General features: G+C 43.9%; 2 protein-coding genes across 3 annotated transcripts; one reads left to right on the top strand and one right to left on the bottom strand.

Moving 5' to 3' along the window:
* Positions 1–20,151: 20,151 nt before the first annotated feature.
* On the top strand, positions 20,152–50,594 carry ASB2 (ankyrin repeat and SOCS box containing 2). 2 transcript variants are annotated; one of them, XM_035328389.1, is made up of 10 exons: positions 20,152–20,429; positions 26,079–26,352; positions 27,636–27,740; positions 31,072–31,238; positions 31,890–32,045; positions 34,116–34,361; positions 36,796–36,967; positions 41,790–42,351; positions 45,648–45,801; positions 46,575–50,594. In XM_035328389.1, the coding sequence occupies exons 2-10, from the start codon at positions 26,108–26,110 to the stop codon at positions 46,709–46,711; spliced, it is 1,944 nt and encodes a 647-aa protein (XP_035184280.1). In that variant the 5' UTR covers positions 20,152–20,429; positions 26,079–26,107; the 3' UTR covers positions 46,712–50,594. The 2 variants fall into 2 exon arrangements, with proteins under 2 accessions (XP_035184280.1, XP_035184281.1); XM_035328390.1 differs by lacking the exon at positions 27,636–27,740.
* Positions 50,595–52,172: 1,578 nt separating this feature from the next.
* Positions 52,173–54,503, bottom strand: FAM181A (family with sequence similarity 181 member A). The gene is made up of 2 exons (XM_035328391.1): positions 54,188–54,503; positions 52,173–53,933 (listed from the first exon to the last, which is right to left on the bottom strand). The coding sequence occupies exon 2, from the start codon at positions 53,846–53,848 to the stop codon at positions 52,979–52,981; it is 870 nt and encodes a 289-aa protein (XP_035184282.1). The 5' UTR covers positions 53,849–53,933; positions 54,188–54,503; the 3' UTR covers positions 52,173–52,978.
* Positions 54,504–71,585: the final 17,082 nt, after the last annotated feature.

Here is a 71,585-nt window from a genome sequence, read left to right as displayed (position 1 = left end):
CCCCCTGCAATTTTGAAGAGGCTTGAAACAAACAGTTTAGAAAAAATAAAATAAAAATACGCACTGTGCTTCCTTCCCCACCTCCTCCGTGAACAGTATAGATTGCTGCATGATCTACCATCCCCAAAGCATCAACTAGTCTGAGGTGTGAGAAAAATCATATAAAGTGCTGGTGGAGTGCTCACAAAGGGAAACAACCCTGGTCTTCTCAGAGAACATGGAAAGGTAAGAAAGCAAGGTAGCTGAAGTGATTGCACTTCAAGATTTAATTAGGAAAATATATTGGACCTCATACCTCTGCTAATTGAGGGCTTTGAGCTTCTGATCCCAGGGAATCTAATTTCTGGAAAATACAGTGACAAAGATGGAAAAGAGGAATACTCTTCACCAAGTAAAGTAAAGTGTTTTTACTGTAATGATTGGAGAATGAATATAGCCATATAGCCAGAGTCTGTAGTGATCCAACAAGAAAATCAGTTTGGTATGATATTTCACACCAGTGAGTGAAATGGGTTTTAAACAGAACCTGAAAAAAAAAAAAGGGGGGGGGGGGGAAGGAAAAAAATAAATGAAATAATAATAAAAAAAAGCTTGTGTTTGGACTTCCGTGCTTCTGTGCCCTTGGAACAGGCTATTCCTTCAGACTTGACCTCTTTGTGAAAAAAAGCCAGTGACATTTCATGGTTCAGGGTCTAAATGTTGCCAAGAGATAAACTATTAATAGGCTTAACACCTGACTAGGTGTTAAATAGCTGTCGGTGATAAACCTCTTGGTGCAGAATTATTAATTCAGACTGGACTAAAAAAAAAAATAATAATTTGAATGCTTAAAAGATTGATGTAGGATTTAAGATGCATTTTTAAATGTTCGTTTAATGCATCTTCTGTAAATTACGTGTAACTCAGCAGGATTAGAGACTTTGGGAATGGCAGTCAGGTCCTTTACCTGCATGTAAATATTACAAAATAAATAAATAAAATGTATCAGTGAATGTACCTAAAAGAAAATCACCTGTTTAAATACAGCACTATAAAGGAAATGGGTCTAACTACACTAAATGCCTCAATCTGCAAGCTGAATCTATGCTTTACTGCATTCCCTGGGTGGTGGCCCCCATTTTGCTAACACAAATATTCCCTTGACCCCAGTATATTTGTTTTAAAAGCAAGAGAAAAAAGTATCAAAGTCTTTTGGACTGACTTGCTTGTTTGGAGAAGCTGACAGAGCACTATTGACCTTAGACATATGGGGGGGGGGGGGGGAGGAGGTGCATGGAGCAGGACTTTATTCATTTTATAGTGTAATAAATGTTTCAACATATCACAGCCCTCTTGGTTGCCTTGCATGGTGCTACAGGGGTCACAACCAATCTGCCGAAAAACATCAAGCTATAAAACAGTCTGGAGCCTCTTCTACTGCAACTCTAATCCTCTAATAAATAAGTGGAGAAAACCAGCCTGTGTCACTAACACAAGAGAGGATGCACAAGTTCAGAGTTTACTCCCATCCACACAGCTGCCATGCAAGTGTGTGCTCCTTGAGCCATTTTAGGGCAAGTTCCACAGTTGTCTGGAGGGAGAGAAGCCAAACGCACCCAAGCCCTAGGGTCCAAGGGTGTGTCTGTGTGGTCTAAGAAAAGCCCTCAGCAAGGCCAAAGGGCTGTAACTTGTCTAGGCGGGCTTATTGGGTTGGCTGTAGCCAGCTATTGTATGGCTGTGTGGAGCCAGGAGCACAACAGAGCCACCAGCCAGCCCTGGAAGTGGGAAGCAAGGGGGCCAGGAGGCTCAGAGTGCTTATAGCCACTTTCAGTGCAGCCTGTGATTGCAGTGGTGGTGTGGTGAAGCCATCCAAGCATCACTGCCCTATTCCTCATGCACAGCACCCCTGCTGACTGCTGTAGGTGGTTGGAGTCTACAACACAAAAGCTCCCTGTGCAAGAGGTGCACTTTAGACTTCAATACCAGACAAGCTCAGCAAGAGAGGAAAGAAATACAAACTTTGTGAATCCATTCAGCAACTTCATGTCCTTTTGGCCTAAAGCAATTCCTGAACAGACATCACCAGTAAATTGCTGCAATGCCTGACAGCTGCATGATGCAGTCCTGACTTACTGCTTCCCATGCACAGTTGTATCAGTTTGATTTTTTTTTGTCTCTTGTACTGGTACCAGCTAGAGCAGCGTGTGCTCCCAGTTCACAGCCATGAGGCTGTGCAAATGTCATGGTCAAACTGGGCTGTGGCTGTCCCATAGAAGGGACCTGGCTGCCTTGCCCTGTACCTGCAGCTTGACCATGCTGGCCAGGCGCACAGGCTTAGCCCCAGCCCGAGCTGGTAGCCATCACCTCTCTGCACAGCTCACTGCTGGTGATGGGATTCACTGGACTGAGGCTATGGAGCAAAGTCAGGCAGCAACAGTTCCTGTTATTACAGTAAGATTTGTACTCCAGCAAATGCTTTGGAGTAACACTTGCTGTCAGGCAACTTGTCACTGGTCTTCAGTAGGAAATCTTCATTGAGTTTGAATTTTGCAACTTTCCTCTATAGTTTTTTCTGCCTGAAAGGAAATGAAGAAGTACTCAAGGATGTTTTGAAGGAGTTAGTTCAAACATGAGAATGAATTATGTTGGTAATGGGATCCTTCAGAGTTGAAGGTGCTTGTAACTGTGCTATGCCACGCAAGGAGGATTTCCACAGTGTTGGAGGAGTGTATAAAAATAAGTGCCCTTTGAGGAGGAAATCTGGTAGTGCTCAGATAGCTTGGCTTCCCAATGGCCTCCTGAAATAGTCGTAATGATAGTAATCAAAATACTTAATGACAGTAAGCACTAATGTCCTGTGGTACAAGACATTAATGAGATCTGTTCCCAGATATCATGCGTAATGTTCTGGAAAGGCAGACTTGAAGCAGACAGGTGCAGGCAGGGAGAGCTGAGCAGAGAAGGGGAGCTGAGAGCTCGTCTGGGACAAGGGGAGCTTGGCTGGCTTAATGCTAGCGAGAATGTGTCCCAGGGTGGATACCACTGCTTTCTATAAATAAAGCAAGGGCATAACACCAGGGAGAAAAAAGAGCTCGTTAAGCTAAACAGTAGAGTTGGCAGCAAAAGAAATAAAGGGCCATGAATCAATTAGAAGAAAGTTTCTAATCAGTGGCAAGAGGTCTTGAACAATACATCACTGGGTGTAAAGGCAGCTGGGGTTAGGGCTGTGTTGGCATCCAGCGGTCCCTTTGCAGACTGCCGTTGCAGGCTACACCCTCTTGAGTGCCCTTGAAGGCTGGCAGAGGATAAATCACTTAGCCCATAGGCACTGAAGGTCTCCTGGAGGCTAAAAGTTCTGCATCCCCATGTGCCCAGAGCTGCTTGGGTTGAGCAGCTTTTGCTCACACCTATGCCCCATCAGAAGTGGCTGATCACCAGCTGAGATCCTGAGGGAGGGCTCATCTCAGTGGGGTGGCAGTGGGCCATCAGGACCAAGCGCCTAGAAATATTCATCAAGACCCACTTTATTTTAAACATGACTTGAAGAGGGGGAGGCAGTGCTCCACCACCCACACTTGTACAAAGCAGCTTTACTGACAGCCAGGCTAAACAGTGGTGGCTAATCCCCACTGACTGCAAGAAGGAACCTGAGCTCTCAGATCTCAAGTCCCCTTTGGCTCCTGGTACCTATAAATCAGGATTGGCACTGCCAAGTACTGTTGTTCTGCAGCCCCTTACTATGTCTAGCCCAGATTTCTTAACTCATTTTTGATGGGTCGCACTATATTCTGAATGGGGATTATACATGTTTGCTGACAACAGCAGGGGACAAGACTTAAAGATGCAGTGGGTTCAGTTTAGTACCTTACTCCTGTTACTGTATGCTAATTTATTTTACTAAGTGAATAATTGGAAAAAGGGAGATGCATGAAGTTGGATGGAGAACATGTGCAGACGTGCGGCCCTATGTCACATAATCTGATATTGTGGTGGGGGGATCTTAGTCCTTGTAGTCATCTTGGGACTGTAGCTCCCCTTAGCCTATGTGAAGAGCAGCAGCAAGCTGAGTGGCTGCCCCGTCATGATCTGTATTACTGCAGCCTCGGAGGTCATAGCTCAAAGGCAATTAATAATCAAAATGAGGTTAGGCAAAATAGAAAGATCAGCAATTTGCAAATGATGATGGAAAGGCAGTTCCTCAAATTATATGCCACATACCTGACTCTCAGTTTCTCAAGCTATGCTAACAGTTTACTTTTCTTTCCCTCTGCCATTTCCTTCAATTCTACTTCTGCCTGGGACTTCGGATTGGTCATATCCTCTTCACATCATTACCCTTAAAAAACATCTGAAACTTAAGAACTTGGTTCCTGTCTGGCACAAAATAATAATAATAATAATAATAATAAAATAAAATAAATAGTGCACTTAAAATGTGGATGAGGCACATGAATGCACTGGGTGAACTGCCAGCTTATCTAATATCCTGGATAGACTCCATTAGTTTCCAGCAGATTGACAAGTATAATAATTGACATGTCCACACTGGGACTGGAGCACGGGGAAAGATGCTCAGGGTTGTTGTTAAACCCAGCCCAAAGGACTTTACAGCACAGGCAAAGACCTAATAAGCTTCAGTCTGCAGAGGCTGAAGCGCTGACTCACAAGCCATGGTAAAATACAGAAGCACTGCATTCAGGTTGTGTTCTTGTGAGAAAGAAGAGGAGAGAGAGCACATTACTTTCCTTTGGAGAAAGACTATCATTTGCAGCTTTTCCCTTGCTCCAGCAGACTGCCTGCTGCTTAAATGCCCTACTGACTGCACCAAGTGCAAATGCCCCCTATGAATAGCCACCACAGTCACCCAGGGACACATCAGGACTAAGCCCTGACACGAGAGCTCTTCTCCTACCTCAAAGTGGGAAGGATGCTTACATCTTGCTGCTTGGCAGCCACCTCTACTTTCCACTGGGATGCAGCTTCCATCCCCTCTTCAATTTCTTGCCTCTTGGCAATGAGCTCTGCTGTGATACGATTGACTTCAACCTCTCTCTTTAGAAACAGAGCCTTCTGGAGCATATTTGTAGAGCTTTCCAGAGTCTTGCTGGGGGCCGACCAAGTGAGCTGGCTTTGCAAGTCAGTAAAGGCACACAGCAAATCCCCTTGTGCCTGCACAGAGCCAAGTCAGAGTACAATAACTTTTTGTCTTAAAGCTGGCCAAAAGCTCAAGTTCCACCCCCTCACCCTCACAGTGCAGGCATACACTTACATCAAGGCCCCAAAACAGAAAAAAAGTGTGGCAGATTTAAGTCCCCATTTAGTCAAAGTAACCACTGAGACACCCTTGGCCATACTAGGAGCTACTGTGACCCAGGGTCCCATCTTTCCACAGCCCCCAAGAAGCATAAAGCAGGGAGAGCCCCTTCAATCGGAGGTGCAGTGGTGGTGGGGCCGGGCAGAACCTGCCCCATCACAACCTGTAAGGCTGGCGGGGCACTGCCACATGGGTCTGAGCAGCTCTGACATCCATGGACATGGCTGGATGAGGCTGGGAAGTGTGTGAACTGCAGCCAAGTCTCACTCAGGGCTTTGTTATGGCGGAATGGGTGCCTGTTGACTGAAATAAATAGTGAGTTGCCACACATGGGCTCGTGTGTGACAGACTTGCAAGATATGGGCCTCTAACCTTGTGTGGTGTTTTTAATAGAACATAGAATAAGCATCCTGGTTATCTCTAGGTATTTAAAGAGGTGCCAAAGTTAGAAGATTAATCAACTTTAAAGCTGATAAACAAAAATAAACACTCAAGAGGTCAGTGTGGCCCACTCAAGCTCTGTGGTGGCCGAGGAGTTACCGTCTCTCTTTCTCATGGTTCAGTGGAGTGTGAAGTGATGAGAACATGAAGCATGGGTCAATACCTACAGTTATGTGGCAGAAATATGGGCTAAGGAGAGTGGAAAAGGAGCTGGGCAGGTGCCGAGGCACTTTCCACTTTCTGCACAAAGGAAGGAGTAGCTGAGGTAGGACACACAACATATCACAGACCAAACAGGAGTAGTCCATAACTAATGATGCTATTGTAGAAGACTTGGAACTAAGTTTTATTTCCTCAACACAGCATGTTTTTCTTCTTCAATTTTATTACTGGTTTGTTACCTTATTCTCATCATGAATGACTGCTTTTGGGTCATTCTGTGTATAAAACTAAAACCATCATATTCTGATGTACAATTTACTTCGAGGGAAGTCCCCATGTAGTAACATGGCTTGGCCCAAATTTGAGCAGACATTTTGAATCTACTGCATGTTTGGCTTCCTGCATTCATGACACAGCTGCACCTGGCTGAGAGGGCTGGATATATGCACTGTACACTGAGAGGGCAGCATTTGATTTAAGAGTTAAGAGGTTGGTTTGATTTAAGGAGAGAATGCAGTTTTCTGGGATTCTCTGACATATGAATAGGCAAAAAGAGTTGTCCAACCTCATGGGTGATGGAGATGTGAGTGACACCTTTGTCTTCTTCCCTAGGAAAATACGCAACAGTCAATCAAATCAACCAAAACATTACCCAGATCATGATTATTTTACTCCCTGTTTACTCATCTGTATGTGGTGAAATAGCCCTTGGCTTCAGCAGGCATTTTGCCTTTAGACAGTACTTTATAGCAACCCTCCCTCCCTATAAAGCTGTTAAAGAATGGTGTCACACAAGAATACACAGAAAAAGCTGAACGTAACACAGGGCTGCCAACCTTTCTGGCCTCATACCCCAGTATGTGAGAGAGGAAAGCAAGACCTGTCCCTTATTCCTTGCAGAAGGCAGGCCGGAGGTGGCTGTTTTTCCTGGGACCAGAGAAAGGGACTGACCAGATGTTAGTACTGTTGATACTACCACCCAGGCCATGCATGACACAGTCGTAGGTCTCCTTGGTTATCCTTTGTTCCAGACATGAACTCTCTCTGTTGGCAGGTAACACCACCAACATGGGACAAAGTGTTTGTGTCAGCCAGGAAAAATTATTGAACAGAGGTGTTTTTTTTTAAAAAAAAATAGTGTTGCTTATTTGCCAGCAGAGACTGATCAGGCAACAGCTTTCTTCAGGTTCCTTTTGATAATATTTCTAGTTACTGAATTTATGTTAGAACACAATTATTTAATTATTTGACCGAGTCATAAGCTCAATAATTCTGATGTAAATTGAAATAGAAACCATTTTATTCATTGGTGTTACAATCCTATAAGTTAGAAGAGCTAAGGGCAGGATTCATCTCCTTGTTTCTAGTAGATTTGTCATCAAAATACTGAATGCAATGATGGCTTGTGAAAAGTTCTTAAAAATATACGAATTGTTGACAGAGAAATTTTAATATTCTGATTTTTTATCATTCTTGATTGGTTTCAAAAGCAATTGCACTACTTGGAAAATTTTATTTTATGATGCAAGGTAATTTCAGTGGGTTTTTGTATTTCAACTTTTCTTTTAGTTTTAAGATTAAGCTAAATAGAAATGAAACGAAATCTGCTGCATTTTATTAGATTTGGCCTTATTTTTAAGAAAGGCTATGTTGCATGTTTTCAAACACATCAAAAATTTGCTCCTGGAATCAGACTTTGCATGAAAAATATCAGCTGCAGTGATGATTTTCTTAATACATCGCTTAACCCTGATAATAGTAATTACATGTGGTGCATTGTCATGGCATATAATTATATAGCTGTGCTTGGTAGTACATGATAGCAAAGATGAGAAAGGGCTGTACATACACAAAGAAAAAGAGTCACTGTGGCATCAGCACTTTCAATGCCAAAGAGATTTTGGTCTGTATATTTACAGAGATAACTTTGAAATATTCTGTGTACAAAATGAATGGGTTCATTATTTATTTATATATATATGTGTATCCACACACATGTGGGCAGGGCTCCTTCTGAGGAAAAAGTAGATGAAATAAAGACCAAGGGAATATAAAACAGACCTGTCCAGCTTCTTGACTAGTTGGTGCCAAGATTATACTTTAGTATGTGCTTTAACACACATGGGCCAGGCAGTAAACAAGTTTTACTATATCTTGCAACGAAGAGAGGCATCCAGGAGGTAGATGCGTTTTCCAAGAAGGTTTAACGCACAAAGTATCAGCAGGGTAGTCATTATATAAGAATTTTCTCTTAATTTTAAAATCAGTGTTTAAATCTGAAGACTTGAATTTTTATAAATCCACAAGCCCAGATCCTAATAAGCAAGACTCAGATATATTTTCATCAGTATAATTCAGTGTAATATAATTCTGTATAATTCTCTTAAACAGAATCTTCCTTATGGATAATGCTGCAAAATGGTTACAAATTTTGGAAGTCTCGAATGTCAGGTCAGAGGCCTTTGAGGGCAGGCTGCAAAAGAATGGTCCTGAAATGTGCAAAACTAATGGGCATGTCTGGTATGTTGCTGATTCTTCTGAAAAGAGATTCTGTTGGAAAGAAATGCGGCCAAAACATGTGGGAAAGACTCCCTTGTGCCATATTGAGAAGACTCAAGCAAGCCAGCCAGATGTAAGGCAGCTAGGCAGGTAGGTTTGGACAGAAATTCAGATCAAGCTAGTCGATGCATGTATATGTCAGAGCTCTGTGGTATATAAATAAGTATCACAGTGGTAGGCACGTTACAATTGAGCGGTGGATTAAGTGGGCTCGCACATGAGCAGCAGCTGCACACACTCAGTTTCCCAGAGCTGTCCTAAGCTTTCTGGGGCTGAATCAACCATTTGTGCACATATGTGTCATATTACCTCTTCGGGGTTGTTCTGTCTTTTTATTTTTATTGACTCCATATTATCTGCTATAAATTTTAATTTTGAAATGATGAATCATCTCACTGCCTTCTACAATGTGCCTTCCCCATGTTGCAAGACAGATTTAAATTTAGTCAATGTGAGCCATCTGTAGAAATGTAGCAAACACCCAGTAAATGGTTGGTGCCTACTGACATCACTCCGGTTTGTTTTTATTTTCTGGGATGCCACACTTAAATGCACAACACTAAGTTTACTCAGAGCTGTTTCACATGTACAGGAAAGCTGCTATTCAGTCACTCCTCCTCTTTGTCTTAAATTCTTTAGAAACACTTTTATTTCTGAGAATTCCCTGCCACTATATTCCCCATAAAGTTTCCTTCTAAATTCAAGAATATGGCAAATCTCCTGCCGATCTCCGCTCAGCAGGGAGAGTGCATCAAGGAGTTGAGCTCTGTGGTGCTACAGCTGCCTTCCTGCCATGGTCACAGTGGTGTTCCCCTGGCAGCTTCAGCCATACCCAGGCAGGGGACAGGGTATCGTGGGCTTGGGGCTTGCCCTGGCGAATACTTCTTCTGCCACTATGCAAAGCACTAGCCAGTCATGCTAACACCCTTATTTGGGTAAATAAAACCCTTCTCTGCTGCACATAACATCCTGGGGGAAAAATTCAGCTTGAAAATTTTTAAATCAACTAAAAATATGCATATACATATATATATAATCAGTTCCCAAATCATAAATGTTGCAAGCAGAATTTGAGGGTCAGCATTAGATTTCTTTGATTTTTTCAAAAGCTGCCCAACTTGCTTGGTGCTGTCCTTTACACACAGTTCCCAGTTCCCTTTTTGTACGCGTATGTGCATGTGGGTATGTCCACTATAGCACAGAGATACACAGATTTTATCTTCCTCCAAACTGCAGCACTATCTATTTTGTTTGATTGCAATGCAAAGTATGCTTTCCTCTGCGAAGTCAGCAAAAGTGGTGCAGAGCCTCATGCTTGTATCTGGTTTACTCTGTTTAGTTATATGTAGATTACTTTTTGTTTGTTTGTTTCTCTGCTAAGATACGCACAGTGCTGCTATTTTTTATGATTATTTTTTTCTTGAAGATGCTTAGCCAATATAGCTTTGACCTGTCCACCCCATATAGTAAAGACATAAACTTCCTAAGCCAAGCTCTTTTGCTGCTTGCTTCAGTTCAGCCTGTCTGCATAACACAGATCTGGTTTTGTTGCTGTTGTTGTTTGTTTGTTTATTTAAATATGTATTTAACTGATGCTCTGCTCAGACAGTGGCAATCTCTGTGCACAAGTATGTCATCAAGGTCCTTTCCAGATCTATTTGCAAATGTGGTTGTCATTCTGTGTCAGCAAATTATCTTGAACCATATGGAACTGACAGAGAGCTTCTCATAATCTCCAAAGATCCTGAAATCTTGTTGTTTGTTTCTTACCAGACATAAGGTATGCCTCTAGAGCTAAAAAGGAAAAGCACTAACATGAGAATTTCACATGGCAGGTCAGCGTATGCCATTTGTATGTCACATTATTTCACAGACCAGAAACTCTGTTTTAAAAATCTCTTGATGGGAGCTACATGCCTATGTGTGAAGTGCTGCTTGTGCTATTCAGTCTGAGCTGCACCTTCTCTGGAAACAACAAAGCACAGTTCCACTAAAATAAACAGGGTTATACTGATCTCTACTAGCTAAACGTCTGCTCATTTTTTTACATAAATAAATGCAAAAGACTGAGTTCCCTGGCCTGGTCTGTCCATTTTGTGACATACAGTGAAGAATTAAGGATGGGTAGAAAGCATCTTGAAGTAGAGGTTGTGAAGGAATTCTTTATCAGAAGAACGTTGGGAGAAAGCCCACACCTTCTGCAGTGTTTAACGCAGCTACTCTCTTGCCTCACTAATTTGTAGCTGCAGTGGGTGTCTCAGGTAAAGGACTTTACCCAAGGATAGCAGATTTCCAAGATATCTGTACATGTGCACATATAAATGTGAAGAGAGAGAATGAATGCTTATTCATATGTGTGTTACACGTGAAAGGAAGGTCAGAAGAGATGACAATCGTTTGTTATAAACAATAAAGTATAACTACAGCAGGGAAAGAAAAGGCTGGCAATGCCTGCTCGATCTGTTCTTTCTTTCTATGAGACCTTAGTGGGTTTTGACTGACTGCTTTGTCCTCACTTATTCTAGTGTAACGCCATTAGCTTCTCTGTTCCTGGACCAATCTACCTGAGCATGCCACTAGCTGAGTATTGGCTCTTATGCTTCATTTTACAGATGTGATGCAGAGCAGAAACAAACTGATCCTGAGGCCAAACATGTGGTATGGATTGTGGATCAGTGGATCAGTGATGAGGAGAGCACCTTCCAATTACTCTGGTGGTTTCTGGTAAATCTTTGTTTTTCTCTCTCTTTTCTTTTTTTTTTTTTTTCCTTTTTTTTTTTCATCATTATGCTAAAAGCAAATAAAATGATTATGAAAACACGCCGCTCCTATTCACATCCTGAGCAGTGAACCAATAGCCTGAGACATTTCTTAACACTGGTGAAAACTGACACTGACTATTGATTGCTTTTTTATGACACAAATGTTTTGACTCTAGGCAGACACGGACGTCCTGTGGTGTCCTGTGTTGCACAGCCAGCCCTGGTGAGTGTGCCTGCAAATTCATCAAGAGCTGCTGTATTGATGGCAAAGGCAAAGTTTTGATTCATGCATGTGTTTGGGGATTTTTTTCTTCCTATGACTATTTTTGAAGCTAACCACCAAGTTTCCTGTACAACTTGAACTTGGTGTTCAAAGCATGCCCCAATGTCATTTTGGTTACCCAGTGTGTCAAAAGCAAGCTTAGTATGTGCAGCCTCGCTTTCCTCTAATGCCTGGCTCACAGCATCAGCCTCCATCAGTGATGGGGGTCCCTGCTCCTGGTGTTCAAAGCCACATGTGGGTCTCTGCTGGTACACAGCAGGAGGTTGCCACAAGTTGGACAGCCCCAGAAAAGCTATTTGGGGCTCTGGAATTCATTGCTTCACAATGTCATGGAGATAAAGAATTTAGCAAGGTTCAAATCTGGGCTCAGCACTACATGCAAACAGGATTCTTCAGAAGTAAATTAATCAAAAAAATATTTGGAGAGGCTGCAAAGCACCAAGTTTTGAAGATTTAAGCCAGTCTTTATGAGCAATCAAGACTTCTCCGAGGGGAACAATTTATCCTGCCAGAAGTTTCTTGCAAATGCTCCTAAACCACCACTGTCAGAAGACAACCAGCAGGGTCAAGCTAAGCTGACCACTGGCCTGATTGATTTTTAGGTATCAAAAAATGGAAAATAAGGTTAAGTCAGAGATTTATCCATTATATATAACAGTGAACATAACTAATGTGACAGATATGATGTACAGTTGAAGCAGAGAAAAATCAATTGTCATGAAAAATAGGCTGTGCCAACCAAGAAATGACTCAGTCATTGCAGCATTTCAATAAAAATATCTTTGACACTCTGCATGTACCTATGTACACACACATAGAGTGTGAGTAGCTGAAGACATATAAACCTGTGTCACAATCTCAGGTCAAAAGGGAAAAAATAGTAAATATGATTTAAGCCCTGTTGAAAGGTGCTGTGCTGGCATGACCTGATAGCAAAGTGCTTTTGTATCCAGAGTACAAGCACGAAGTGGATGGACAGGCTTGCTTACACTGATGTGGCAATGTGCCTCACTCTGATCCCAAAAGACTGTCCCACCCATGGGTGAGAGTTTTCTGCCTGAGGAGAGTGGACAGTGCCCACTGCAGCCCATCACAGAATCACGTAGTGGTTGAAAGGAGTGGAAAGGACCTCTGGAGGTCTCCTGGCCCAGCCCCCAGGTTCAAGCAGGGCCACTTGGAGCAGGGTGCCCAGGCCCAGGCAGCCCATGAAGTGATCACGCAGCCCCCACACCCAGGCCAAGCCCCCACACATGTACCCTTCAACTACTGGGCAACCATTGGGCATCAGCCCCTCCATCGGGGTTGGACCAGCTTTGGCCTAGTGACCCAGGGATCTGCTTGCATCCCATTTCTAATGCCTTGAAAAAAAATCCTCCATGCTCAGCTCCCACAGGAGCACACCAGGGCCCTGCTTGCTGGACAGCACTGCACGCTACCCTCGGTGCTCCCGGTTCACCTCAATAAAGGAAAATGGTATCCACCACCCATGGACAGCAGCACCTGCAGCCCTGACACTCAACAGCTGGTGAAAACACCCTAACCTCTCCTTATTGGTGGGGTGGGACTACAGAAATGGCTAAGAACAGAAGCACAGCAACAGCTCTGAAAGTGCATTCTACTTGTTGTTACAGCTCTCATTTATGTCAATGAAATTCCGCTCCTTACTCCAGCCTTCCTCTCAGCTGCCAAGCTTGTTCTCATCTTATCTGAAAAGGTATTAAACAGATTTTCCACAGTATAACTTTTTATTATTATTATTATTTTCCAGTGCTCAGGTTTTCCCTGGAGCTATGATCTCCAGACACAGCTCAAGAAGCTGATCATGCTTAGTTTGGAGATCTGGGTCTCCCCACCTCACCCACACTGAATGGTATCATCTAGCCCTCTTTTAGTTCAGGAGGTCATGCATGTTGCAAGCCATTTTTTAATGCTGAAAGAATCTGCCCTCTTCCAGGTTTAGGGTGGGAGTTTTAACAACCACTTAACTCTGCTTTTGAGGAATCAGAGGTCTCTCACTTTGGTGGGAAAAAAAATCCACAATTCTTTTCACAATTCCACTGTAATTTGCCTACTCATATTCTTTTGATAATCTAGGCTGTCATATATAAATGACTATGGGACAGTAAATACTGCTCAATATGATAAGAAAAGAGAGCTAACACAGAAAAGGATTTTTTTCTGTCTTACATGTGGTGATGTCCCTTCCTGCAGTATGCTTGTGACTCTTATTATTGCCCAGTCTGATTACCAGCTCGGTAGATAGAATCCAGAAGCCTGCTGAATTAGGTAAGTGTATGGTTATTTTTAACTGAATTGAAAGTTACATGTTCGTATGGCATGTTGTGCAACAGATATATGCTGATGCCATATGATATTCTGTCCAGACACTTGTCCTAAATTTAGCTCTAAATTTAACCTGAGAGAAGTAGGGCAAACAACTAAATGTCAAATCTGCAAAACAAACCTTTTGCATTGTGATTTGAACTTAAAGGCGGCATAAATCTCTGGTCCTTTCTCATGCGTGCTTGGCGCAGTCAGTGCAGGATAGCCAAGCTTTCTCAGTGGCAGTATAGAGGGGAGTTAATTTGATCAGAGCTTCAAATACTGTATTTATTACATTTGAATTTGACCTCCCTGCAAAAATGGCACTGGCTAAATAGAGATGATGGTGTCCTTTAGCACAGTCTATTCTGGTTCTTTCACTGCTCTCCTCTGCACAGCAAGCAATGATGTCCCAGGCCTGGCCGTTTCACAAAGGGGAAGAGACCAGTGCTGCATGGCAGGAGTCAGTAGGGATGACAAGCTGTTCCCCTGCTTTGAGTTTCCCAGTCTGACGGCAGTGAACCCACTTCGAGCTGGGGTGGCTGGAAGCCACCTTCAGCATTCATCCCAAGCCAGGCTGGAGCTCATCTCTGTGGAACCCAAACCACCCGCTTCTCCCTGCAGCACTGCGCAGCAGGGTCTCACTCTGGTAGCCTTGGTTTAACTGGACACATAGAAAGTCATAACTGAATTCCTTGAACTTCATCAGGCTGAAAGGTATGTATGTCTTTGTAAGCTGCTGTATTTAGGTGGGGCCATCTTTTGGTTTCCAAGGGCTTTTTATCTGTGAGAACAGTAAAGCAAGGACAGACCTGTACCTGGAAGGCCTGCTGCTCCCAGGTCATTAAGGGAAGGAAAGGAGAGCACTACAGCAAATCTTCCGGCATACAGCAGTTACAGTACTTGGAAACCAATCAGTCTCAAAGGAATTAGAGGGTACCGGAGAAATGCATCCAAAACTGTAAAGTAGCAGAGGAAGACCATTCAGAGAGTAGATTACAGAATAAAATGGAGGGGCAAATGCCCACGACTCCCATGGTATATTTACATAGATTTTTTTTTTTTTTTTAAAGCAGAGTACAAAGCTTGTTTCCCATCAAAATCTCTTTGACTTTTTCACCATTGCTCTTTTGGAGTCACTGTTTCTGTTAGGATCTTCGCTGTTTGCAGCAGCTCGTGTCTCACGTTGCCGTTCTTGCCCTCCTGCTCCTCTGCAAGAGCCTCAGAGCAAAGGGTTTGCAGCAACATCTCTAAGTTTTGTGGATTTTGTAAAGGTCAAGAAAAAGAAAAGCTTTTCATTAGAACTCTTAATAGCATACATTATAACATAAAATAAATGATATTTGCACAGCAAAGAGTAACTAAAAGAGAATGTTTATGCTTTTCCCCTTCCTCCAAGGAGTATTTTTTATGTATATAGTTTTTGCGTTGCATTCACTTTGTATTAGGATTTCATGTTCTCCTCTGACTGATTGCTCTTTCAGTCTGAGTCAGTGGATGTGACCTTAGGATGACATTTGCAGAGAGGCAATAACTGCAATAGCTGTGCATTCTTCCAAAGCTCACTGGTAAGGCAGGTCTGGGCTGAGTCACCAGATACCTGAAATAAGGCTTAGGACCCTAATACAGGGTGTTCCCCACTGTGATCATATCGTGTTTCCAGAAGAGTGAGGGCTCCATTTTGATTGCTTCTGAAAGGTTAAAGCTTTCTGTGAGGAGCTACTGTGCAATCGTGGAGGTTGCACACTGAGCAAAAGTCCACCTCAATTTAGGGGAGAGGGTCAGGAGTCATTGAAGTGACCTAAATCCCCCCTAATTATTATGTTCTCAGTAGAGTGAACCCAAAATATCTACATCTTTGCAACGATGAAGTACTGAGGCAGCAGACTCAGCAAGGAATACTCTATATTCTATTCCCTGCCCCTGGGCATGTGTGACACTCTGCACCTTTTCCCATGCAAGTGCCTCTGGCTCCTTGCCTCTCTCAGGGTACTGTGGCCAAAGCAATCTTTAGTTCTTGCAAAGGAAATTGAAACTATCTTCCTCTGTGGGAGTTTCTGTCTCCTTGTTGTTTGAACGTGAGTTATATAGCGGGAGGTGCAGGAGGATTGTTTTTGGTTCTGGCGTTTGCATTTAATTTTTGGGAGTGTCTGATGGAAGCACAGCATGGCAACACTGAATGCAAAGCAAAGCTCTACTTACTGGAATATGATTGTGAAAGGTGCAGAGATGTGCCCTAGGTCTATACTCGCTTTGAGAGATATCACCCCAAATATCTTGCTGTCTTGCTATAGTGAAAAAGTTCAGACAAGATGTAAGTGACAAGGGAAGAGTTCAAGGTACCTGGCACAAAAAGTCTGTGGCAAAGTATTGTGGCGTTGCTCTGCTTTAAACATAAGAAATTGTCAGCAGGAAACCTAATCAAACAGCTGCTATGCAACTCCATAATGCAAGAGGTCCCCTTGGCTGGATCTTTTTGCATCTCATATCTGTGTGCATTCAGCAGTTACTACTGTCACATGCTCAAAACAGTACGTATGAATGGCAGGCAGAAATGAAGTGGTTAGTTTACCTCCTGGAGCCACATTTTCTGTCCAGGGACTGTTATTGTTGCAACTACTCAGTATTGCCTTCAGAACAGGCACTGCTGAGCCAAGTGTCTGGGTGCAGCAGAGGTGGTTGCTGCTGGGAGTTATGGGCTAAGGCTGAGAATACACTCAGTGCTGTGTCCATTCTCACCTGTATTTCATCGTGTGATGGGAAGTGCATTGCCAGTTTTGCACACAGAACAAGCCCTTAACTGGGTAAAAGGCCTCCAAGGATGCACAAATGAACTTTTTTTTTTTTTTTTTTTTTTTTTTTTCACAAGCCTTAGTTACCTGATTAATTTGTGCTTTAATAGAAAATAGTGCTTAGTGGAACTGAAGGGCTACTTAATTCAACTAACTGTATTAGCAGCTGCAAACAAATCCAAAAATAAAACACGTTAAATGTGCTTTCCTGACCTGGCTTCTGATGGCTATTTTGAGGAAACATAAAAAATAAAGAGAACCTTGTTGTTCATTTAGCCATTTGCTATTTTTATATGGTTGTCCTTTGTCTTCTTTCAGATTCAACTCTTTTTTATTGCTCCCTGTTTGTGAGACCCTAGCTGACTCCCCCATCAGCATGAGTTGGCTATTTCCATCATTTTCTATTTAAAGAGAAAGCAAACAGATCTAATGTGCAGTGTCTGAGTTTGAAGTCTGTCCCAGAAAATGGCATGAATTTATGTATTTATTTTTGCAGGTGACATTTTATAACCTCTTGCAATGTCTTGGGGTTAAGTTGAAAATGCAAATTCATTACTGGGTGAGTCCTAGGGGAAATATTAACAAATCTGATGCAATGCTAATAAATCATAATGATTGTTATTATTATGCTTTGGATGTGCTGTAATAAAGACACAACATCATTTTTGGGGAAGGAAAAAAAAAAAAAACAGCCTCCAAATGTATGATTTCATGATTGTGTAGTAATATTTCTGTAATTAGTATTTCAAACTTCTATGAGGTCTTCCTCTGAGGATAAGAAAGTATTTCACAGATACTGATTAAATGAAGTCCTATTTGTCAATCTCTATCCATAAAAGTAATCTTGTTGGCTTCTTGTCTGTGAAGAAATCTGAACTCATCTCTGAAGTTAATGCATTTGGTTATTCACTGACGCAGATGACACACAGAGGAGTTAAATGTTTTACTCAAGAGAAAAGTGAGAGTCAGTGGTATCCAAAAATAGATCTTCTGAAGCACTTTTATTAGAAAAGGGTGTAGCAGCCTTCATAGGTGCTCCAAATACATCAGATCCCCAATGCCCACAGTGATGCATTCCTCCAGCAATGGGCACTTAATGCTGCCTGGTCTGTCCAGAGTCATGCACTGAGGAAGACATTCATGCAAAAAGCTCCTCCACGGTGGAACTTCTCTCCCACTCACGAGCTACAGCTGGCAATCCTGCTCCATGACCTACCTACCAGCCTGTGGCATTTGGTTTGCTGAAATGTGGAGTGGGGAAGAGGCTACAGCTCTGTGCTGTGCTGGGTAGGGACCAGAGGACCCTGCACCAAAAGCAGTCACTCAGCTGTGGCACTTGCCACTTCATGCTGTATGGCTTTGTATGTCTCTATGCACACGCAAACATCTGATGCAGTACACAATTTGAAAGGTCTGATCTGTATAATGCTAAAGAAAAGCAAGGCATGGGCCATGCCTTACAGTGACAAGTTCACTTACAGTGACAAGTTCCTGATTTCTTGTATGCCCCAGGACTCAGAGTATGTTTCACACAGTTTCTGTGTGGGAAGGATGCACTGGGCATGGCAAGGTACCTGAAGGGAGGCTGTAGAAAGGTGGGGGTTGGTCTATTCTCCCACGTGCCTGGACGAGGGGGAATGGGCTAAAGTTGCGCCAGGGGAGGTTTAGGCTGGATAACAGGAAAAACTTCTTTAGCAAAAGGGTTGTTAGTCACTGGAGTAGGCTGCCCAGGGAAGTGGTTGAGTCACCATCCCTGGAGGTCTTTAAAAGACGTTTAGATGTTTGACGTTTAGGGATATGGTTTAGTGGACGATTTGTTAGCGTTAGGTCAGAGGTTGGACTTGGTGATCTTGGGGGTCTCTTCCAATCTAGACTATTACGTGATTCTGCGATTCTGTGTGAAGGAAAACCAGGAGCGTGGGAGGGAGAGAAGTGCAGTGTGCTTGGTGTGAATGATGGGTTACCTCCTGCAGTGTTCATAACTGCTGGGACCTTGAGCTCCAGTGTCTTTTTTCTGATTAAATAACCCTTGCTGGAAGATTTACACACCCTTGCCTTTTCCAGGTATGAATCTGCAATGAAGTATCAGCATTGTTCCTTGAGTTCAGTGGGTCATCATGCAAGCCATAAGAGTGCCAAGGGTGTGGATCTGATGAGAGGCTGCCAAAAGGAAAGCAGAAGGGTTAGATCTGTGAGATATTCACTCTTGTTTTTAAGGCAAGGCTGGTTGCAGTCTTAAAGTAATATCAGGGGGGAAAAAAAAAGTGTTGGGTGTTGTTTAAAAGTCATGGAGGGTTGGCTGACATTCTGTCAAGGGTGTAGGAGTTTCACACCCACTCAGTGATGACATCCAGGGCTCCTTTGCCTGCCACAGTAATTGTTGAATGTCCTTAGCTTTGGACAAAACAATTGCCCTAGAACTGGTGATGAGGGGTGCATCATTTTTCGAGCAGCAGAGAAGAGGGATGTGTCAAGTAATGGCCATCTTCTTGTGCTGGAGCACGTTGGATTGAAGAACAGACATGGAGAAGGAATGATGCTGGTCCTGAAAGACCCTAAATGCAAAGCAGCTAAGTTGTAAGGGATCATGTAGGAGTGGATGATTCTAAATTGGCTCTCTTCCAGATTGCTCTTGCCAAGCCTTGGATGGGGTTGTTTATGCAATGACAGGGTGAGTACAACTAGCCTGAGGCTCAACAAGGTGTTCTGAAAGGAAACGAGACCTGTTGCAATCCAGGCTTTATTGTTTTTAAATGCAATGTTTTGTCACAGGAATTAATGAAATAGGAGCTGAAGGAAAAAGCACAGACATCATTTTGATTCTGTATTATACTGTATTATACTTCATTCATCATATTAGCTAGACAAATACACAGTAACCATCTGAAACGGATGATTATGCCCATGTTCCAGGTAATCCAGCAGTGTCAGCTCTCCTGTATGTACCTGACTATTTCCTGTGATCAGATCTATCTCTTCCTTTGCCAGTTTGCCCTATAACAGATGTGGGGACAATGGCTGCCATTTCACCATTATGGCCGAAGGCAGTCTTGTCTTCAAGGGTCTTGTCTTCTACATTTAAGTGTTTTGAGAGCTGTTCTTTTCCAGTAGTAAGCTCTTATAAATATTACTTGGAACAGGTTCACAGCTACTTTTGTCGTCTTTGGAATTCTGAAGTCTCAAACCTTGTAGCCATAAAATTGCACAAACCACTCTAAAACATCACTAAATACCCACAGTAATGTTTGCCTGTTTCATTTAACATGCAGCAGCTAAAGGAAAAGTAAATTGAGCTCCCTTCACCCAAGTCAATAAAACTCTCCAGGACAACATATTTTACTTCAAAATTATATGGTAATTTCTTTTCTTTTGTTTTTTTTTTTTTTTTTTTTTTCTTTAGGTTCTAGAAACATGTCCATATATGGTCTACTTGTCAGGGACAATAAATAATGATGTAATAGAAAGGTCAACTTTGTGTCATTTCGTTACAGGATGCTTGATGAAGTGAAGTTCCTCAGATTAATGCAACAAAGAAGAACTTTAGAATGGTAAAAAGTTTCAGCAGTACATCTTCAAGCAGGAAATCTGAGATTCAGAACAACTTATATTTTGGCTTGTATTCGCTGATCATGGGGTGGTCCAGAAATAAACTCCAGGCTTCAAAGCGAGAGTGTTTCAAAGCTGTCCTGCAGTTGATCGAAACATCCAGGCAAAGCAGGGAGATGAATGCCAACAAGGATTTTCTGAACTAAGACCTAATCAAGGAGATAACTAATTTCAACAATATTATTACCCTTTTATTTCAGAACAAAAAGGTAATGCAAATATGCATGTTTTGAACTTATTTAGCATTTTCAATCTGTCTTTTCTATTTGCTATATCTGTGTAAATGCTTATTCCTATAGCAGTTCGTAACCTAACACCCTAACACAGTCTTGGGAAGTTTTGTGGTTTCCTTTTGTGTTTTTTATTTATTTATTTATTTATTTTTACAAATAAGCCATACATCACTCATTGGTGTTAAGCAGAGCTGTAGTTCTACCATTTCCTTATTTTTCTTTTACTTGCAGGTGATGCTTTTATCCCTTAGAATAGCTTGCTCAGAAATGATTGTTGTTGTTACGACATGAGAAGGTAAAACATAGTGTGCAAGGCACAGTGCAGAAAAAGATGTCATCAGCAAATAATTTCTTTCATTTTTAAATTTCCAGTTGGTATGACACAAAGCTAATATTGCACTTATTGCTGTGTGAATTAATGCTTTCTGAGAAGAAATAAAAGCATGCAGGTGTATGTATTTCCAGTAAAGATTTTGCACAGAATCACAACTTGATGGCATCATAACCCATGCCAGACTGATAGGTGACCTGTTTTGACAGCTGGGGCTGGACAAGTGGATTTGTTTCCTTTGGGAAGCATGGCTTTGCTCCTCCAGCACTGGGCTATAACTTGACCAGTCTGCATGAGCTGTCATTACAAAATGTGTTTGCTTCTTGCTGCAGCTGGACAGCGTGAGGTGTTGTTCTTCTAATGCCCCAGCTCTGACAGATCCGATAGGCACTGGAAATCTTTCTCTTTTTAAAATATAATTTGCCTACCAGCAGTAGTTAACAAATATATTTCAAAAGTTGCAGAGATGTCTGGAAACTGACCTAAACTATAGAAAAAATATGAATGCTCTAAGTGATGTAAATTGGTCTAGTTTCCATTGCCAGCAGAGGATCTGGCCTGAAAGGTGCAGCAGAAAGTGCTGAAGTGGAGGCTTGGTTTTCTGGGAAGACTTCCAGCCGTGTTTACCTTCCCCCTGTGTGCTCCTGCTGCTTTCAGAAGTAAAGGCAAACACATGGAGCGGTATCCACAGAACCTGGGGCTCACTCACGCCTTGTGAAAGGCAAAAGGAGCAAACCACTCTTCTTCTCTCCCATTTGCAGCCTCTCAAAGACTTGTTTTTGTTTTTTAGATATGTGGTTTATCTCACCCTGTGCCATAAATACTGAGGTTCTGTATTGAGTTACAAGCTGACCGGGTAAACGAAGTGCAAAGGCAGGCAAAGTCCCTGGCTGTGCTCCCTTAATGACCTTGTCACTCACCTGCCACCCTCCTCTGACAGCAAGAAGTAATTCTGCTAATTCTGCTGCCTGGGGTGCATTGAAGGACAGGCAGCCTTGCTAAGCTTTTCTTGAAGGGAGTGCTATCAATGGGGACCAGTTGTTTCAGATGCTAATGGTGTCGAACAGTGCACTCCTGCATGTTGAGAGCCAGCTGTAATCCCCTTTGTTTATTTATGCTGCACCAGGAATCAGAGGCCCATTCTCCCAAACACTGGATGTTGACAGAGCCCGCAGTCCAAATATAATAGCATCCTAATTGTGTTTGTCTGTGGCTTTTACCACAATGTGAGTGGTTGCCAGTAATCAGCCGGGAGCAGTACCTCTGCTTTCAGAGCCAGGTACAGCTGCTGGTGCGTGGTGCAGGCAGGGCCTGGGCCTGCCACCACCATGTCCCTGCTGGCCCTACCTGCTGGGCCCCACGTGCAGCTGTTGTACCTCTGTGTGGCACAGACCTGATTGCTACATCAAATAAACTCACTGAAACCAGGAGAGCAAAGTTACAAATCAAGTGGGGATGTTGTTTATGTCAGCAGAGCAGGGTCAGGCCTGAGTTGGAAATGATGAGGAATTTAGATCCAGAAGATCTTGTCGGACGGAGGTATTAAGTGGTAGCAGAGGCAGCAGTATCCTAAGATGTGTCTCTAACAAGAGTTCACTAATGAGGCAATTCAGACCTGAAGGCAGAGTGTTCTTCAGTGACTAATACAGGCACTATAACCACAGCTTTAAAAATCAGGTTCTGCTCTGAAGTACAAGCAATGTGATGTGCTACCCACATTTGAGGACTGGCTCTCAGGCTGCCAGAGGAGTACAGGGGACAGCCTGACTTGAAAACCTCCCACAAAAACCTGGAGATAAAGTGGACAATTAAGCCAGCATTGAATTTCTAGATCTGATTCTAATATTTTAAACCTACAATAAGCAGTACTGAAACAAGTAAATAGATTAATGCTGACTGCAGAAAGACCACTTTGGCTAGACCTTACTTGACCAAATTGGTTCAACCATTCCACACAAGAAAATTTTCTTTAATTATTTATTTTATTTCTATTTATTTATTTATTTACATCTTTTTTACTGCAGGTGGAAAATATGTAGCTTATAGAACATTAGTCTAGTGGGTATTTATAAGGTCGTGGCTGGAGGTTCACTGCTGTCCAGCCCAGCTGAGCAGCACCAGGTGAGCAACTGAGCCCAGCCCAGGGGGAAAGGAGGTTTATCTCCATCCTGCTGCTGTGCACCAGCCTCCAGATGAAGGCATGCACTTGGGCAGCTACCACAGCTTGCATGGCTTACAGGAGCTCCCTACAGAATTAAATCAAACCCACATCTGATCACTGTGACTCCACAGCTGCTTTACTAAAGCATCTCACAAGAGAATGGCTTCAAACCCAACTTGAACCACCTCTGGTAGGGCTCAGGGCAGCTAAGAACATGTTTGGCTGTCTGGATGGGCCTGAGCTCCTGCAGCCCCCAGATGTGACCCTCACAGCCACATCGGGGTTGTGCCAGTCAGATGAGCAGCGCTTAAAGATTTCTCTATTTCGGGCCCCACAACATTTCTGCCTGCAGGATGAGTCAGTGGTGGGAGCTGCTGCCAGCACTGTTGTTTCTGCACTCCATGGGACTCCTGTCAAAATATTTAGATTAGTGAGGATCACCAACACGTGGGGGAGGTTCTCCCTTTCCTCTCAAGTGGGTGGACCCAGTTAACCCATACAAGAGTAAGAGGATCAAACAGGAATGATCCCCAAGTTAAGAAATGTTCCTTTTCCCTCACTGTGCCTCAACAAGGCAGGAAACAAAAGGAGGGAGAGGAAGATGTCCAGAAATGGCCTTTATATCTAGATCTGATAGGGGTTCAGAGGGGCACCTAAATGAGTGGGCCCAGTGTGCCAGAGCATGGAGTTGCATTGCTGTTGCTCTGCCCCTGTGCAGTAAGGATGCAGGTGGTGGTGCTGGGGAGGATACAGAAGAGGCATCTGTGCCCCATGCTCCACTGGTGCAGGTTCCCCTCAAAGAACACTTTAGCTCCATTCTTGTCTCCTCCAAAGAGTCACTGTGCATCACCTTCATTAGGAGCTTAGGATAAGATCCTGCCCTCTCCACTAACAACTGAGTTTAAGTCTCTGAGTCACCACCTGGGCCAGGCCCCTACATCTGGGCACAAAAGTGCTGGATGTTGCAGACAAGCTCTCTGATTCCAGCCCATGGGTTTCACACAGCCACAGCACACCACTCACTACGTAAGTACCTAGGCTGCGGGACTGTAAGTGTGCTGCCCAGCATGCCAGGAATTGAGCAAGCCAAACAGCAGCAGAAGTTGCAGGGAAACAAGGCTGTGTCATGGGTTTGGGCCAGCCGTGGGCTGGAGTGCAGCCAAGGACAGGTACTGAAGCAGCTGGGGTATGGGGCGACAGCAGCTCTTGTATGGGAAATGTCAGTGGTTTGATGCCTGGTTTCAGTTCCTTAGGACAGCAAGGGGTCAGAGCAGAGCTGAAGTGTACCAGCTCTCACTAGAACAGCCTTCAGAAATCTGGGGAAAAAAATAAAAATAATAAAAAAATAGGTTGTATTATTTACAGAACAGAAGGTTTTATTTTGGCAGTTTTCATGACTGCAAAACACATCCTTCATCATTAAGAGTCATAATGTTGATCTGAAATCTGCTGGGCTTCCCTTTCCCACTTCCTCTGGGGCATGCTTGGAGCTTGAGGGGGCTGTGGCTATAGCAAACATGACTGTTTCTAAGGTGAAATGCTTAAACCCAAGGTTTTAAGTTTCTTGTAGCTTGATTCAGGCTCTTGCATTTCTTTAAGCTCTGTGTGTATACATATATATATATATACATATATATATGTATATATTAATTATGGTTAAAGAAATGACTGTGACTGTCTTGATGCACATAGCTATGTCCATTCCCATGTGGGGAGTTACTGTTTCCCCCAGGTCAAGACTGTCTCTCAGCTGTGCATACAGCAGCAAGGGCTGTGGGAGCAGAGCAATCTCCCGGCATAAGCCCCAGGAAGCCAGTCTGCCCTGGGTGACTAAGTTGGAAAGAGAGGTGGAGGTTTCACTCCATCAGTGGTGCTCTGGCATGGCAGGGGCAGGGACCCCCATGCTCTGGCATGGTTGCTGGGGCAGGGACTGGTACCCCTAGGGGCTGAAAGGGGCCCTGATGCCCAGCAGGGGTAGAAGCAGCTTTGTTGAAACCCCACTGATGCACTTAGCTAGCCCCTTGCCTATGTGTGCTTGGGGGATGCTTCACCGTCATATTCTGCTGTCTCCCTGTCCTCCCCTGTCCTGCCCACCTCCTCCTGGGCAGCTTATAACAATTTATCTTCATGCCAGTGTTCTCTGTAATTTTACACAGTTCTTGTCACTTTGGTGCACTTATAAAGAGCAAACATATTCCCTCTTGGCTGTCATCTTAAAAGAGCCAAATTTTCCACCTCATCCCTTGATTTTGGGACACTGATGGCCAGAATCCTCTCTGGCATCTGGAGGAGAACCTGCTAGAGTATTGTACTGTTCATGGCATTAATTCATCCCTATTACTACTGAAAATGCAGCAGTATTTTGGATTGTCTTTGCCTTTTTTGAGTCCATATTATGATGAGTGTTTGCAGTCATTCTGTGATTTCTGAGTGTGCCCTTGTGTTTCCCCCACCTCTCCTTTGCATATCTCAACCACCAGTTTTTAGAAGTGAGCCTTACCATAAGTCTTGAAACTGATGACCTTGAACTTTGTTATGTGGGCAGCAAAAAATCAGAAGTGAAACTGAGCAGTGTCGTGTTGCTCTGCTAGCTGAGTGAGACAAAGAAAGTCACTTCAGAGAATATCTTTGCATGTTGCTCAAGAGATCCCCAGATAGGGTGGAAGTAATTACTCCACAACGTAGCTTTGTCCCTAAATTTTCTGCAATTAGAGTGAGAAATAAAATAAAACAAAACAAACAACAGCAAAACACACAGAGAATGATGCCCACTGGTGTTGACCTAAATAAACTCACTTCCAGGCTATATCTCTTTAATCTGACGAGGATTTCCTTTACTGATTCTTCTCTTGAACTGTGGCAACCAGGAAGAGTAGATAAGAACCCGCCTTCCTTGCAGCAGCTCCCGTCCCTGTTTAATCAACAGATAAATCAGCTACTTCTGTGTGATAGAAACGAGTTCATTCAGTAAGTTCATGTGCAGATTTTGGCTGATAATGTTCTCTCCCTTGGTGAAGGATTTCCGAAGGGTTTACCAGTCAGTCCAGACAAGGGGCAGAACTAAACAAAAGCACAAGATGGTTGAATTTCTTTGTTAATTCCAGGTTTTGATTACCATAATCTCCCTTTACAGGAAAGCAAAACAAAAATAAAGGAATAAAAATGGCTACAACGGCAGCAAATACCCAAAGACAAACAATAGGCTGTGAGGAATACAGCCTGTACAGTAGCTTGAGCGAAGATGAGCTTATAAAAATGGCCATCCAGCAGAGCTTGGAAGAGGACCCGGCGGGCCAGGCAGCTGCCCAGAGCCACCAGAAGTCGGTGGTGGGGGGCCCTGGCGAGGCGGCCACCCCTGGCCGCGCCAACAGCCACAACCCTCCCTACCAGCTCTACCCTTGGCAAAGGTGAGTGAGCGCCTGCCCAGGCTGGGCCATCTCGTGCTGCCCGCCAGCAGGAAAACAGCTTCCCCCGTCAAAACACGTGCTTTCTAATTAGTGCTGCTGAGCAGCTTCACGCACTTGGTCTGCAAGCCTGTCATTAGTTTGAAAGCCAGAGCCTGCTATAAATCCAGTGAGGTCAACAATTTACATCCTCACGGTGAAATGAGAATCTGCCCAGAGCTGTCTGGTTTAAGTAATAAATAAAATGAGAAAGGGGCACTGCTGTGTGCTTTCCTGAAGGGAAGAAGCCCCGCTAAAGCCAGCAGCCCCTCTCTCCTACAGGGGCACGCTTTGCGCCAGGCTTCAGCTTCACCAGAGGGAGCACAACGTTTTTTATGGGAAAACATAGGAGAGAGGCCAAAACCAGACATATAAAACAGTGTGAGCTGGATACCTTTTAGATACTGTAGAAGATGAATTTATTTCAGGTCTGAGTCTGGTCCCAGGCATGCAGCCTTGGAGGCACCCCCTGCTCTGCCACACTAGGCTCAGGCAGTGACAGTGGTTCCCAAGGCTGGGAAGCTTGGGACAATCTGAAGGGCTGTAAGCATGCCTAACAGCTGCAGAACAAGGATGCTTCACAGAGTGCACTCCTGTTCCAGCTGAAGTTTGTGGCTTCTCAGTGTCATTACAGCGCACTTGCACTGTCAGCTCTGCTGTGGGGACCCAGTGCTGGGCAGAGTAATGGCTTCCCTGGCCATTTGGTCCTGTCCTCCTTGGGGGTCCTTGCTATTTTAGTGAAATACTGCATCTACTGCTCTGTGCATTAACTTGTCCTGCCTTTGACGCAGGCCAGCAGCATTTGACCTTCTAGCACAGCAAAAGCCTTTGCAGCTTTGAAACTCCAGGCTTGGAGCATTGCTGAGCTCTTCCACCACCCCGAGGAGTCAGGTGTCTTCCACCCGCTGCTCAGACCTGCTTGTGTGACACTTGGGGAGGTGACAAATGTCACCTCGCCTCATGCCTGCTTCCTGTGTGGTGGCGGCAGGGTTAAACTCACTCTTGTCTTATATGGTCATTTGAATCCCCTGACGCTTCCTCAGAGGGCCAAAAATAATCTCGAGCTGAGAGAGCAGCTGAATCCAGCGTAGAACAAGCTGTGGCCATCTGCTTTTATTCAAAGCCCTGACCGGCAGGCTTCCTTGCTCCGTCTCTGCTGATGCGTGCCTCTGTTTCTGCCTCAACATGACCTGTTTCTCCTATTCGGAGTATTTCTCTTTATTTCATTCATGTCATCGCCACTCCAGATTGGCAGCCCAGCCGAGAGGCCGTGCTCAGCCTCCCAGCGCAGGAGCAGCCTGGGGGGTCAGGCGAAGGTACGACGGCAGCCTGTGCAGCACAGCCCAGCCCGTGTAAGTGCCTCCCCTCCTGCTCCCGCTCCAGACCCCCCTTGCTCTCTTTTCCCCCTTCATCCCTCTCCATCCCTCCAGTGCACACTTCCTGGGGATTCTGGGTCACTTGGTAGCTCTGGGAAAAAGCAGGGAAAAGAAATATTCTATCGCGTTATATAAACAGGGCAGGAAAGTCCTTCAAAGGGATGTTTTATTAATGCTGCCAGATGCAATGCCTGTTCCCAGCAATACCTACACTGTCCTGCCACGTTAAGATGGGCTGCTGGGAAGCTGTGCTGCATCTTACCTGCCTGAGGGGCAAGACAGCAGGGCTGATTTTTGACCATCCTGGCCATATTTTACTGCTGGCAGAGACCGTAAATAAGCTCAGATGACCACAGTCATGGTTGAGGAAAGCAGGCAGGCAAGAGGGTAGCCCTGTCCTGTGCCTGGATGTTGTGGAAGTGTCTGGACAAAAATTGATTTATTACAGCTCTCTGCAGGCAAAGCAGATGCAGGCACCTGCCTTTAGTGGCTAGATGAAGTGTTGCAGCAGCATTTCTCTTTGTCCAGCAGAAAACTCCTCCCTGCCTTTTTTATCCCAGTTTGAAACCACTTTCTTCTATCCATCTTTCAAGTCCCTCACTGGCTGCATGTTTGCAGTGACTACCTTTCCACCACTCCACTTCCTTTCCTCTATCACCCATCTCTGTATTCTTCTCCATATCAGCTATCACCCATTCTCCCGTCTCACCCTGCACCCAGGCTGATCCAAACTCTGTCCCCTGCTCTCTGCTGACATTGCCCTCCCTGACACATGTGAAAACCCCTTTCTGCTGGAATATGGAGCCTCCCTTATCCCCATAACCTGACACCTCCTCTTGGTCCCACTGAAATCTCACCCTCTTGTTAAGTGTTCTGCTACTCCTTGCACACCTCTCTCCTTCTCTGGGTGCGATGACTGGAGTGACAGCTTCTTGTTCTGCAACACATTGCTCAGTAGGGTTTGGTCCACAGTGCAGGCTGGAATAACACTGATAAACTGCCTGTCCTCTGCTGCCAGGTGAGAACAGAAGTATGGCAGGGAAGCTACATGGGAGCGTGCTGTCACAGCTATTTTAGGGCCCTGGTCTCGGAGCCAGGCAGGGCTGATTGTTGGCTTCACCTGGAGAGATGCTGCTCCTTCCTGCTTTCTGCATCTTACTGGGCTGCCAGGAGAATGAGGAGCTTCCTGAACCCTCCTGTGCTCCTCTGAACCTCTTCTGCAGCGCTCAGAATTGACCCCCCTGTACATCTCTTCTGCAATGTATAATTATCAGCTTGGCTACTGGCATTTGAAATGCAGTAATTCTTTTGATTGGTCTATAAAGTTAAGATTTCATCAGAGCTTCTGGCTTCCTTTGTAGTCCTAATACTCATTTTGTATATTTCTGATGTTTTTGTTTGTTTGTTTTGTTTTGTTTTGATTTGATTTGATTTTTTGTTTTGTTTTGTTTTGTTTTGTTTTTTAGATAGTTTGGTTTGGTTTGTGTTTTGTTTTGTTTTATTTTTTATAACAGCCAACTATGAGCCAAACAGAAAACAAGGATTTCACATGGAGATTCATTAAACTTTCTGTACTGATCTGGAATTTGCTTGGCTAAAGCATCCACAACCTGATCCAGCAAACCCCTCTACTTACTCAGGAATCATTTAAGGTCAAGGATCCCAACAGAAGCTTGCTTCATTCAGCATCTAAGGGCTCGAGCCGAACAGTAACTGATTCTTCACACATTTTTAACTCTATCACTGATACGAGGTAGGCTGCTTTCACTGAGGTCCCAGCTAATGTGGTGCACCTTGCATTTGCTGCCTGCAAGCACCATGCACGGACTCCTGCCATGGCCCACCTGGCATGCAGTAACTCATTACGTGCCAGTAACTATCATGTGCTGAATCCTGAGGTCGTGGTGAGCAGCCCGGCGTACGTAACGTGAACCTTTGCACAGAACAACAGATGGCTTCGGCAGCCTTCTGCCAGAGGCTGTTACAAAGATCCCCCACCTCCTCCTCCTGTCCCAGCCAAACGCACCAATTGCTGTGGAGTGGCTTCAACAAAATGCTGGATTTCCAGTGCTTATATAAAAGTCTCTTATCTATAATTTAATTGTAGTCCTCAGGGTACTCTGAGAATATGAAGATGCAGCAGAAGGTGGGACCTCAGCCCTGCAGCTACCAGGTCAGGTGATTCCTCCTGGCCAGCTGTGGCCAGGACAGCAGCTGCCTGCTCTGGCTGTTATCTCCTCATGCAAAATGCCTGGCTTTCTCCCCTATCTCCCTTCATTCCAGGGTTGCTATTTTTGTGACTCCGCTGTCTTGGGATTGCTGCCTCCAGCTCTAGAGAACCAGCAAGTGGCATGAGGGACATTTTCATCTGGGGAACGGTGCCTTTCCCCATTCCTTGGCACACTACTCCTGAAAGCTGCACTAAATGCAGAGGTTGTACCAATGATGTGGTTTTTGAGGACTCCTATGCAGAGCTACCTATATTTTTCTGTCTCTAGTTTCACTCCATTGTGGTATTTTAGACCTCCTGTCATAATTAGAGTTTCTGTCTGTTCCCAGTATCACAGCACCTCATCTCATACTGGGTTCCTACTCTGGTGATGCTACTGCTCTCCCTGAGACACTCACCACCCTCCCCAGTCTCTTTGCATCAAGGCTGCAATATTTTCTCTACAGAGTTAGTGGGAGCCACAAGGTCCCCTAGGTTTTCAACATCCTAGTGTTCTATGTCTCTGAAAATACAACCCCTGTTCATTTTTTTGCAAGCCCCCATCAGAACTGGAAGGATGCTTCTTCCCTTGAGGTGTTTGCTGCCCTGGAGCTTGGCAATTTGCTGCCTCAGAATAAGGAAGCAGTGGCTTCCTTCTGTCAGCACAGCCAGGCAGAGAGGGACCAGGCACTGGTGCTTGAAGGAGTAGGTCACCTGCTGGGGCTATGCAGGATGCAGGCTTGGCAAAGGAACGCCTTGTCGGAGAGAAGCTCATCTGCAGGCTGCTCCTCATGTCTCACTTCTCAGGGGCATGGAGTACACTCCATGCTTTATCTAGGTTTTCTCTTCTTCTACACCCCATGGAAACAGATCAGCACCTCCAGACAGTGATTCTTCTGATCTGTTGTGAATGGCTAAATTAGAGCAGATGGATAAGTTTCACCTTTAGAGGCCCCGTAGCTAGAAAAAAAAAATAATCTTAGCAAATCAGCTATAGGGGTTCACTGTTTTTGCCAAGTGATACAGTGATGTTGCTGTAAAAAGCTTATTGGGAATGAAAGAAACGGTAATTAATCAGATTTTAATCTTGTTTTAAAGAGAACTTGACCCTGTTGTGGCAGCAATCAAGGATGGAGATGAAAAAGCAGTGTGCAACATGATGAAATCAGGAAAAAACCTTTCTGAACCTAATAAGGATGGCTGGATACCCCTACATGAAGCTGCGTACTATGGCCAAGTGGGTTGCCTGAGTCTGTTGCAAAAAGGTCAGTGAAATTAAAACTAACTAATTACAAAAGGAGGAAGAAGAATATGAGTATACTAAAAAGCAGAATTAACGTCAGACCAATCCTTTTCTGGGATTGTGTGTGAAGTTGTTTTTTTTTTTCAACCTCTGTGAGTGCATATTAATTTAACCTTGTCTTTGAGGACAGTTTTCCAGACTTCAGCCCCTAAGAGTTAGGATCTTCAGAGGAAAGTGATGCTGGATAGATCTTGCCAAGCCTTAGACTTCTCACGGTTGGGACCTTGGCTGTTGCAAAATGCTCAGCCACTCAGCCACCACAGCAGGCATCAGTGTCACTTGTTAGCACTAGCATCAGCGCCAGCCCATCACCTCTTTCCACCTCTCTGAAAGTGGTTAACTACTGTAATTTGTTTTCAAACTGCTGCTGAAGTGCAGTTACTGAACAGGTTTCTGCATCACCAGTGGCCATAGCTAAACATTTTAATCTAAGCTATTGACTGATAAGATTCACAGTAACTTTAGAGTATATTCTTAACTTTGTTTGCTGAAAACAAAAGGAGGAATAAACACCAGAAACTCACCTAAAACTGTAAGGATGGAAGGGTGATGGTGCTGCAGATACTTGTGCACTACCTGCCATGATGACTTTGGGCTCTTGGTTTCCTCACAGCGTACCCTGGCACCATTGACCAGCGCACCCTCAACGAGGAGACAGCTCTCTACCTGGCTACCAGCCGGGGCAACCTGGACTGCCTACTCACCCTGCTGCAGGCTGGGGCTGAGCCTGACATCTCCAACAAGGCCAGAGAAACTCCACTCTACAAAGGTAAGGGTGGTGCTTCCAGGGATGATGAACTCTTCTGGCACCACCAGGAGCGAGCTGCAGGTGCTCGAAGGATCAGCTGCACCTTGCTCACCTCAGACATCTTGGCTGTCATGCCCTGAGGCTGAAATTCACCAATTAACTCATTTTGCACCCTCTGTCCAACAGTTCTGTATCTCCTATGTCTGACCTGCCATGACATGGCCTCTCTTCTCATTCACATCAGAGACATTTTAGATACTGCCCTGGGGGCATAGGCTGCAACATCATGCTGAGGGCAGGGTGTGTGGTGCTCAGGTGACTTCTCAGCACAGGGAGTCCATGCAATGTCCCAAACTTTGGGAAAGCAGAAATCTGGATAGTACAGGAATATGTATGCCTTTCCAAGCAGTTGGTCCTAAGTAGCTGTTCAGTGTGGGTGTGTATCAGCTGTAGACATGCCAGTGATTCATAGACAGGGACAGGCCAGGCTGTGTGCTATGGGAGATGTATAAAGTTATAAACAATTAAGTGAGGTGGATAAAGTGTTTAACATGGACATACTACGTTGCTGCTGGTCAGAGAAAAAACTTTCTTCAGCAGAACAACATCGGATCTATGATATCACAAGGATTCAGAGGACATGAACTCTCACACTATAGTGTCCATCCCCCTTTGACTGACTGTTCCTGCCATAAATATTTTTAGTGCTCTAACACATTAAATAGCACATATTACTGCTTTCAGTATCAACCTTGCCTCCAGCTTCAGATGCCTGGCACTAGACCTGTTCAGTTCAAAATGCCTTAGTTGTAAAATTCTGGCTTACTGTCTGTCAAAGGAAAGCTGTTCTACTGTGTATTAAACACACAGCAACAGTGGTACTAGCAGGTAGCAGTGTTAGTAGTAATAGTAGCAATAATAATAATGTGAATGCATCCATTAACCAGAGAAAAACTATTATTCAGAATATGCAAGTCTTTATGCAAAACCTTCTGGCCCATCCTTTAATAAAAAGAGTGAAAAATTTGAATGGCAAATTAGTGTGTTAGCAAATTTAATTATGCAGAGCTATCATGCACAGGTGATTATAATAATGTCTTTTCAGATAGTTGCTTTCAGTACATGTGAGTGACACATGTGTATGAGAGAGAAATCCATGTCCCAAGGGAAGAATCAAAACCAAAAGAGGACCACTGTGAGAAAAAGGAACTATTATATAAAACAAAACAAAAACAAAAACACAATTACTATAGAATGTGTTGGCCTACCTCTCTGCACATTGTAGAACAAATGCTAGAGGGGAGTTGTAAAAGTTTTTGATTATTTTGATTGATTATAAAAGTTATTGATTATAGGTGCCTTTAGTTTGGGGTGCCACAGGCAAAGTGTATAAGAAGGATCAGAAGCCTCATGATTTGAAATTCAAGAAGCAATGGGACAAACTGATGGAATAAAAATCAGTAGAATACTATTAATTACCACAAAAACACCATTAGCTCAGGATGGTCCTGAGTTGTGAATTGTTGCAGGCTGAGAGAGTGGTACCTACTCACCCTGTTATAATTTTCTACGGATCTTTTCCTGGCCATTCTTGGTTTGGGCTTTTTTTTCATTTTATTGTCTATATAGAACTCTATTTGTAGTTCAGGACAATAAGATCTAGAGCCATTTTGCTCAGAAGTTGCAAATACAGCGTTCAGGTCATGTGATTTCTACGATTTGTTCATTCTTCATAAATTATCTCTCATCCCTTATCCTCTCCCTGTGTCACTGTGATGTCCAGCTGGTACAAATGGCTGGGTCTCCTTAGAACTAGGCTTGGCACAAGTCCTGCACATGGCACAGCCTCCCCCAGCTCTGGACTGAAGATTGGCTTCACTGCCACATCTCTTGCAAGCCCCAGACAGTATCATTTGGCAGCAGCCTTAGCCATCATGGTGGTCTTAGCCATCAAGATGGTCGTATTCAATATGGCCAAGCTGCTATTCAATTGCAATTCAATATTGCCTTGTGCTACATGAAGTGGATACCCACAACACCTAGAATCTTTTCAAAAATTTGTATTGATCGCTTCCCTTTTCTTCAAAACAGCCTGCGAGCGCAAGAATGCAGAGGCCGCAAGACTTCTGGTACAGTACAATGCTGATACCAATCACCGTTGCAATCGAGGATGGACTGCTCTCCATGAGGCTGTCTCCCGAAATGACCTGGAGATTATCGATATCCTGGTGAAAGGGGGTGCCAAGATTGAGTCTGCAAACTCCTATGGAATCACTTCTTTATTTGTGGCAGCTGAGAGTGGGCAGTTGGAAGCTCTGAGATACCTGGCAAAGTGTGGTGAGTAGAGTTGTGCCCTTGACACACCATTACTCGTTTCATCCTTGATATTTCAAAATTCCCATTAATTTTCCCTGGCTCAGCTTTTCTATCTCCAGACAAAGACTAGCCTGTAGAGCTGCCGAACCCCTGTTGCTCCAGATGGCTGGATTGTGTGGGGCCTTTCAGAGAGCATGGTCTAAAAAAATGTGTTTTAGCATTCATTCGAGGTCACCTACTTCGGGAATTAATATGATGCTCTCTAATTGCATTGCTTGACAGCTTTTAAAACCTGTATTGCTGTGCATATGTAGCTTAAATCCAATCAGTCACAGAAAAAAACTGTAGGTGGTAAGAGATGGCAGAAGTTGAATATTAACCAGCCCCATCTGCTCATGAACATGTACACTGATGGGCAAGGTTATCTCTCCTCCACTAATGAATCCTGCTGAAAATAGATAGAGTACTATTGTATAGTTAAGAGATTTATACCTAGGAGAAGCAGACACTCTCCCTCGTGTGTATGTGTTCAAACATATAAACAAAGTGAATTTTATTCTAGTTTACACAAAATCTAACTTTTACTGCTCCAGTCATGTAAAACAGCTTTACAATAAGCACAGACTTTACTACCTTTCTGAAGAATATTTTATTATTGCCGTGGACTACTATCTTCAACGTAGGTAAGCATTGGGTCCTGCACTTGTGAAATGAGAGTTAAACGCCAATGAAGACAAGAAGAGCTTCTAAAACAGCTAGAAGAGCTAAGAAAGATATGACAGTCTGGGAGCAAAAAAAAAAAAAAAAAAAAAAAGAAAGAAAGAAAAAGTGTCCTGTTGTCCAGCTAACATTGTCAAGTCAGTTTTATGTGACCATTTAGTCCACCAGACTGCCCACAATTTTAGAAACTAAGCTGGAATGTGATTTATGTTTCAACTTTGATAGATATTATGAGTTTCTTAAAGTTCAATTTTGAGAAAAATACACAAGAGAAAATCTAATAAAACTCTCCAGTTGTTTCAAGCCCTCAAAAGCTCCTCTGAGAATCCCAGAAATGATATCACTGCATTGTTTACAATGAGCAATGTTCGTCATAAAAAAGGTTTCTTTTTCATTTCTTTTTCATTAAGAACGTAGTCCTGTGTTATGTTTTGTCACTGCAATTCTCCTGATGTTTCCAGCTACAACATCTTCAAAGGGCCAAACACAACACAGATGTTTCATTTTGGGGTGAGAGCACAGGGAAATGTTCTCTTTGGCAGGGATTTTTCATGATCAAATGGGAGACTGATTGACTCCTTTATTGGAGTTTAGAAGCAAAACTCCAGTGAACTGTCATTCCCATTTAGGATGCATATAGAGCAGCCTTCCCCCAGGACCGCATGGTAGAGTATATTGCAGTCAAAATTCAGTCTGCCAGGCCTTAAATGTCTAGCACAGAAAAAAGCAAGATTCCAAGCTGTTTCTGGCCAAATAGAACCAGGGCTTGGTTTATTCTTGCTTGTTGTTTATTAAGACAAGCACCCACTAGAGTACATGAAAAAATGCCCCAAATAGTAGTTCATCAATAATACTTATCTTTTCTTAGGTAAAATTTACCGTTTGGGGCCTAAGTTGAAGCCTCATAAAATGGAAAGATAAAGCTTTAGGTGCTAAGTTTTGAAATGAAATATTCATTGAGTAAGACTTGCCCAAATGAAAGCTGATTAGAATTCTTGTTTAGAACTATGCAGGTGTCTTTATAAAATCCTGTTTCAGCCTGTATATGTATGAAAATTGAAATATGTTATAAATAGTATATACATAAGTATATACTATGTATATAAATAGTACATACATATGTACCTACATAAATATATAGATTATAAACAATTTAAAAATGAAATAAATATATAAATCATAAATACATAAATACATAATCATATAATAATTTACTTTGGAGAGTTACTATTGAGGTAATCTAGTCCACACTTCTGCTCAGGAATGTTATATATGCATAGTGTAAATATATAAGTACTAATGGAATTATTGTGTCCAAAGAAAAGGCCATGATAAATAAAGAACAAGCATATTTTAAAGCGTTTGTCTTTGAGACACAGCTGAATGGAGCCTCCATTCACAACTGGGATCTCATGTTTGACACCCACTGTGCATTTTATCCTGAGAGTATCTCTGCTTTCCTAGCGTGCATTGTCATTTTATCACTTTACTTTCCCCAGCAGCCTGTGAGTAAGAGTATGATTCCCTCATAAAATTCACATCATAGTAAAAGCCAGTGGAGATCTATAATGTAACTGTATCACATTGTCATTTTGCTGTGATAAGACTTCATTCACATCCTCTTTCTGCACATGGTATAACTCCAATGTCATAGAGATTTGTGTGTTCATTCAAAGTATGTTGCTCCCATCTTATTTTAACCTTTTGGTACTACAAAGATTTTCTTCCTTCCTAGGTGCTGATATAAACACTCAAGCCAGTGATAATGCCTCTGCTCTTTATGAAGCTTGTAAAAATGGACATGTACCTATTGTGGAATTTCTTTTGTCCCAAGGAGCTGATGCTAACAGAGCCAATAAGGATGGCCTGTTACCTCTTCACATAGCAGCCAAAAAAGGGATTTGCGAGTAAGTTTTAGTTCATTTCATAATTTCATCTTTTAGATAAAAATATGAAGTCCTTATGAAAAGGAGAACGTAATGTTCCAGATCCAATTCTGAGCATTGCAAGCAAGGGAGCTGCCGCTTTCAGAGCTTAGGTTGGAAATCATAAACTGAACAGAGTTTATTTTCAGGATGGGGTGGTGTGAGCAGGGATGTGAGGTGAAAGGTCCCTCTAGCTTTGACATCACCTATTACAGCTAATAACTCCATGTATCTTGAGAGTGGATTAAACTGAGCTCCACAAAGTATGCTTAAGATAGAATAAAAAAGCATCTGTACAGTGGGTTAGTATTCAATAGCTATCACAACATAGCCTAGTCTGCAATCATTTTCCTACTTAAATAAGCCCTTAGTGATTCTTCTCCACAAGCAGAACATGCTGCATTCATCTCTGGTGTTTTCAGGTTTTATTAGCCATAATTTAGCTGCTGACAGCAGGAAGTGGTTAAGTGAATCTTTAGGGCATTAGTGAGATTGTTGCTAGAATATGGTGTCCAGTTGTGGTATCCTGCCTTTCAGAAGGCTTTCAGGAAATTGGAAAAGCTTCAGAAAAGAAGTATAAGGATCATCCAAGGTCTGGAAAATATGCTTGTTAGTGAGTGATTAAATACTCTTTCATGGAACAGACAAATTCATAAAAATATACTTTTTATTTATTTTTTTTAAATTAAGTGTCTTTGGGATAGAACTGATTATATTCTGTAAACACTGAGAAAAGTACCTAATGGAAAAAAATAACCAGGAATTGAGTAGATTTACCAGTCCCCTGAAGTAGTTTTTCCTAATAGGAGAACACAGTCCTGCCTGAAATAAATGACGTCAGTTTAGATGTTGTCTAGGTGTGGGATTGTTGCACTGTCACGTAAGTAGTGCTTCCCTATCTCTTTCAAGACCCAATAGGAACTGACATTGAAACCTGCTTATGAGCCTGAACTCCTGAGCATTTCCTTCTGATCCCAGGGTGAGTTTCAGCTCCCACCTTTAATCCCTTGCCACAGCCCACAGATGTTTTTGCAAAACACAGTCACATCTCTGGTTACAGTGACAGACCCCTTGGTGACTTTAGTGGACTCTTCTGACTATAGCAATTTCTGTCAAAATCCTTTAAGCAGTGATTAAAAGAGGGAGTATGTCCAACTGCAAAGGATATTTCTAGGTAGTAAAACTATCTTTGCAGACTGCTAGAGCAGATTCTTATATATTTCACGATGTCTAAGGAATGAAAACTTTTGACAGTGCTACACCTCCCCACAGTATCTTTTCTCTTAGCATTTTGGCCCGTATGCGAATCCCAATTACACTTCTCAAATCACTTTGATAGACCTGAGGATATTTATTTTCTGCAATTGCAGTAGGCCTGCTTCTTTGTGGAATCTGTATTCAGAGGGCAGCCCAGTGTGAATTTACGTAATTGGTATATATGCTTCGAGCATGTACATAAATATCTTGCATAGACTAATACAGGAATGATTCAACATTTTCTGCAGGGTTTGACTTACAAAGACAGTTTCTTGAAAACAAACACATTCTAGATCAGAAATGTGCCAGAGACAAAAACCAGCTCCAGTCGCTCACTTTCAAAAAAGTTAATCCAACAGTACAGTAAATTGATCTGAATCCAATCTGTATAGTCTAGACCAGCTCTCTGAATCTATTCTTCCCCTCAGAAGATCCACGCCCCAATCTGAAAACAAATTTACATGGAAAGTCTGCAACCGGAGTCCATCCCTATGTTATGAAAGAAAGGGCCTAATTCAGAGGTCACGTCTATCATTGCTAGCACTGACCAGCATAAATGAGACCAGAATTCAGCTCAAACTCCGTATTTGTTCACTTGGAAAAGACTGAGAGCACAAATTTTTGTGCCCAACTGCTGCAAACAGAATTGCAAGAGGATGAAAAAAGAAAAAGATCTCTTATAAATATTTATCTAAATGACAAAGCTTTAGCCCAATTGGCTGATCGGTCTTAATTCCTTTGGTATTCAGTAAAATAACACCCTTCATGGTGACCTCTCTTTGTATTCCTGTAGATTTAATACGTAATTCTGCAGGAATTTCATGCTTCAATTTTTTGCCAGAGCACGAAGGCTCCCTACCATCAAAAAGCAAAGAATGTAGTCCCAGGGCTCAGCTGTCAACTCTTGTGGCTCGGTGTTTGTTTATTTTAAATGACACCTTGTCAATACTGACATGATCTTCATAAGAGTCATCTCATCAGCCGTAGGACAATCGCAAGCAGTCATTTAACTCCTTCCCCCTTGGGACCAAGGAGCTGAGAAGAGTTTGTGAAGTGTGGGCAGATTTATTAAGTAAATGCAAGTCAATAATCTCTTGGCACACTCATAGTAAGAATGCTCTCTGCCTCTTCCCTATAATTTCTAGGAAATGGAGATCCCAAAAGCGGGTATCAGGGATAAGGGAAAACTCAGCACTATTTCAAAACTGTGTAAGAATCTCAGCCTTGTGACAGATACAAGCTGTGGCATGGCTTGTCCAGCCTTGGCTGCCTTCACTTGAGCTCTGTTCTCCTTCCCACCAGACAGGAAAGACTGCAGTGGTGGAGACACCACATTACTGAACCAACTCACTTTGAAGGAAGAAGGAACAGACAGGTAGTAGATACAGAACTAGACTCTGATAAAATATGATGATTCCAGGCTTTCCTTTTTGTTCTCCCAACAAAGTCTGAGGTACAGGGATTGTACTGATTTCTGTGGCTCTGCAGCATTTGGATTTAAAGCCTCAGTGTGGCACCCCTGTGGTGAGGTTCAGGTCCCTTGCAGACAGAAATGAGGCAGGTTAGACCTCAGATGTGAAGATCTGGTTGAAGCACATATTCTGGAGGGAAAGAGCAAAACAGACCCTTAAATCTTCAAAAGAGTTGATCATGGGATGATTAATTCTGGCACTTGGCATGGTGTCCTCACAGTGCTTTGTGCCCTTTTTGCTATTAGGGCTCTTATAGAAAACATTTGCGAATGGTGGAAAGTTGCCAGCTCACCGACATCCAATCCTCTTGCTCCCTGGTGACCATCACAGTGCTGGAATGAGTGAGGATGCTGGAAGGGAAAAAAAAAAAAAAAAAAAAAAAAGTACTTCACTTCCCAAAGTATTTACATAACTTAAAACAACAACAACACAACTTCTGTTTACAAGATAAGGTGTAGAAGTAACTTGGAGACATCAACTGTCCACCATGTAAATGGGAACATATACTGTAAAGTGTTACGCATCTTCAACTCTTCTGGGAGCACTGGAGGCTCAGTCTTTCACAGGATCATTCAATGGATCACAAGCAAAGTTTTTTTTTCCTGAGACTAGGGCTTATATTTTGCTTAGTTCGATATGTAAATATACTTTTGAGAGCTTAGTGTTGGAACCAGCCATTGAAGCCCATCTGAAGATGTGCCATATTTTAAAGAAGAGAGGTACTACTCATCAGGAAACTGAGCTCTACATGTCTGTTAGAAGAGCTGTTGAACGCCAGATAGAGTCATCTGCATGAGGGAGGAGGAGGAGGTGCTTAACTTGCTGGCTGCCACAAGTCCCTTTTTTAGATGTCCCTGTCTCTGCAGGTATCCCATAGGGAGCATGGGCATCTCCTGGCACAGTAGGCAGGCTCAGGTCTGATGGTTCATACTCTCTTTCTAGATCTAGATCTAGGTGACTTGTCTGTATTTACAGAATCAGGCTAGCACCTTAGCTAAAATGCCCAACTCTATGAGCAGGAAATGAGGGTTTAACACATAGGTCTGGTTATGCAGCTCCAGTGACACCTGTGGAGACATAAGATGCTCATGGATTTGCAATGGCAGGGGCCTTGTACATCATATATTTGAAATGCTGAATACATAATTAGAGCAGCCTGATTTATGTTGCTGTGCTAAAGGCTGCATCACACTTTCCAATAGCAATCCCTGGTTACTGGGGTTTAGGACTTGGCTGTACATTTTTTCTCCCTGGGCTAAAAGCATGGCAACCAGCCTAGAAAATATTTGTGTTTCTTTTTCTCCCCTTTCCTAATTATCTTTTTGGCTCCCCATGATCTGGGATGGATGTTGATAGCCCCACGGATTTGCCACGGCCAAAAGCTGCACAGTGAGGTCCTCCAGGACGGGGCTCAATCCAGGGTAATAACTGAACTGTAAAATCTGGCATGGAGGTCTGGAAACCAAATATATAGTTTATCCTAGCTCTGTCCCACAGAGGAAGGTTTGGTTTCATACTTTTTCTGGTCTCAAGCCTCTTGCTGCAGCTGTGACCCATGAGGCCTACCAACTTCTTGTGTGGTGAGCACTTAGCAACAGAGCTATCATGATGGAGGTGGGGACCTACAACCCCTCTTTCAACAAGTCCAACCTGCTTCCTCAGGCAGTTCTTCTGGCTTCTACCCACAGTGCAGTGGTGGAGGTGCAGAACATCTGGGAAAGCCCATCTGGGTGTCTGCCATTTGGGTTGTGGCACAGAAGTGAGTTACAGCAGGATAGGTGAGGAGGCAGCACATTGTCTCTTCCATTGTAAGTGCCCCTGTGGCTGTCAGTACCTCACAGAAACTGAGAGATGATTTCAAAAAATTTGTTCCTCTAAGAGGAGTCACCTAACTCGCATTTTCATCAAGGTAAGAACAGGGAGATGAAGACAGGTTACAAGTTCACTCTCTGGTTTTGCTCTGAATGAGTTGTTCCAGTGCCAGTTAGTAGGCTCTTAAGGTTACAACCACAAAGCAAGGATTTGCAGTAGATCCACTAGAGCTCACCACTGCTCACTGGCTCTCCACCCATCAGGATTGTCTCCATGCTGATCCCCGTGACCAGCCGCACCCGTGTCAAGCGCAGCGGCATTAGCCCCCTGCATTTAGCAGCCGAGCGCAACAACGATGACATCTTGGAAGAGCTGATTGATGCTGGCTATGAGGTGAATACCAGCCTCTCCACTGAACGCTCCTGCCTTTATGAGGACAGACGCACCACCCCCCTCTATTTTTCTGTTTTTAACAACAATATCTACGCAACAGAGCTCCTGCTGCAGGCTGGAGCCAACCCCAATGTTGACCTCATCAACCCCTTGCTCATCTCCATCCGCCACGGTTGCCTGAAGACCATGAAGCTGCTTCTCGACCATGGAGCAAACATCAATGCCTACATTTCGAGCCATCCCACCACATTTCCAGCAACCATCATGTTTTCAATGAAGTACCTTTCTGTGCTGAAGTATCTCCTTGATCTGGGCTGTGATGCAGTTTCCTGTTTTCAGTGTCAGTATGGAAATTGCCCACACCCTGCATTAAATTACAGACGGGACAGACTTAATGATCCTCAGCTGTCCACAGAGCCAACTGTAATACAGGTAAGCACAACTAAATCTACCTTTAGCACTTCTGAGGATATCTCTCACCTATATATCTAGATAACTTCATGTATTTCTTTTCCCACCTTTCCTGTGAGAGAAGTTGCCTTTAGTCCTACTTTACTTACATAAAAATAAGGCTTAATAGGAGTATGCGAGAGCTCCAAGTCCATGTTCAATGAAGGAGGGAGAGCGGGGGAGGGAGAGGGAAGATAGGCAAAATCTGCTGTTTCCCTAGCCTGAATTTCAGGTGAATTATAGGCATCTTGACAGCTTTTGCTGTCAGATCCACAATGCTCTTTTCCTCTGGACCTGAGGTGCCAGGAAGGAAGCATGTTTTCTTGACAGGCAGTGTCAAATGGGCAATAGAGACATGCTTGTGTTTCTCACCCTGTAACACCTGCTTTATCTAATAGAGAATTTAAACTCATGGTTAAATTAAAAATGTATAGCCCTTCACTTTATGAGGGTAAACTAGTGAATGTAAACTGGAAAAGCAGCCAGGGAGAGGGTGTATAAATCACTGCTTTAGCTACATGATTGCACATTATATTCGGTTTTCAAACAAGTAGGAGATTTAGATCAATGACTCCATGTTTTCAAAGCCACTTACAGGTTTTAGATGACCATGAGTTACATGTCTATCTCTGCAGTCCCTTCCAAATCTCAGCTACCTTTTCCATTGAGCTGGAATTGGATTCTCAGCCCCCTAAATGACAATGCATAATCTCAGATTTCACTTTTTTATGTGTGTGATCTTTGCCTGTTGACTCCTTCCAAAATATCTCAAGGAAAATATAACCCTCCAGTCACAATTTACTATCCTTCAACATAAGACACTACAAAAACTCTCAGCATGGCAGTCCCCTCTCTCTATTGCAAAGCATGAGGGAAGCAGTAAGTTAACTCCTGTATAGCTGAACTGTACCTTTGTGTGATTTGGAAGATAGTGTCCCTTAGGCCAAAGAAATGGACACCAATAAACTGAGTAATTTCTGAGTCTTGAACCACGATAAGATAGGAAGTAGAATGAAAGAAGGCTGGAGTTCCAAGGCAAAGAGAGAGGATTTGTCTGTACCCTCTGTGATATCCCAGCCACAAATAAATTGGTTTGGTTTTACTTAGTTAAATGTGGTATTTCCTTCTGGATGTCACCTAAGACTATTTTTAACATGTAACAAAATATTGGGTCACACACAAACAGAGCTATCACCTCAAAAGTCAGACCACGTGAGGCAGAAGAAGCAAAAGCTGTGTAAATTTATATCTGTGCCTAGAGAGAGATTGGTGAGGGACAAATGCACACAGAGCAGAAAAAGTGATGCCTTCCTTCCAGTATTATTTTAAATTTGCTTCTTATTGCTAGGTTTCTGGCTAATAAAAGTAAGGCTTGTATGGTCTAGCTTTGTGACATGGCTGTGATATGGTTTGTATTCTAAAATACAGAGCATCATATGAAACGGGAGCCTTTTCTACACAAAAGATGTGCATTTCTTATTTTTCTGTATGGAATTACATAAGGAAAATAAACCTGAATTAGTCTTTACACAGTAAGACTATGAGCTATTGGAGGTGGATTTGAAAAATACATAGCTATAAATCATTATTGCTTCTACTGAATTAGTGTTTCCTGGAGAAAGTGAGTGCAGAAAAACGCACGCTGTCTCTGTCCCCATTTCCCGAATTGCAGTGTCAGAACCACGGACTTGGGGAGTGAAGCAACCTACTGCCGCGAGAGGGCAATCGGGGGCCTGCCAAGACTTCAGGCAAAGTATGTTCCGAGGCCTGAGTCCCTCTGTCCTCGAGACAATTCGGCTGCCTGTATTTGCAGTTTTGCATTATTTTGCTTCAATTTGCTCTGCTTTTTTTTCTTGTAACATGTTTTGGAACATTTTTATCTGGAAAACATTTTTGTAGGATGAGCTCGTGAATAGGGAAGAGAGAAAAAGACAGGCAAAGTCTCTGGCAGAGACAAGAGGGGAGCAATAAGATCCAGAGTTTCATTACTCTGAAACTGTGTCCTCATTTAAATTCTGTCAAAGTGGAGTTAATGCTTGGAGGTGTAGTGCAGAGCCCCAGTTTGCACATTGTATGTGTAACTGCATGGTAAGGGCATACACACTGGAGAATGTCAGATATCCCAAACAGAATTTCCTATAAACAGTTTGGTAGAAAATTCTGGGTTGTCCACTGGGATCCTCAAAGCATTACTATACTTAATTTTTTCTGAGAAAAGTTACATTGGGATGCTCAGAGAAACGACGTCAGAAGAGCAGTAAACACCTCTGAGAATGCTCTCACCTTGAATGAAATGACCTTATAATTCTCTACAGCTTTATTCTTCCTAGGCGTGCTAATATTTTATTTCTGAATAAGAATATCCACACAAAATATTAATGCATTATGAGTTAGTGCTCATACATGTACAATCAAACAAGATCTAGTTACAGGAGCTTAAACTGAAAGAGGTTTAGCCTGGTGCATTTTCTTTCCCATCTGAGGTGGGCTTGGAAGGTGCCTGCAGACAGTCTCAGTGATTAAGAAGATGGATGGTGCATAAGTCACCAGTATTCAATTGTGTCCAGCTATGTGTCTGAGTTCTCATCCACACAGCATGATTTAGTTCATCTTAGCTTATCTGACTGCTCATATGCAGATAAATCCAGAGATATCTTCATCATATGCAGCACCCTAAGAGATAGATGAAGCTGTCTGGTAAAACACATGCATTCAAATCAAAGTGGGAAGGAAGTAACTACTTTTTTGAAATGACACTGCTTAACATCAGCTCTGTGCTTCAGTATTTCCATAAGTAGCCCTCCATGCTAAAGCTCTGAGTTCTCTGCAGCTTGTCCTTGGCATCTGCAGATGCCAAGAAGAGAAAGGGAACCCAACAGGTCACAGTGCCCTGAACTGTATGCACCTTGCCGCAGCTCTCTCACCTGCTAACAGCGAAGCTCTGAGGGCACTTCTTCCCTCCCATTTCCCTGGAAGTAGAACTGTCAGACCCTGTAAACAATTCACCATCCTTTCTGTGCTCCAGAGATGGGACTCCAGCAGGGTATTGTGTCCTCCTGAGGCTGCAAAAATGTGATTCTGTCCTCAGTTGAAAATAAATAAATAAATAAATAAATAAATAGAGACTTTAGTAGAAGGTTTCCCATGGTAAACTTGAAATAGCCTTCACAGCTGGTAGAAATTTGGGACCAACGAAGTAGCTGGGATTGTTGCTGTTGTAGTTTCTGAGGGTGCATTCGTCTCTCACTGACTGTAGCGAAATCTGCTTTTTCTTGAAGTTTTGTGACATGGTGTCTACTCCAGAGATGAGTCGCTGGGCTGGGCCAATTATTGATGTTCTCCTGGATTACGTGGGTAACGTGCAGCTCTGTTCCCGGCTCAAGGAGCATATAGACAGCTATGAGGACTGGGCTGTCATTAAAGAAAAAGCAGGTATGGTCACTCAAAAGAGAATCCAGTAAAAATAGTCTCACCATTGGATTCAAAACGTCAGTCACCATCTCCTCTTACAGTTTCCATTCTTTCTGTTGAAAAGTCCTATAGGTTTTTAACCTGATCTATGCAGAACCAGACAGTCAGTATCCATCCCTTAAACTCAGAAGGATTTCCCTCCTGCGACTGGTTTACATTTTGGACCAGTTACAAAGCACTAGAAATTGCTGGGTTGCAATTGACTCTGATGGATTTAACATCAGCTGTGGATCTGACCCACTGGAAAAAAGCCTTTGCAGGGCAGGCAGGCTTATTTGGCTTCACATGGGATGCAGGCAGATCAGGGTAAGCGGCCTGAGATGGCATGATCATCTCCACAGCAGGCCAGCAAGCACCAGTGGCTGTCCTCAAATATTCTTTCTCACAGGATCCAAAGTCTTTTATAGACATTATCAGAATTAGTTGTCCAGCACCAAGCTAAACTGGGAAGGTATTGCATTTATTCTCAGTGGAGAGGATGAGTACTGTGAAGCAGCTTGCTTAAGTCCTCCTAGAAAGCCCACTGCTAGGCTGAGATGGGATACAGCACCCATCCTCCAGCCCTGTTTCCTTCCCTATGCCATGAATGAGCAGCCACTGATGCCAGACACATCATCCCTCCATTACAGAAGTCCCCTTTTTCCTCCTCCCATTCTCCTCTTGCCACTGTCCCAGCTGTCCCTCTCGAGTTTAAAACCTGCTCTGCTCATATTTCTGACTTCCCTCTCTTTCAGAGCCCCCACGGCCCCTTGCCCAACTTTGCCGTGTCAAGGTACGAAGCCTGATCGGAAGAAACCGCATTAAACTTATTGACACCTTGCCTCTCCCACACAGACTGATTCGATACCTACAGCATGATTACTCACAGTGACCTCAGGCATAGCAGACATGCAGTGGCTTCCCGGCACGGCACCCGACACCATCGGCATGGTATAAGGGTGCACGACATGCACAGGGGAGAGGAATTGCTGCTGGCTTGGTCAAGTGCACTCCAATGATTAATCTGAAATCTAAAAGAAATATGCTTCTGGAGCACAAGTAAGAAGAAAATGGAGGAGACAGATAAATATTAGGTTTTGCGGGAGAAAACACGTGATTCACCTCAGAGCTTGGTCTGCAAAGAAAAGAAATGAAAGGCAACTCTGAAAAATGAATAGTGCTGAAGCAAGTACCAGTGGGAGACTGAAAGGTATATTGGGGTCTGATGGAGCTTAGCATCCTTGCTGTGATCACAATTCAGAAGTTGTCAAGAGTCAACATATTTGGGAAAACAATCACATTTCATTCACTGACTGAGATTTTTATTTTAGTTTCTATTCTGTGTTTTGGATTTCTGCTCAGTGTGCTGATTGCTGATTCTCTGATAGTTTGACACCAGCTTGTTAACACTTACACTTTTATTCTTTGGACCTTTCTTATTGAGTAGAGTACTTGATTTCTGAACATTCAAAGCTCAGAACTTTTAAAAAGACTAAAACCCAGATATGCTGATTCCTTCAATACTCAAGGGAAAGTTTATTTAAGAAGGATATAAGAATTGTATTTACACATAGCAAATACAGTTCATGTTGTATTACATTTGCAATAAGAAGGAGGTGAAATTCTGCTTGAGAGAATTTTCTAGACTGGGGGTTTGAAAGAAACTCTGAGCTATTTTTTATTTTTCTTTTCTGTAAATTAGAAGTAGCTGCACTGTAAACAGTAGCTTTAGTCTGTCATGAAGCTGATGTCAGAACAGAACAAAGGCCTAGAGGAGCATGGACAGTGACGGAGAAGAAAGAGGCAAGGTACATAGGAAAGACAACGCTGCCAAGCCAACTTTATCTGTTGTTCCACTGGAGGATCTCATACCGATGAAATCCAACCTCTCTTACCTCCTTGGACGTCTGTGGCTATAGCAATGCCATCACTGGAAGAAAAGAGGGATTATCTCAAAATGAGGAAATGCAGACTTATTAAAACAAAAGCACAGAATTAGGCTTCTAAATCTTTATTTGTATGCCTAAACAATGCCAAGTTGTTTCTGCCAGGTGTAGTTCCACTGAAGCCAATGGGATATTTGGTGTCAGATATTACCAAGGCAGAATAAAAGTCCAAGGATTTAGCCCTGAATTTCCTGACTTTGGAAGTCTGAAGTATCTATTAGCTCCCTTTGACACTGATGAAAGTTATTATCTCAGCTTCTTTGAAAATTAGGTCACCTATTTACAGCTCAGATGCACAACTGATTTATGGCAGCTTAACAAGTTGCCATCTATCAGCTGAACCACCATAATTGTCCGTGAAATTCTTTTATTGAAGTTTTTAACAAGTCACATTCCCTCACAGCTGGGGAGGCTGAGGAGCCCACGAAGGGTTATTGGCAGTGTCTGCAGCTCAGTTGACAGGTGTGCCTTGCTGAACCACTGCAATTTGAAGCATGCCTCGGTCCCACACAGGCACCTAAGTAGAGATGAAAGAGCCTAAATTTGCAACCATGTCTTGACAGATCTTATGCTAGAAGCATGCCTGTTCTTACCTTAGGTGACAAAGGTGCTGTGCAGTAGGGTTTGTTTTGATTCGCCACCAGAAACCTGACACATCTGTTCTTTCTTTATTGGCCTGTGTACCATGGAACCAGGTAGAAATACAAGCAGGGAAAATGCATTGCACCAACTTTTCTTTGTGTAGAGTTTTACATTTTAACACAGGACTAAAAGTGTGTCGCACACATACAAGTCTGTGTGGGCACGGAAGTCCAGATTCCGTGATGGTTTTGCATGAAATGTGTTCAGCACTCTTGGGATAGGACATGAGCAGAAGCAGAAATGGTTACAGCTAAGGGCACTCACCTTATCTGTCCCCTTCCCAAATGCAAAAGCAGTTGAAAAACCAGTTTTGATTCACACTGAACTGTCACCTTCTTGCAAAGCTTTGGAAAGTCAGGTGCGATTCTTCCACTGTTAAAATATCACTCACTACTTTCCATTACTACCAGGATCCGTACCCTTGTCCAGCAGCATGAGCCCATGTCTCCTACAGGAAGGAGTGAGGTCCCTGGGGGCACCGTGCCATCTGCCCAGTACAGCCATCAAGAAGATGGAGCCTCCCAGTGACACCAGAGAGGAGCTGGCCACCACTGTTGTCTGTACAGAGAACAGCTGGCTGAGCAGGCCACCGAAACCTCCCCCAGCCTTTGTGAGTCTGTCATCTTTAGAGCAGTATTGCCAGTGGAGGCCCTGTAATTGTAAGCAATATTTTGAAAAATGGAAAGTCACCTGTGGAGGTCTTGCATCCCTCACTTTACAGGGCTGAGCAGTGAAGGTCTGGGTCTTACTCATATTGACGTAAATCAGAAGAGAAATCCTTGAAATGAAATGAATGTAACAGAGCAGAATTGTGGGGGGTGAGACACACAACACGGCCTGGTGGACACCGTTTACTTAAGCATTTGTTTGGTGTGCACTGAGAGCCCTGGAGATTGCTGGCTGGTGGAAGGATTCGAAATGACCACCTGCATGCATAACTGCAGGGGTGCGGTTTCATTAGCCATCCCAAACTGGGAATTTCCCCTGAACCAGCACTGTTATGTATGCAAAAATCTCACAAGCTGCAATTTCTTTTTATGTCCTTGAACAAGCCCATACTGGGTTTGGGAAGAGCAAAAAAGAGGAGAGACAAGTATGTTAAAGAGGGAATCTAGGAATTATGTTATTGTGTCCTTTCTGCTTGATCCTTACTGCAAACCTTCATACAGTCAGTTTACATTTATTTGCACTGAAATGGAGCCAGCTACCTCTCCTACACTCCGGTCACTGACACAATGTTTTACGTGTGATACTGAATCTGCAAAAAATTTGACAATCATTTACTGCATCTGTCTAGAAGTTACTGTGAAAAGACAGATACCCAATATCCCAAGCAACCCAGGTTTGTAAGCAGATCAGTTGTCCTAGTGTAGGGAAAAGTGGCTTGTTTTTATAGAGCATGATAGAATCCTTCAGAGATGATGACTTTTTCTGAAATGTTGTAGGAATATTTCATGACCAGGTTACTGTACTTTTTCTTACTGCAACATGTGCAATTCACTTTATGTTCTCGTGCACTTTTTTGATTGTTTATTTTGTATGAATGCTTTTTCATTTACCTCTCCCTTCCCATTATTTATGAAAGCTATTGTAGTTTCAGCAGTTTAAATTTGCACTGCTGTAGTAAATAGCAGCTCTCAATCGTTATGTTTCCATCTTTCAAACAAAGTATGAATTAAACTATTGGACTCTGAAGGGTTATCATCTGTTCTGAACAATAATATTGAACAACCAAACACTAAAATAGCAAAGTCTGAATCAATCCAAGCTTGAACAATTAATAATTTTGATGGTAATTGCAGGAGTGAGAGAACAAAGTATTGCTGGAGAGGAGACAGAGTTGTTATTCTTCTCAAACATTTTGGAAAGTCTCACGCATCTCCATTCAGTGATTCTGAGTATACTTAGCAATTCTCTTCTGTTCATTTGCATTTTACTTCACTGCTGCTCCAGTTCAGAGACCCAGCAAGGGCCAGTTCCTGCTCTGGGCTGGGGAGGGAAGTTCCATGTCACAAAGGAATTTAAGGCTTTTAAACATAGTCTGAAACTGAGGGTGTGTAAATTTAAATGCATTGGCAGTATAGAACCAGAATGGTCTGGTTCTACACTTTGACTTAAAATATGCTATAAAGCTACATCACATATGTACAGCACCACACATTCAAATAAACAGTTAAAAAAGAAACAGCAAAAAATTTTGGTATCTAAAAGGTAGAAACTTGTTTTTAACTCCCTTCATTTTCTGGATTTCTTCAGAAATAAAATTTCTGCAGAAGCTACCCACTTTGCCAAATATTTCAATGTTGATAGAAACCCATATTCTTGTGCAATATGCAACACTTTCAAATTTCTCCCCTGAATTCAAGCAGGAGCAGTTGCCCACAGCAATCTTTGCAATACCCGCTGCTCATTCCATGAGCTGCTCTGGTCACCCAGAGGGAAATCAAAAATGATGCCAAGGAGGCTGCTCTGGATTGGCAACACTGGGAGAGAGTAGTTCAGCAGCAGGCTTCATCTGAATTACAACAGTGACACGGAGCTGTTTATGTGAGAAAGTGTTCCTGTTTCCTTGTAAAAAATACCTTGCCTATGACTCTGCAATCTAAGAGCCATAATTCTCTTCCCAGGCTACTGTCTCTGATTTTTGTTGGAGTCTCCTTGTGGAGAGAGACAGTCTCCTCATAGATTTTTTTTTCCCCAAAAGACAAAATATAAAGACATAAGTATATTCATATCTTCACTTCTGGATCAAGAGCTAACCTGATGCCTTTGTCTCTTAGACCAGCTCTTTACCACCTTGCACCTTTCATGTAGTTGCATGTATGTGCTACCAAAGACATTTTTTTGCTGTCTCCAATAGGAGAGGCTTGATACATATATGAAGTACTGGTAGCAGTGAGAAAGCAATGAAAACTATCTCTGCTTCTACTTTCGACCTGCTAGACTAGCACAATACAGCCATTGTTTCCATAAAAGTAAACATCACTGGGATAAACTGAGAGGTTTGGGGAAAGAATAAGCTACTTTTGGCCTGAAAGTATTTTATGTCCTAACTACAGTTGCAGCCTGGTTACATAACACCAAGTCCCACCACAAGATCCAAAATTAGACTCCACAGTGGCTTAAGATGATAATTTTTTCATGACCAAAATTGGAAATTGCAACAAATGAATGAAATTTTCATGACTGCTCTTGAAAAAAGCATGGTCTGTTTTTCTCTTCACAGATATACCAAGAGTGATAGAGCGCTACAGTAGCCAGAGGCCAATGATATTGAGGCCACTTTTTGTTGAATCCTGGGAGAAGATCTCATTCACTCTAGCAAGAGCAGGTTCAGGTCTGGGGAGGTCACAGATGTCCATTCTCTGTCCCTTTTCCCTGCCATAACACACATCTCTTGTCATGAGTGATTTATTCCAGTGTAACTGGATAGTTACACAACTCCAATATTAAAACTTTCAGATCTCTTGTTCTGTGCCTTAGCAAAACCTTCTCCATGGGTTTAAGAAAAACTTAACTTAAAAAAATCACCTATTAGCTTTTACAATGCCACTTTGCTAAAATAATTAAGAAAATATTGTGCAAAACATTTCTAGCCAGGTCTTGTGATTAGATCTTAAAATCAGGCAAAATAAAAGATCTCTGCTAGATAGAAATGAAGGCAGGCTATTCTATGCTCTTTTCTATCATATTTTATGGTTTTGTATTCAACAAGTTAGACGATTTATCATTTTTTTTTTGGTTGGTGCAGAACAATTTCTGAGGCAGAAATTCATTCGGCTTTCATTTACACTGGTTTAACACCAGCTAATTTCCCAGCCTCAGAAGAATTACATTTGATTTACATCACTCTGAATGGGCAGAGATTTCAGCCCTCGTGTCTAACCACCAGTTGCAAATTAAACCTGTGTCTACCCAGTGGGGCAAAAGTAAACACACTACATTTGCAGAATCACTAGAATAAAATTACCTCCTTTCTTCCTTTATTTTTTTAATTCTCTCAGTATTTACACACAAGGAGAGCTTAAATGAATCCACAAACATGGTTTCTACATTAAATACTGTCCTTCCAGTCTCTTGCATGCAAAAGGAAGTGACCTGAATATCTTGACGTCTCCAGAATTACTTAAAAGTACAAAAACTGTTTCAAGCAGTTTAATTCATTTCATTTCGCTGTTCTGGCCAGACGGCAACTCTGGGAAGATGTTCCCACATGGAGGAGGTCTCCTAGGTGTTACAAGTGCGGGCTGTGAATGGCCCGGAGCCCCCTCGCCATAGCTTGAACAATGTGCTTCCACAAAAGAGGCCTGGTTTGCCTCACACGCCATGCCACCAGCTTCATAAGGCTTATTCCTGATTTGCACCCGTGTGGTGAGAGGAGAATGGAGGCCAAACAGTTACTGATTCACTCCAGCCTGTGCAGGAGGACAACAGCGTGTTTGCTGACGTCTCTGGACAGAAGCTCCTTCCCCACACTGCCAGCAGCTCATACCCACTGCCCAACCTGACATTTCAGCTCTCTCTAAAGGGCTGTCGTGTCCAGTGTGACACCCCCTAGCCCTTTTCCGTGGCTAAAGATACCCAAAAACATTGAAAATCGGTGGGGGTACAGCAGGCTTGGTGGGGATGGGTTTCAAAACCACGGGTCTGTAGAGTTTCTGTCCCGCTCCCTCCGCCTCCTTGCAGAAGGGCTGTGCCTCGGCTGGCAGTGTGGCTGCACTCTTCCTCCACAGCCCCAGCCCTGGGAAGGACGATGGGGGCAGCGTCCCTGGGGGCTGGTACACAGCTGGCCCAGGGCATGGGAAGGGGCAGCAGGTCCAGGCACCCACCCGGCCTGAGAGGACACCAGCAGGGTCTTTCTCCCCTGCATGCAGGGCAGGCTCAGGGGGGCTCTCAGGACCAGCACTGTCCAGGCTCCTTTTGCTTTTCTTCCCCTCAAAGGGAGGAGTGTCTCTGGGGGCTGACAGCCCCTCAGGGCCCGGGGGGAAGCCCCTGGATGGCAGGCTCTGGGCTGGCCGCGGCTCTTCCCAGAAGGAGGCAGGGAGCTGTCGTTTCCTCATGGGCACCTGGTCGGGCCTGCCGGCCTCGGGATTTTGCTCCAGCAAAGCCCGCTCCCCAGCCAGGCTCTCCTCCGCCTCGGCTGCCCGCAGCGCCTTCTCAGCAGCAGCCCCGCTGTGGGGACCAGGGTCGGGCACCTCGGGCTGGCAGCCACGGGCCCTGTCCTCCACTCCCCGGCGTGGGCCACACTCCGACGGCTTGCCAGGGTGGCACCGCGGGACCCGCGAGTACTTCTGAGAAAACCTCTTGAGCTGCTTCTGCAAGTATTTTCTGTGGTCCACTGACCGGCGGCAGGGAGCGGATTTATCCAGAGCTGCCTTGATGTCACTGGAGGCCAGGTTGACGAAGTTCAGCAGGGTTTTTACCTCACTGTCCGATGCCATTTCACTGGACGTCGCGTGCAGAGTTTTCCATTAAAAGTTTATAATCCGTCCCGGGCAACCTGCGAGCAGGCTTGGAGTATGATGCCTGCATTTAAAGCACATCAAGAAAACTGAGGGAGGATACGGGAAGTCGTCAAACTTCTCAGCTAAGCCCACAAGTTGTCCATCAACTCACCTCCATGCAGGCAAGCCACAGGCAGAACTGCTGCACACCCGTGGCCCCGCAGCGCTGCCCGGGCATGGGGTCTGCTGGCTTAATCTTGTTAGGTGAGGCTTAGGTGGGGAGGAGAAGCCGGGACGGCTGCTCCAGCATCCCTGCAAGCAAGCACGGACACTCACCCGGCGCGCGGGGGCTTCTCCGGCGGTGCTGGTGGAGGAGAGCCCTTCCCGCTAATCTCGTTAGGCAGGTTACACACCGCCACCCCGGCGGAGCAGAGGCAGCCGGTGTGTGGAGGCAGTTGAGCAAGCACTTGAGCAAGCTGAATGAATATCGACTCCGCCGAGTTCGGGGCTCTCTCAGGCCAATCAGGAGCCACTTTGCCAAATACAAAGCATCCCAATCAGGCATCAGCCTCCCCTTCTCACATTCTTTGCCATCACAAATTGTTGCCATGGGGACAGCCACAGAAAGACAGCTAATAAATACAATCATTTCCCCGCGATTTCTACCATTCTCCCCTATCCTCTTCACCCCTACCAAGGCCTTTTTTTTTTAAAGGCACAATCCAAAGGGAAAGTGCCGATGATGAGTTAGGAAAGTTTAGGCACCCTTTTCTCTGCACTCCCCGAAGCTGTCTGGGGGCTGATACTGACCATGCTTCATTGGCACAGGACAATGTAATACGGGGGACCGGGCTAGCCTACTTTTAACCGTTCCCCATCAGAGACTTTTTTTTTTTCCAGGGGAGGATGATGTCAGAAAAAGGTAGGAAAGGAACAAATCTCTAAAGAGATGTGCAGATATCCATGGAAAGGGAGCTTGAGCGCTCAAGAATCTTGTCTTTATGTTTGCCCCCTCAATTGAGTTACACAAAAGCTGAATTACCCATTCAAACTACCCGGACAAAAGGATGGAGTTGGATAGTACTCTTGCATCTGTAGTCAAACAGTTAGAGACTTAAATCGAGTCGTCATGATGGAGAAAGAGTTAGACAAAGCCCATAGAATTGCCATCAGCAAACATTTTCCTGTGTCATATTAGTGGGTCTCCATGACTCCCCCTGGCCTGGGGACAATAGCACAAGTTTGCACACTCGACTACTGTCACCCTGCCAACGCTGGCAAGGAGCAGAAACAGGACAATCCTTTAAGGGGAAAGCATGCCCGCTGCAGGGAAGGTAAGAAGAGAGGGAAGAAAAGGCGTGTGAAATGCTAATTGAGCTGCTTCCTTTGCTGATCCAGAGTTATGCGAGCCCTCCGCCTTCTTGCAGGCTTGTCCCTAAGGGGTGGCAATAACTTAATAGCACAGTACAACCAGGAGCCAGGGGAAGAGGAGAGCAGAAGGGCTGCCCTCGGTGCACGCCGGCGGCACAGAGCTGGCGGCAACCCCGTGCCCCAGCCTGGGACCCGCTGCCTCCCACTGCCGGCACAGCGCTGCTCCGGGGATGAGAACTGTGGAGCGAGCGGCAGGCTGTGCGCGCCCATGGGCAGGGAAATGCTGATGGCTCAGGGGCAAGCACACGTGTGCCTTGGGGAAAGCAGGAACTGAAGTCCAAGCTGTCCCCCCTTTTGCAAGTAAAATCTTCCTTGCTGACATGAGGCATCGAAGGTCTGAGTGCTGAGTTGAAAACTGTGGTATTTTACATGTGTCTCTATTGCTCTGATTTTCCTTAGAGAAGGACAAGATCCAGACTGTGCCATTATACCAGGATTGTGCTGACTCTTCAATGTCCTCATACCAGTGCACCCAGTGCTGCTGCTCTATTTCACATCACTTCTCCCAGTCCAGCCCAAGCCACGTGTGCCTGTGCCCACACTCAGGTGTTGGAGGTCTAGGAAGACCCTGGAACCAGGACATCCCACAGCAGGAGATGCTGCAGAGCCATTCGCACCACGGCGGGCTGCAATGTCCTGGCTGGGTAGAAAGCCTTGAGGGCACCTTGGTGCTGTCTGAGGCAGGTGAGGCTGGCAGGACAAGGGGTTGCTGAGGGCTTCTCTCCTTCTGTCCTCCCAGCTTCTATTGCAGAAGCAGCTCCTCCCCTGGGAGACCCGGTAGCTAACCCTGCCTGCACCCTCCATCATCTTCCTCACAATATAAGGATGCAAATCTCTGCACAGTCTTCTCCAGTAAGACATGGGGAGGGAGGGGGTTGGGGACAGGGGCAGGACACAACAGTTTCCATTCACCTGCTCGAGCATCTATTTTGGGATATACTAGCTGGGGTTTGCCCTTTCTGTGACCCAACACAGATATTTCTTCTGCAGCTGAGGTTACAGAGAGAGGTTTTGTGGAGTTCATTTAACAACACGCACATTAAGAGATCACACCTCTGTTTTCAGGAACAAACTGCCTCCCGTGCTCGAGCGTTTGCCCCCAACCTGGCCATCACGTTGCATCCACCTCCTGCTGGAGCTAGTTGGTAGCCCAATGGAATGAGAGAGAGAGACAGAGAGCTGTGGGCATATGCCAGGGAGCAAAGGATTGACTCAGGATGTTAATGAGCTTTGTCCTCAGAGGCCTGGTAAACTCATGTCACATGCTTTGAGACCCTATATTATTTATAGGAAGGATATGGGGTATATACTAGAGGATACAGAAAACCCAGCACCCCTCTGAGACACCCATGGCTAAAGTTCTCTCCCAGTCCCCATCCACGCCTGTCCCCTCCTGGAACGACACTTGCCCAGGTCACGGCTTTTTGGCCACCACGTGGCAGCTCCCCATGCCACAGTGCACTTGCTGCTCCGGCATCCCATTCCCCTGCAGCTGGGTAACGGCAGGGAGCTGGAGGGGAATGAACCGGCAAGTGGGATTTAAAAACCAGAGCAACCCACCCTTTCAAGGTCAGACTCAGGTTGAGCTGCACAGGGTTTTCTCTAAGAGGCCACCGGAGCCCTTTTGTTCCTCGCTGCTCTCGCCATGTTCATCCCAATGTACATGTGAAAGGAACAATTAACAATAGGGCACTCCTCTCCGAGGATCCAGTGCACTTTGAAGTGTCCACCAACCAAAGGCTCAAGAATGATACATCATTTTCCACTGTGAACGTGTCAACCTAGTACAGCAATTGAAAAAATGTCTCCACATGCCTTCCCAGCATGCAGACAGGGACCAGCTGGAGAGCCACTTCATATCTGACATGTCACCCCCTGACAGCTGTCTTCCTGGGAATTTTTGGTATGTGAGGTTTACTAACTCCTTTTTTTAAGTGAAGCACAAGAATAAATCCATTCACTTTAAAGTTGTAGCCCAGCTTCTCCTAAACATGCAGCATCTCATTCAAGACTAAATAAAGGAGAGAGAAAAGAAGATTTTCTTCCACAAAAATACCTGGGAAGTGTTTTTAAAGTGTCACTCATTGAAAGTGATGTCACGATTTAGCCGCTTCTACGCCAAAACCTCCCCCAGCTTATTTCCACTCTGAGGGCCCCTTCAGCATTGGTATTCCAGCACCAGCATCCTCCTTGGACAGTGTGAGCAGACCCCTAACACACCCCACTAACGGGGGAAGCTGTCCCTAAGCAGTCAGTGCACCGAGCAGTTTGGGTAACATGGATACCCAAAGCACCGCTGGTATTTTAATGGTCTGTAAAGCAAAGAGGAGCTTGGTGAACAGCTGGGTGGTACAGAGGTGATGGGTGGTACAGAGGTGATGCAAAGCCACTGTTTTGACACTGGTTTACTCAAAATTCCTTTTCACCCCCCAAACCAGCACTTTTTCTCTATCCTAGCCTGAGCAATAAGTGTTGTAGTGGGGCTCTCCCCGCTGTCAGTATTTGCATATTGCAGTGCTGGTACACTTTCAGGGCAGGCCTGGGCTGATATCAGCTCCGGGTGGCTGCTTGCCCTCCCTGATTTGGGGTAAGCAGCTGCTTGACTGAGGTATGTCTGTATGCTAGGCACTGTTATTCCCATCTCTTCTCTATGCATGCTAAAACTAGGCAATATCTATTAATTAAAAGAAAAAATACTTTCAGATTTTTACTTAAAAATTAAGGCTTCTTAGCAATTGTCAACAGATTTGCTTGAGAGCTAAAGGTTTAGGTTCATTGTGCTTTGGAGAGGAGAGGTCTGGACGGGACAGGACAGAAATGTTAATGATGCACTGATGGCATAAAGGTGGAAGATGTTATTTAATGCCATACTGCAACAACTGGGTGGCCTCAGGAGTTAATGCAGTAGAAGAAGAAAGGATAGTAGGAATGCTTGGCCACACACGTCAGGAGCTGATAGCAGGAATTTCTGCCATAAGGACAGAAGTCACTGTCTGGAAATGGGAAGGAAAAGCAGGTGATAGGACAAAAATGAACCTCTCCCTTCCATCCAGTCTGACCTCCCTTGGCCCCAGGATGGGTTCTGTAGGACATAATCCAAGAGAGGACACTGGCGGGGTTCTGGCCTCCAAACAGGTTATCCTCTGGACTCAGAGCCTGACCCAAGCCTGGGACACGAGCCTGCACATCCCAGAAGCTGCAGATTCATTTTGAAAGGGAGAGACTTCTAAGTTCCTCTCATAAATGTTTCTGAGGATGAAATCCATCTGTCAGAAAGCTGGCGTAGGCCAAGCTAGCAGCCTGGTACCTGGTCCAAGGATCTGAAGGACCTCTGTGACAGACAGGCAAATAGTGCCCACGGCTGCAGGACCAGTCCCCAGGGGCTGTCTGACAGCGTCTGCATGGGGATGCAACCAAAGCCCTTGGCATCCTTTCCTGCGCCCCAGCACATGGGCACTGCAGACAGCAGCAGGGATGTCTTGCCCTCGCACTTACCTTCATGCTGTCTGGTCCCGCCCTGAACCTGGGTCCTCTAAGCTCAGGGAGGGAGAAGGGAGGGAGAATATGGGATTTCTCCCCAGAATCACACTGCCCAGCTCCCTCTCCTTGTCTCCCTGTTGGAGCCAACACCTCTCCTCCCAGGAGGAGAGCAACCTGGCACCCCCACCAGCCGCAGCTTTGACTCTTCCCCCCACATTTTTTTTTTCTCTTGACAATCTGCTTTGACCTGAGTGACGTCCTCCCTTTGCTTTTAGTCCCCGATTTTCTGCACTTGGGGACAGACTTTGGGCAGGCACCGAGTGCTGAGGCGGCGAGGGGGGGCCGCCGCTGCCCTGCAGCCTGCCATTCAGGCAGATGGTGGAGGGGGCTGCTCTGAATAGCTCCTGTCAGTCTCACAGAGAGAACTTTACAATTGTGCTACGTGTTGGACTGCACGTGACTAATGCCATTCTTCTGCAGGCTGCAGGCAGGACACAGCTGTTTCTTTAAGGAAAAAAAATAGTCTTTTTTTTTTTTTTTTTTCTGGGAAGGAAAAACAAAACCAAGCACTATTGCAAGGTCACAGCAATATTGTATCTATGTATCTAATATTACACTCCGTAATTAGACATGATCAAAGCTCATCCTGCTTTTCCCTGTCTCTCTTTCTGGTAAATCAGATAATGTTTAAAAATGAGCCTGGTCTTGGTTTGGTCCTTCTGGAGGTTTAAATCCTGTCTCCACATGTATCAGCTATGCACTCAGCAGCAACAGCGGGGACAAATACAGTTTTCTTTACATAATTCTCGAGTAATTCAGTATTTCACGATCAGTGAGGAGTTCACTGCCAAACAACACAGGCAGAATGTGTTGATGAGCAATTGTACGGCAAAAAGGATTTAAAAATACAGGTATGAGTATGAACATGTGAGTAGGTGAAGATCTCCTCTTAAAACCTGGAAAAAGAAAAAAAAAAAAAAAGAAAAGAAAAGTGAAAAAAAAGCCTTTCCCTCTTCTCACCCTTTACATCACGATGTCAGAGCACATTTGTTGTCCTGATGCAACACCCAGCAGGAGAAGCCATTGCATGCAAGCAAATGCATCTCCATGTTCAGCAGTCCCTCATACAAGGAAAAGCTCAAATGAGACTGAGCAAAACCCTGAGCAGCCTCAAAACTCCCCCAGCTCAATGGGGCCTGAGTGTGTTCAGCACGATCCCAGTGCTCAAGCCCAGCTCTTCAGGACCAATCCTACCTCCATAAAGCATCAGGAAAAGTTTCAGATGGAAATGGGATGTGCAGTGAAGAAACTACACAAATCACAAAGCCAATATTAAGTGAAGCATCAGAGATCAGAGTCAGCTTGTCTGCTGGAGCTTGCGTGTTTGCTACTGCAGTTCTGGGCTCATTTCTTCCACTGAAGCCAAATTTGAATTGGGCATGGATTTCTGCAGGTGCCAGATTAGGTTCCCCCATGAGTTTTCTGTTCAAAACACAAGAGCTGGATACTTGAGGCAGATTAGCACTCTGCTTATCTGGGATATCACAGTGTTTGTGCCCACTGGGAGCCTATATGTAGGTGTTGATGGGACACAGCAAGGTTTGGTATGTGCTGCAGAATGTGAAGGGCTTAGAACAGGAGAGCAATGTGTTGAAATACAGAAAAAATCATAGATGCTTATTGGCCCTAACACAGTGTTTTCAATCATCTTTTGCTGATAAAATGCTAAAAAAGAATCAGAATAAGTATTTTATTTGCTTATGGCAAATAGCAGTAAGAATGTCCTGTCCAAGTTGGATGGCCAAGCCAATTTTTGCAAGTCCGATGCCAAGTGTATCATTTCTCTTTCTGCCCCCAGCAGATCTGGTACATGGGGGTTTGTCACCATTGCATCTGTCCATGAAGCTGCCAGGCACTTGCAGAGCCCCACAATACACTGCACAGGACTTGGTGGTGTCGGGGTGTCCAGTCTGATCCACCACAAGGACCACAAAAATCAATCCAGAGAGCTAGTGTTTTAAAGAAGCATTTCACACACTATCAGTGGCTTACAATGAGTGAGGAGTGTTTGTAGCTATTTCTAATAGTAGCTTAAATGTCTATTTCTTGCAGTGTGATTTGCACCTTAGCAATGAAATCTGATAAATCCAGACAATCTTCAGAGGTCCCTTCCAACCCCTTCCTTTCTGTGATTCTGTGATTAAAGAAGGCAGATCCAAGGTAAAGCCCTGGATAAGCCTCATCAGAAATTTCTTTGGCCACAGAGAAGCAGTGACAGCCTCTAGAAAGCAGACCCTCCTGGGTGAATTGACCTGGATCACACTACAGGGATGAGATGGAATTCAATCAAGTGTGCTAAAAAAGCTCAAATACAAAATTGCTGAGCTACAAACACAGGCCCTACACCAGCCTCCATCCCCAGGAACAAAGATGGTTAATGTAATAAGTAGTTGTATGAATAACAGAACAGAGCATCATTTTCTCTGGACTGGAGGCAGATTTACTGCAGCAGTGCTGAGAGGGCTATGCTGGCATTGGTGCCATTCACCATCTCTGCAAGTTGCATGTGGCAAAGTTTGCAGATGATACAAAATTATTCATAATAATCAAAGCTAAAGCTGACTGTTGCAGAAGGAGCTTATAATACCAACTGTCAGTGAAGTGCCAGATGAAATTCCATATTGACAAGTGCAAAGTAAGGCACTTAGGGAAAAAATAACTCTACTTATACATCTGCAGTGATGGGCCCTAGATAGCAACACTCAAGGAGAGATCTTGGACAACCGAAACAGAGGTATGAGGTTTCTGAAAGCATCATGCATTGCCCAACAATCAGAAGGCAAATTGAATAGCTGGAATTAATGAAAGAATAGAGTAAAACAGAACAGAAACCAGTAATTACAACATTGTTTATACTGTTTGTACACCTTTGAACTCTAGTTGCAGTTTTGGTCTCCTTACCTCAAAAATAAGTAAAAGCTTTGCATTTAAATAGGTATAGAAAAGGTAGCAAGGATGGTCAGAGGTCTGGAACCATTTCTGTATGAGGAAAAATCACCAGTGGCATGGAGAAGGTAAAGAAGTCAAGGTTAATTTCTGTTACTCCAATGCAAGAGTTAGGGGTAACAAATTGAATTATCATGCAGTAGGTCTAAACCATAAGGAAGGAATTTTCCACGTGATGCATTAAACTGTGGGACTTGCTGCCAAATGATAAATGAGTTTAAAACGGACTTAGACAAAGTCATTCCATATAGGACCACTATTAAGCTGAATAATCTACCTTCAATCTGTAGCTCAGGGACTCCTGAGGCTGTTGATTGTCAAAAGCCAAAAGAAAGTATCAGGTACAGATCACTGTGCACTTCCCCTGGCCTTGCATCCTTCCCTAAATATCCACACAGGCTGTTATCTGAGATGGGACACTGGACTAGAGAGACCTTTGATCTCACGCACTAAAGCATCTGTTACCATAAGGAATGACAAAATACATCCGGGGTATGACTGTGCAGTGTGAGACACGGAAGGGGTGTACTGGAGTTTTGTGAAAAGCAAAGCCCCATTTCTTTCCACCTACTATTTACGAGGTTATTTGGGGCTATTCGGTATTCACAGCAATTTTGTTTTAATGCTCATAAAAAAGTCTGAAACTCAGAAAGATTTACTTATGATTATTTTTTTAAGAAGAAAGATGAGGTTGATCTAAGGGGAGCTAGCATAATTCAAAGTGTCAGCCATCACGCAGAAAGATGTTATCTTTTTGAGATTTTGTTATCGGTTGCTGCTGTATCATGGTCTCAGTCACAACATCTTTTCTTACACCAGAATATAATGGGCCCATTGAAACAACAGCCCCAGTCCTGTTCTGAGAACAGCCGTGTGCCTGCTTAGCTCTGAAGCCTCTCCCCAGCGTGCCTGGAAGTCAGCGTGGCCATTCATTTCAGTGCATGAGTATGTATGTGTTCACAGAACTAAGACCCAAGGAGAAAAGCCATATAATTACATATAATTACATTATTTCTCGCTTGCTGGTTTGCACACCCCACCAAGGGTTGAGATGCACCTCCCCAGCGTGCAGTGACTCCATCCAGGGATGACTACAGGTCTGAGGCCGTGGCTGAGGATGACACACAGCTGGTAGCAGCTCAGTGTGGTCCTGGCAGCTTGCGAGGCAGCACAAACTCAATTTTGCTCAACTTGCTGCTGAGTCTTGAGCTGCTCTGCCTTGTTTGCAAACACAGGGGAGGCATGCTCTCGCTGGAGCTAAAAAGCAATGAGATGGGCCTGTTTCTGCTGTCCCATTTTACTCATACAGATTTCCTAGCCACACTCAAGGTCACATTTGATACATAGACAAAAGCCAAGGATTTCTGAGCCTTCCCAGAAGCCAGACAAATATGTTCTTCAACCCCATGAGTCTTCAGATACTGCAGTGAAGTGTTTGGTAGGAAAACTTTGGTTGCTTTCTGCTCCAAACAACTCTGCTTTGATAAATGCAGCAGGACTGATCTGTGCTGTGCATCCCTTAACTGAATTACGATGTATAATCCTCCCTGGAACAGAACATTTACATTCCACTGACCTAGTTGAAAAAATGCATTAATTTTAATTTATGTAAAATTCTTCCAATAGAAGATTGAAAGGAAAGAGGCAGTGTCTTATTTGCTGTCCGTGCCTGCTTGGAGCTAGAAGAGAAGTCCAACTTCTTAATCAGGATTTTTGAAAATGGTGAAGCATTTCAGTGGGTGGGTTGTTCATGTAAATCCAGATAAGGCTTTACTACCTCCCATTTTAGCTTACAGGGGTCATGAATAAAACATGTGCCATAAACCTGTCTGCTCTGCATCAAGGGCTGTCTCCTGCTCTGATCCCGGGGCAGTGGGGCAGTGAGAATTGTTTGTATAGCCAAAGTTTGGGTCTAGGGTCACTTCATCCATTTGAATGAAACACCACAGGTATATTTACAAAAGGGACTGAGTAGAGGGTGTTGTTGTATTGTTTCACCACTGAAAAAACTTGGAAAGATGTCTCATGCTAGAATTCCCTTTAGTAAGAATTACCTGTGGGGTCCTGAATCAGCAACGTTGCTCCTACTCCATTTATCCAGCCCTGCTTCCACAGAAGGGCTTATGAGAGAAAAGAATTGATAGGAGCCATCACTATACACTCTACAGGCTCCCTGGCTGATACCAACATTACTGTAGCCAGTGGGAAATAAAGCTAACTAGGAAGCTTTCAGTACCAAAATGGCCTAGGGTCAGAGGAGCACAAAGATGTCCAAGTCATCTTTTCCTTCCTTTCCTAACTCCTGAATAAGTGGTAAATTTGGGGCAGGTGGGCAAAGGCTCAAACCCAGCCTGCCTTACTAGTGCCAGCAGCCCAGCTTTGGCCAGGGCCCAAAGCAGGAGCAACTCCCTTCCCATATGTTACCTGTATGTGACCTGAAACTCGCTGACCTGGGGAGACATTTGGATCCAGACTCTACCATGAGCCCTGCCCCTGTGGCATAACACAGCCTGTTGCTCACACAGCGCTGCTGCTCAGCATGTTGTCGCATGCAGGCTTTGACAGAAATTGCCACATAAACAAAGGAAATGGTACTTGAGCAAGCAAAAAGAAAAAAAAAAAAAAAATATTTGCATGCAGCTGCTGTGTAATTCTTACATCTCCATTTCATGTCATACCCCTGATACTTGCAGTCTTACACCTTCCTCTGGTTCAAAATCATCTTTATTATAATTCCAGGAATGAGAAAAACTTCCCTTGTAGCACTTACTGCACTTCCCTTGAAGCATCCCTGACTGATGGAGATATCCTAGGGATGAATTTGATGACCAATGTGTAAGAAGGGCCAGACCCCTGTGCTTTCAGGAGCCTACTGCCCACCTGACATGACATTTTTTCTTGCTGTTATCTTTAGTTTCCACTTCAGATGGAAAGTACTGTAGATGTTTTGCTCATTACCAATGGAAATGTGATGGTGTGTTCTCAGTAAGGCTCTGAATGTGCTTATCTACAGCCATTTGAGGATACAATCCTATTGCTGGAGAAGGGCAATCCCTACACTAGACCACAGCTGCTCAGAGTGATATAGTATAACAAAATGCAAACTGTGATTGTGACTGAGAAATTGCTATTTTTTACCCAGCCAAAATTCAGTCATTTTGGACCCTCCCTAATACAACATGAAAAAGTTACTACGGAAAGCAACCTTTCCCTGTTTTCTAATAAATGGATACCAGAAATATCAGGCAGGTATAAATAATGACAGAAAAGGAAAGCAGGAGGAATATTGTCCACAAAAGGAAGCACCCTATCCATTTGCAGAACATTTCCAAAGATTTCTTTGCCAGTGAAACCAGTAACATTCATTTCAAACATTAGAACCCACTTGCCAGCTTTTCAGGCCTTGATAACCCACAAGCTGTCAGATCTCCTTCCAAACACACACACTTGTCTTTTTCTGTGCCAAACTGCAGCAGATTCTCAAAACAAATGTTTTAGGAGAGATAAATGGCTATGCAATGATACAGCTTTCTAAAAAATAGAAAATATAAATAAGCAGGTAATATCAATGAACCAATATGCAACAACTTAACATTTGGAGGACTCTGTCAGAACAAATGGAAATTTATCAATTGTTCTTCCAGGTATAGAAGTGTTGAGAAGTGACCAGCCAAGACTTGGTAAAAGCAGTCTACAAATGGGAATTTTCTTTCAGCAGAATTTTTATTTTCCATGGAATTTCCCATGCTCTTCAGGAATTTGCTTTACTTATGGTTTATATAGATTTGTGATTATTATTATTTTTTGTTTTCAGAATCAACATGATGGTCATTGTGCAATGTCACTCTAAGGGCAAAGCAGACACAAAATGATTTCTGACAGAGAAGATTGTTCCCAGGTTTTGCACACACCTGATATTTTGTGCAATGTAGTGGTGATTGCATCCAGATACAAGCTAAGAAAAGCAGCACAGATACCCATGTGTCCCACACCAGCTGGTACTGCTTCACAGAGAGGGGGCCATCTGCGCCAGACCCTTGACTAGACCCTGTTCTGTATGCAGAGTCTCTGCCAGTGTAAGCAACTCAGTGAACAAAACTGGGGATGCTGCTAAAAGTGTGTTGAGGGAAGGTGTGACAGATCTGGCAAGGCTTATTATATTAGCTGAATTGACTTATAAGCATGGTGTGCTCCCAGAATATCTAGGAATAAAACTCCACAAAAACTTTTGTTGTTTAACTTCTGTATGCCACCTTGAGGACAAGATCGGCTGAATAATACCAAGGATTGCTAGCATGAAAATTTCTAGCATCTGTGGCTTGATGAAGATGCATTAGTCTCTTCCTTCTTTTCTTGCTATGCTTTTAGATCATATTTATGCAAGTACAATGGTCAGAAATTCATTGAAGACTAAAAAAAATCCTATTTTTCCTTCTAAGAATTATTGATTAATTATCCAGCTATGATTTCCTGAAATGTTTAGGTAGCCCAGGCTCCAGCTACTGGGTTAATTCATTTTGTGTCAGTTCAGCTGGGTCACACCATGTCATCTTTGTTTCTTGATTGGGTGAATGAAACCTTTAAAATGGGATGTAGCAAGTAATGAATACCCTGTTCATACAGTAGAGTAATTCTTGGTTTTGTGTGTGACTGACTACGCAAACAAGATTACATCCAGGCCAGTGCAGCCAGCCACCACGGGGTGAATGCCGCACGCCAGCTGCACAGGCAATAAGTGGAGTTTGAAAATGCCACTGCAGACCTGGTCCAAATACTTTGAATAAAACAGTCCCCATTTACAAAGCTTTTCTAGGAAAATAAATAAATAAATAATAATAACAATAACTGTCCCTATAAAATGATCAACACCATTATCTGTGTGACTTTTTTTTTATTATTATTATTATCTAACAGTGGCTTTTAAAAAAAAAAAAAAATTAGTCACCTGTTATCACCACTGGAATGAGTAATTCTGTTATGTGAACTCATTTCCCAGAACTAGCTGTTAGCAGAGAGAAAGAGTAAAGAAAAACAGAAACATAGTCTAAACCAGCAACATTTTTAAAAATCAGGGTTTTTTTTTTTGTAAAATTGCCTTTGTATTTTAATGCACAAGCATGCCCATCAACCACTCTGCATTATTTTTGCAACTGTAGTACACAGAAGCCTTAACATACCAGGACCTTATAGTCCTTTGCTTTAGGCTTCTGTGTGGGGTGAGTCTCAGTCATGAGCAGCAATTTCTCCAATAATTATAAAGACGTGGGGAAAGTTTTCCAGCAATATCTGAAGTAGTAACTAGTGTATGGCTCAGGAACATGGATGAATCCAACAGCATTTGGAGGTTCTCACAAATATTTACAAATGCTGTTTGTGGTGCGCAGGCAGCCCTAATCAGCAATACAAAAGCTGTATCAGCCTGGTGTTTAGAAACTGCAGTGAACATTAAGAGGCTGAATTCTTGTTGGCTCTGGAGAAATTGCTTGGTAGTGGGAATATCGATTTGCAGGAAGATGCTTTAGATAATCCATTTCCAGGAAGGCCTGTAGGAAAAATAAGTTCTGATTGCTGTGTATTTTACATGAAAGAACACTGCACTTTGGTTAGTTGCATCTGCATTTTACACATCAGAAAGTGAATAGCTTTTTTCCTTAAGAACTACCATTAACCAGACTTCACACTGTTCTGCTTCAGACAAATGGAAGCAAGGCAAAAGGTTGCAGAAATTCATTATATCAGTGCAACTGATACTTTTGGGGAAAAAAAAAAAAAAAAAAAAAGGTAAGATTTTGAACACACAAATCATTCTTTAGGTCTGAAAGAGGCATCAAGCTTCACGTTGAGTTTAGTTTAGCTATGATAGTTATATATAATTATAATTTAATTTTTGATTAAAAAGCTGTGTTAACTGATTATGAGCAAAGGATGTCCAGTACCTAAGTACCTATGGAGCAGGTGAATGGAGCAAGCAAGAGGAGATATGAGGAAGTCCTGCAGCTACCACCTGGGGACATTATTATATACCACTGAAGTGACGTCTTTGCTTGGTTGGCAACACCTAGTGCCCAGTCAAGCTATGAATTTCTGAGGCAGGTGAGCTAACCTGTTGAGTACATATCTGCAGGTGATGAGGAAAAGGGAACGGATCCTTTGCAGCGTTCTATCAAGATTATATTAAGTGCATATGGTCAATGAAATACATCCCGACTGCCTGACAGATCTCTCAAATGCTGAGATCTTTATTCAAAACAAGATTGTGGGGCAGAATGAAAGACCAGTGGGAAAGTATGTGGCTAATATTGATTGGGCTAGGAGCTTTCTATAAAGCTAAACACAATAAGCTTCCACTGAGTTCAGCTGTCTGCCTGCATGTCCCAGTCCTTCTGGCGCTGCTCTCCATTAGCAAGTCTCTTTTAGCGCAGGGTGGGGTGCTGAAAAAGCTTGAGGCCCTCTGGGTCAGGGCTGCAGGTCCCTCTTTCTGAGCTCCCTCTGCTCTTTTGCACCAGAACTGCTCTCTTTATGGGTCTTTCTTGTCTTTCTATTTTCATCTGTCACAGATTGATATTACTCTTATCATCATATTGCTAACAGCGTTTATTTAGAGGTAGAGGATCTTTCACCCATGTGTTTATCTTGCTAATAGGAATTATCTGAATAGAAAATGAGCACAAGCAACACTCATTTACCATGAAAAAAGCAAGCTGGAAAGTGTCAGAGAGATGCAATGAATGAACTCCTCTTGCTAATGGCTGACTGGCCTTGTTATTAATATAGATATAATGATGTTAAGCTTCTCTATTAAGTCAGCAGACCGGGGCTATTGGTTACACTTCATTTCTAAGAAACAGACTCATTTTTCAATTACATTATAATTTACAGTGTCTTTAAGTGCCTGGAAAATGCAAGGAGTTCAAGAACACCTTACAGAGGATTATGCAAAGTTTTGCTCAGACTGAAAATTCAGTACAGAAAGGCCATATTTGCTGGCTTGTGACTCACTTTTCCCTGTGCTCAGGTGAAAGGAAGAAAGGAGGTACAGCCATGCAGATTGGGGTCCAAGTTTATAACAGATAGAACTCCTTCCCTCTCCATGCCCTTGTCTTCATCCATTTGGTTTTGTGATGTTTGGATATCTCGGAGCTGGGAGTCCCAGAGAATGCTGCCTTCTCTTGGGCAGAAAACTTGCTGCAAAGGAGACAGTTAATGGCTGCCCAGAAGAGCGAAGCATAAAAGCTGGAGCAGTTGGCTGTGAAGACAAATGTAACAGTGGTTGGCAGGAGGAGACAGTTTCCCTTGCCAGCACCCTGCCTTTGCCAGTGCTCAGGGGCACCAGACCACACACGAGGCCTTGCTGGGCCTCGGCGGACCTCTGTGAGAAGCGTGTTACCAGGGCACTGAGGGATGCCCTCCTCTCACTGCTGCTGGCGGAGAAGCCTGGCCCGGGCCCTCACAGCCGTTGCCTTACTCCTGCTTAATTTCAGCAGCAGTACCTCTCCATGTACCGTCTTCTCTCATTAAATAGGTGCCTTTGCAGTCCCAGTATGCCAGGGCTACCACCTGAAAAAGTTTCTTCCTCTCCTGACCCATTTCATAGCCCTTCATGCAGCAAAAGTGATGTCCCATCCTGCTGCCCTTTGACTACTCTGGGAACCTTCACCTGTCAGAGCTAAACTCTGCTGTTAACTGACATCTGCCAGCAGCACAGCCACGGCAGCTGGTCTGCAGACCAGGCAGGAGAAATTTCAGGGCACCTGACTGGTTTCCATGACTTAGCATTTACATTTTAAGACCTGAGGCTCTTAGGAACATTGCAGATGCAGGGGAACTGCTTCTGTCTCACACAGGGGGAGCAACTGTGTAAGATCAGCTCATCCATGCAAAATTCAGATCCCCCTAACACTCCCTGCTGGACTGGGCAAAGGATGGCCAGGCATCTCAAAGTTGCCCCGAGCACTGCTGACTGCTGTACCCACTCTGCTTGCGAGGTCTCCCTGGTTGCACAGGGCCTGCTTCTCCAGGAAGCACCTTGGCCCTAATGGTGGGGCTGCTTTTGTAACAGGATTGCTTCCTAGCTCCCACTGGGACAAAGCCTCTCCCAAGGGCCCTGTTGGAGGTGCTGAGCAATTGGGAGTGACTCCCCCTTGGGAACAGGGAGTGACCCTGGGGAAACAATGGTTGAGCTGACATGCTCTGTGGAAGGTCCCAGCCTTTCTAGTCTGTGGAGCTGGAAAAAAATACTTATTTTTCAGTGCCCATTTTTCTGAGTTTCCTGCATCCCGCCCTAGTTGCACAAGCAGGCTTTACTGTTGAGCTTTATCCCTGTTTCACCAAGACAGCTGTGTGCGCTGTAAAGCTAAAGCCATGGTTACACCCCCACAACACGGGGGGATGAAGCTGAACTTTGAGAAACTGTTGGACAAGGGGCAAGTTTAAACTTGAAGTTGATCCAGTTGCACACCATATCCTTCCAAGTATTTATTCATTGCAAACCTCTACTGCAAGCAGAAAATTAAGTACCCACTCTGAAACATGGGGGAGACTCAAGTGTAGGGTCTTCATCAAACCTTGGCTGCTGAACAAAGGCAGTTCAGACTCTCTGGCTCTTTCTCACTCACTTTGTATCACTCTGGCAGAACAGCTCAGCTCCTGCCAGCCTGGCAGGAGCGATTTACTTCCCACAGTGTGGGTAGGGTCAGAGCCTGAGGTACATCCCTTATTTCCCTGTCTCTTGGTCTTTCATCTCCGGTGACTTGCGCCGCACTGCGGACAAGAACAGGACAAGAACAGGTCTTTGCCTGGTGTCCAGCTTATGGGATTGGAAGAAGCAGCCATTTGAATTTGAGAGTGACTGATATTCATGACCTTTTACTCCTAGTGCAGAACTCCTAGTGAAGAAGTGAAGAACTGCCTTTAAAATGCACATTGTCTGTGTCTGAGGATGCACCGTGAGCTGAGCTGCTCTTGAAAACAGGACTTGAAAGGACTTCCCTTCCCAGGGACTTGGTCCAGAACCAGGAACTTGCCCTGCAAAGGGAGGGAGGTTGGAGGCACACTCATTCAATGTCAGAAGCAATATGTGAGGGATCATGGTGAAGCAGTAGCGCATACTGTCTTGCTCAGCTGCGAGATCTGGACTCCTAGCTGCAGGGCACCCTGCAGCCCAGGCTGATGGCAGGAGGATCGCTGGCTGGAGGAGACAGGCTGGAGTTCCACCGTGGCCACCAGCTAGCTGTGGGGCCACAGGGAAGAACCTGCCTTGGTGCAAATTGGGTGACAATTACTTGTTGCATCTTGTGCTCTGTGTTAGCTCTGGGAGGGTTTGAGAGCTAAAGCTGCAGACAGCTTGTCTTGCTAATGACCACAGCTGCCAGGAGGGTTTGGAAAGCTAAAGCTAGGCTTTGTGGATTCAGCAAGCTGTTGCAATCTGCAGCTTGCACCTTGCCTGAGTCTGGGGAGGAACCTATAGTGTGGGAATGAAAATGCTTCCTTAGTAGCACAGGTGAAAAGTTAGATGAAGACATAAGTTGTCTTCACACACAAAAGTATAAAGACAACACGCACAGCCAAACAAGGAAGTGAAGAAGTTTAAATCACAGCTACATGGCTCTGTCTTGCTTTCCTACATATATATACATCAACAAATATCCAACAAACTGGGTTTTGATTCTGGTTCTTTGCCAGGATTGTTGCCGGCAGCCTTATCAAAATCACAGCAGGGTAAAATTATCTTTTAAATGATCCCAAACCACAAAATAATAAAATAAATAAATAGATAGATAGATAGATAGATAAAACCAGGGACTCAAACAAGATGATC

Source organism: Oxyura jamaicensis, chromosome 5 (genome assembly GCF_011077185.1).
Source record: "Oxyura jamaicensis isolate SHBP4307 breed ruddy duck chromosome 5, BPBGC_Ojam_1.0, whole genome shotgun sequence".
NCBI lineage: Eukaryota > Metazoa > Chordata > Aves > Anseriformes > Anatidae > Oxyura > Oxyura jamaicensis.
Note: the sequence above shows the minus strand (reverse complement) of the source record. Positions and strands in the feature narration are given on the sequence as shown.

What these genes read in the sequence shown, in the direction of transcription:
- FAM181A (XM_035328391.1), bottom strand. Translation starts at nt 53,848, where the DNA reads ATGGCATCGGACAGTGAGGTAAAAACCCTGCTGAACTTCGTCAACCTG.
- ASB2 (XM_035328389.1), top strand. Translation starts at nt 26,108, where the DNA reads ATGGCTACAACGGCAGCAAATACCCAAAGACAAACAATAGGCTGTGAG. An exon ending in CAGCTCTACCCTTGGCAAAG is followed by an intron (nt 26,353 to 27,635) that starts GTGAGTGAGCGC and finishes TCGCCACTCCAG; the next exon opens with ATTGGCAGCCCAGCCGAGAG. An exon ending in AGAAACTCCACTCTACAAAG is followed by an intron (nt 32,046 to 34,115) that starts GTAAGGGTGGTG and finishes TCTTCAAAACAG; the next exon opens with CCTGCGAGCGCAAGAATGCA.